This window comes from Electrophorus electricus, chromosome 4 (genome assembly GCF_041902795.1).
Source record: "Electrophorus electricus isolate QZ-2024a chromosome 4, ASM4190279v1, whole genome shotgun sequence".
NCBI lineage: Eukaryota > Metazoa > Chordata > Actinopteri > Gymnotiformes > Gymnotidae > Electrophorus > Electrophorus electricus.
In genome coordinates this window covers 7,564,523-7,617,073 of record NC_137500.1, presented here as the reverse complement: position 1 = coordinate 7,617,073, position 52,551 = coordinate 7,564,523, and the positions used below count along the sequence as shown (strand labels likewise).

General features: G+C 38.6%; 3 protein-coding genes across 4 annotated transcripts; 2 read left to right on the top strand and 1 right to left on the bottom strand.

Annotated features, from left to right (window-relative positions):
- The first annotated feature begins 2,019 nt into the window (after positions 1-2,019).
- On the top strand, positions 2,020-16,456 carry nptna (neuroplastin a). Of its 2 annotated transcripts, none has more exons than XM_027018366.3 (8): positions 2,020-2,289; positions 6,432-6,606; positions 8,125-8,219; positions 12,442-12,575; positions 12,774-13,047; positions 14,621-14,630; positions 15,206-15,282; positions 15,444-16,456. In XM_027018366.3, the coding sequence occupies exons 1-7, from the start codon at positions 2,217-2,219 to the stop codon at positions 15,264-15,266; spliced, it is 822 nt and encodes a 273-aa protein (XP_026874167.2). In that variant the 5' UTR covers positions 2,020-2,216; the 3' UTR covers positions 15,267-15,282; positions 15,444-16,456. The 2 variants fall into 2 exon arrangements, with proteins under 2 accessions (XP_026874167.2, XP_026874166.2); XM_027018365.3 differs by having other exon boundaries at positions 2,021-2,289; positions 14,609-14,630.
- Positions 16,457-18,500: 2,044 nt separating this feature from the next.
- hcn4l (hyperpolarization activated cyclic nucleotide-gated potassium channel 4l) lies at positions 18,501-38,260 on the top strand. The gene is made up of 8 exons (XM_027018396.3): positions 18,501-19,498; positions 24,631-25,054; positions 25,648-25,809; positions 26,631-26,849; positions 28,598-28,744; positions 28,881-29,121; positions 32,423-32,587; positions 34,238-38,260. The coding sequence occupies exons 1-8, from the start codon at positions 18,834-18,836 to the stop codon at positions 35,782-35,784; spliced, it is 3,570 nt and encodes a 1,189-aa protein (XP_026874197.3). The 5' UTR covers positions 18,501-18,833; the 3' UTR covers positions 35,785-38,260.
- Positions 38,261-40,169: 1,909 nt separating this feature from the next.
- pkmb (pyruvate kinase M1/2b) lies at positions 40,170-48,656 on the bottom strand. The gene is made up of 11 exons (XM_027018399.3): positions 48,532-48,656; positions 47,136-47,308; positions 46,668-46,759; positions 45,160-45,291; positions 44,024-44,210; positions 43,530-43,800; positions 43,246-43,396; positions 42,971-43,123; positions 42,002-42,168; positions 41,246-41,427; positions 40,170-40,942 (listed from the first exon to the last, which is right to left on the bottom strand). The coding sequence occupies exons 2-11, from the start codon at positions 47,278-47,280 to the stop codon at positions 40,836-40,838; spliced, it is 1,587 nt and encodes a 528-aa protein (XP_026874200.1). The 5' UTR covers positions 47,281-47,308; positions 48,532-48,656; the 3' UTR covers positions 40,170-40,835.
- Positions 48,657-52,551: the final 3,895 nt, after the last annotated feature.

The following is a 52,551-nucleotide window of genomic DNA, read 5'->3' as shown; positions in this document are numbered from 1 at the left end:
CATAAATATGCCTTTTGATTCCAAAGGTGTCGATACGTTTTGTTGAACTGAGTCGATAGATATGATTCACTAGAAAGAGTCGGAATGCTCATCACTAAACTAACGTAGTTCAAGTCGTGCGTCTTCTATGTGAAACCAGAGTTATTGTCATTTCTTTGAAGAGTAACCAGTTATTGATGACCCAGTTATTGATGATCAAGGGACGAAATAAAATGTTCAGTTGGTTGGGCAAAGCAAATCATTCTGCAGCTAACATCACACCAGTCAGACAAAAAAACAACCCCAAAACAGTTTGTTATAGGGGATTGTTGTTATGATAAATAGGGTAATGTGCACTGAAGTAGATATATTTTATAATTTAAAACAGCAACTGAAAATTAACCTAAAGAAAAAGGAAGGCTATCCACAGGTATATTACAAGCAAATTGAAGTAGCCAGCCAGTTCTACGTTATTAATAGTTCAGATGTCGTCGTCCAAGATAAAATGAGTTGTTATTTATTGGAGCGTTATGTCACATTTTATTTAACATGGTTGTTGTTAATGTAATTTTATTTCTAATTATAAAAAGGTTAATTCCGGTTGTTAATCTGTTTGTGCAATCTTTGACGCACTTGATAAATGGACACGTGCCATATGACCTTGCACATTCATTCTGTGCACCAAGTATTTGTTGGTTTTAATTTTTAGTTATGATTATCATATTCCCGTTACACTAGTAAAGATTGGTCTCTGTGAGTGCTTTAATTAATCTCGAATATTCCTGATTAATTAAAGATATTCCAGTTTTAACCCTACGTTAACAAATTTCATGAAGTGTGAATTATGTCACTATTATTAGAACAAACCGTCAATAGCTACAGGTATGATGAGGATGAACACCGTTAAGAAACAATCCCAACGCTTAAACATTCATGAATTGTGACTTCCTCAGCGGTGAGCGGCACACGCATGAACAGTGTACAAAAATAAACAGAATATTATGGGCAACGAGCCATTTGTCTTATTGTAATTACTCATCAATTACCTTTTGAATGATTAATCAATTAACATTTATGACCCTATTAATTCTATATCTTGTATCTTGCCATCTGGTGATGTGATATGTTCATTGTTCAGGAGGTGGCAGTATAACGTTTTACGAAAGGAGGCTTTACGATCTCTTTTTTCTAAAACAAAAAACAATAGACTAAATAGTCAGATAACAGTTATATGTGAGCATGATTACTTGTATTCATTTGCATAAACTTTTCATTCATGCAAAAAAGTACGTGGAAATTGTATGTCGTATTTCAGTGAGGTAAAACTGAAAAGGAAACGATTGAATCTGTAGGAAATGCACATGTATTATTGGTTATTTCACTGGGGTGACAGCAGGTCAAACACACAGTTATGAACATTGAGAAGATCAGAGAATACACAAATGAAGTGTGACAAAAAGTTGCTGGCCTTCATAAATCTTGCAATGCTTCAAAATACCTGCCTCTGCTTTCATGGAGTAATAACTGAAGTTGTGATTAATGCGCATGGAAGAGGATGAAGCACACTTTCCCCCACAATGTGGACAATAGTTCAAAAGGCAAAACTTTATCCAAGGACCATAGTTCTCCAAAACAACAATTAAATAATCTGGGGATGGTTATTTTGTATAGAGGAATGGTCTTATATTTCTGTGTGTGTTCTCTCACCTCACCCAGCATCCTATTGCCTATAAAAAGCTGTTGGTACATAATAAAGGGATGGTGCACAAAGTACCCTGCCAAGAGGGACTATGGGGGCTAAACTATTTAGCTTGAAGAAAAGTGTGTATACGTTAATTAGATTTATTAATATTTGAGTAATTTTACCCAACTAAAATGAGATATTTCTCTTATATATTGTGGTAAAAAGAAACAGGTTCAAGTTATTTCATTGTTTATTTAAATCCGCATACCTTCGTTTCAACGGTATCGGTTGTTTTCGGCCCACACGATGGAAGAAACTATCGCGGGATTTTACGAAGCTCACTTCCATTGCCTCCACTATCCTATTTCAAACCGGGTGTACGAACCAGCAGCAACTCAGGTGATCTCTATTTACCACGCGCTATTGCTAAGAGACGAACGTGTCCGTAACCTGGTTCAGACTCCAGCTAGGGTCGCAGTGTCGTTGTAATAATTCTTTCTTCAGCCTGACCTCACCAGACATCCCGCTCGATATCTGCTTTAGATTCAAGAAAATGTCTTGCCCTGGAAATCCAGTGATGCTCATATTCGGAGTCTTGATGCTGCATATAGTGTCTGCTGAGAACGGTAAGGTTTGTGCGGGATCTTTTCATCCAGAGGAACATTCAATGATACTAGTTTGTTTTCTTGCGGGTAGCGAGCTCCTTGCGACGCCGGTTTATTTGTTTTTACAGACGAGGATTTGCCTAATTTAGGCGCAGGTTAAAACTCAAATGTTTTCTCCCAACATTAATGTTCCAAATACGTATTACCCACTCAAAGTAGCCTAATGTAGCGCACGGAGGTGTAGCAGCTGACAAATTTTATGCAGCCTGTGTCGCTGAGGGTTGAATGGGCGAATGCATATGCTCGCGGTTAGTCAAACCTAATAACGAAATGCTCACATGTTAAATCGTAAACATATTAATCTTAAATGAATCATTTAGGATACATCTACATCTTATTGCAATGTGTAACAAATGGATTAGGCAATATTTCCAAGAATAGGCCTATTTGACAGTCTTGCGTCTCAGCTGAGACCTGACATTCGGACTTTAGATTAAACCTTTATCGTATCGACATTTTTTACCTTATATTACTGCATTAACCCACTAAATGAGAAAATGATTGGCAGACCGAGATAACCGCTTGTGCCCCGGTCCTCTGCAGCACCTGAAATAGTACCAGTTCATTCTGCTGCATGTTTCTATTTATAGACTCCGATGCAGCAGTGGGATGCATGGCGGTGATGTCCTCCTGGTAGTGTTAAAGTCGTAATAGTGGACTTTATTTTATTAGTGATGGATCATGGCATCATTAATTCATCATTTTAATTAGAAATAAAATGCAATTTCATGGTGCAAATTAATCAGCACTCTTCTCTGCATCTATTGGAGGCATCCAGTGAACCTGAGAAATGTTCTCAAGTTCTAGGACCGCAGATCAAGGACCAACTTCACCTATCCTATTTCCAGCTCTTAAACATTATAAAAGACTCAGGGTAAACTAAGTTCCTCCAGCAGCCCAAGAACATGGCCAGACAATGCAAACATCTACAGCCACCATTACTAAGAGATCAACTGGGCAGTATAGTATTTTAACCATTCTCTTCTCACTGCACCCATACTGTGATAAGTTTTGCACATTTTTGCAAGTTCTGACCATTGTGCAGAACACACAAAAGATGATTATATGTATTCAGAAACAAGTATTTAATCATTGATTTGACTATTTTCATACTCTGAATAGTTAGGGATAGTGTTCATAGATTTTTTTTTTGTTGTTGTTGAACACATTTGGAAAAAATATATAGAATTTTCTGTGGTCAGGATGCAACATGTGCATTGACCTATTTTAGTATATGAGCTGTTTCCAGCCTTGGAGGAAACATTTTTGCCTTCTGTCCATCACAGATAGGCTCTGTTTATGTGCATGCATTAGCCCACTATAGCATAACAATCCAGCCCTCAACTTGGCCTGCTAGTTGCCCATCATGATTTCACATCTGCAGACCTACATTATGTTCATGATTTTTAAACAGATTTTAATTAATAGTCAATGATGGTTTCATTTGTATGCTAGATAATGTAGGAATGCATATAAAACGCTGTAATTTTTTAATATGTTTTTCTGAGCTACATTAAAGGTTTTTTTGAAAGAGATGTTTATGCACTGCACTTTAAGAAGGCAGCGAAGATGTTTCACACCTGTCTGTCATGGCATTTAAAACCGCATTAACACCTAAATGTTCCATTTCAGATGATCAGCTTGGTTCAAAAGAACCAGCCTAAGCATAGCTAGAGTCAAACGTATTTATTTAACTTTTTTTTTTAAATTATAATAATTTACAGTAGCTATGCGTAGTTAATCTCTATGCAAAGCCAAAAATTAAGTGATGAAGTAGAAATTGTAAAATATTGTTTGCTTTAATTTTATTAGATTTTGATTCTACATCTATTCTGTGTTCAGTTCATTGTTTTTTTAACTTCCAGTGCAGTTTTGTTTTTGCATGATTTCTAAGTTTTAGTTTCCTACTAGTTTAAGCTATTGCCTTTTAATATCTTCAAAGTTACAGTCTTTCCTCTGAGAATAAGGAACATCAACAACAGTCCCTTGGAGCACACAAAAGGGATACTTCCTTATGTCTCATATAGATTACCACTTGTTTCCTGTTTGTTGTGCTGCCCAAATGTGAGTTCAGAAGACCCATACTTATTCTTTGATACCAAAGTAATTGATAGCACATTTGTTTGCAGCAGCATCAGTCCTGTATCTCAGTATGGTACAGTCAGTATAGTTTACATGTGGGTAGCTGATGTGTGTGGGCTCTATGGTTCTCGTCCCTCCCTCTGATGATATAGGAAGGTACCTACTTGGTTGCTGTAGCATGCTTCTATGGTAACGGAGAGTTTGTCTTTCAGAGCACACCCACACAAGAATAGTAAGATGTCTCAATGAAATGTGCAGCATCAAAGAATTTTATATTCAGAACCACTGTTCAAGGTCATCATGCTCCATTTATGGTCTTGGAATTTTAAGGACCCTGTTTTCTACTTCAGAACTGTTTCTTCTTTTAAATGTTTGCATTCTGCTTTAATGATCTCCCACTGTCTTAAATGACCTCATATTGTTAATTTATTGAACACTTCTTTTGATTTACTGGGGTTTAATCATTTTATCTTTTTTTTCAAAACCACTCCCCTTTTCCTTCATATGTTTGTTCCCCTCCCTCATCAACGTCTGCATTCTGTCCCAGTATCTCCGTGCCATTTTGCTGCCATCTCACCCTGTCCCTTCACAGCAGGCTTCCCATACATCTCCTTTGTCAGGGACTAAACTGACTGGTGACTCGTTTGCGCTCTGCCGTGGTGATGCAGGAAGCCCTGCCCCTGAGCCCCACTGGTGATATGCGGAAGCAGATAGGGCTGATGGGCTTCTTCCAAGTTGTGCAACGGTGCATATATCTGACTACTTCAGCACAGCATATGGAGTCAGTGGCATTAGCGTCTTTTACGTTATGCAGGATTTTGGCATTTATGAGTGCAGAATCAGTATAGACCCGAATCTGCTATGAATTCTGCACAATCTATGAAGCACCTGGAAATGAGCCCAGGCAACAGTTTCCATGTTGCAGAGTGAGTCCATTAGCTGTAGTGATTCCAAAGTGGTAGCACAAGCTGCATGCCCTTGGCTCAGTAATCCCTGCGTGGTGGTGTGTTCATTTAGTGTCAGTGACCAAGTCAAGAAATGCATCTTTCCCTCGTCTGCTTCACACTGAATAGCTGAGCTTTAGTGTCCCACTACACTTGTGACTGAAACATACAAAACCATTAATAGCATCTGTAACCTTTAAGGTCTTTCCTCTCAAGAATGTGTTATAGAATCCTAAACCTTTTTGTGGTGTACATAGACTGATTCCAAAGTGTTTTTTTGCACTTTTTTAGATTGAAACTACAAATATAAAAGAGAGAAAGAAATGCAGGTGATAGTTCCTAGTCCAATGACATCCATTCATATATTTTTACTTTAATGTATGTTTAACTAATAGCTGTAGAACATGTACTTTGGTTGTAAGATGTTTTTCAAACTGGATACTTTTTGGATAAAAGTCTCAACTGAAATGGTGACGAGGCAAGACTTTTACTGGTAATTCACTAAATTTAGCTCAACATTACAGCAAGCAAGAGCCACAGATTTATGTGGCACCCATTATCATGTATAGTTATCTCCTAGCTACCATTCAGTGCTTTTTCCAGTATTGCAAGTTGGACACTCGGTTCACTATTCCTTTGAATGTTAATAGCAGACATTGAATGGAGATGGTCATTTAATCAGGCTGTTGCAAATGACTGGATGTGGCTCTGCATTGAAGTAATTACATTTATAGCATGGCAAGTTCTAGTTTTATTGATTGTGAAGACGGGGTCCTCTGAAGATCACTTTTCAATAGTTGCTACCTTGGTGAAAGCCTGGTGAAATTAAAACCATGTTGTATTTGAAGGTCTTGAAAAATACATGTTTTGCAGTTTTAACATAGAAATTGCTTTGAAAGGGCTAAATGTCATTAATTAGTGGAATTGCATTCCTATGTGTAGCATTTATTGTTAGTACTTTTACAATTAATTTAGCAAAATTCTCCACAAAGTTCCACAATCCCTCCACAACCCCTGCTCAACATGCCATGCAGTGTGTTCTCCTGCTTTGTACTGATCAAGAGTCTGTGTTTTCAGATGCAGTGATCAATGCCTCGGATTCCTTTATCCTGCCCACGGGGTTCCAAAGCCCTCCAATCACACTGCAGTGTAACCTGACCACTAGCAAGTATACCTACCTCGAGAGCTTCTGGATGAAGAACGGAGAGGAGATCCCAGGGACACAGGAACTGTCGAAGTACACAGAGTACAAGTAAGGGCTATGTGTTCATGTTTACATACCTGAGAAGTATTTATTTGTTTGTTTGTTTGTTTTTGTTTGTTTGTTTGTTTACCAAGGGAGAATTGTTCATTTTTTGCTTAAGAAAACAGGAGGGTGCAAAGGCAGAGTAGTCATATCTAGGATTTGGGTTTGAGTAGTACTGTAGTCTGGTTAATTGCTTGCATGTCTTTCTAGGATATTTGCTGTGCAGCAGATGGTGTATGTGTGGGTTTGTGTATATTCAAAGTTGTAGTGAGGCACACAAAGTTTCCAGAGAAATAGGACCTTTTGGACAGGGGTCCTTCATCTGCTGTGCAAGCAAAGTGTTTCTGAATTAGTAGGAGGAGGAACAAGTTTATATAGAAATAAATTCACAAGCACTTTGCTTGCACAGCTGATGAAGGACCTCTGTCCAAAACATCCTGTTTCTCTCAAAACGTTGTGTACTTTACTACAATTTTGAATATTTAAACTTCTCTTACTTCTGTACACTGCAGTTTCTCAACTGGAATCTTCAGACTTTGGATCTATATCATAGATTTTAGTCAGTATGAGCACAAGAAATGTCTCGTTCTGAGTGGTTGACTCCAAATTAGCCTGGTGCAGTGCACAGAGGCTTCTCCCTCTACTAGTGTTTAACCTTTCCCCGTGACCCCTGCCTCAGAAAGTGCGATGATAGGACTGCAAGCACATTTCCATAGGCCAGGCTAATTAAACTCACAGAGCAACCACCTCACCAAACACAACCATACATTGTGAGAATTGTGAAAACATACATGATCACAGAAGAAATTAAATGAATATCAAACGTGATATTTATACAATATTCATTTTGTTAACCACTGAAAAGAAGAAAAGCAGTGTATACTTTGTCATGTGTACTGGCTTGTGATCAAACAACATTTCTGTAGAGAGGGCATACTGCTACTTGGTTTTCACTTATTCAAGCAGTTCATTGCAACAGAGGTAGAATACAGGCAGCATAATTTGCAGAAATTGTCTGACAATTGAGAGAAAGCGAAAATAATGAGAGACAAGCTAAATTCCTAAACGTCTCTTAAAATTCACCTAGCTAATAGAAAAATCTGTTTCTTAACATTTCAGAATTATTCATAGAAAATAATTGTTGAAACAACACATTGCCCAGTAGTCAGGCCGTTATAAATGTATATGATGACTAAGAACGGTGCACCTTGCTCAAAATGACAACAACAAGAAGGCAGTGGGTGCACTTGGTCTGGCTGCACAGAAAACTAAGCATGACTCAACATTTAATTAATATTTTAAAAAGGTTAAAACGTACATGTATGTATGTGTGTGTATATATATATATATATATATATAGTGTGTGTGTGTGTGTGCAATATACATTAGCTGCATAAAGGATTATGTAACAGCTGGTTGCTAAGAAACATCACATACCCTCTATCTTCAAATGAGAGGTGAGGACAAGTGGTGGCATCCTTAATCAATTACCCTTTTTTTTTTTTTTTTTTTCTTAAAACACAGGATCCAGAAACCAAGGGGAGAGGATGCAGGCGAGTACATGTGTGTGTACACATTTGACTCAGCCCCGCCAGCCAATGCCACCATTGAAGTGAAAGGTATCTATAAGCACCCGGTTTATTACTCTCTCTTTCATCTATAAGCACCCTGTCCAGTCATTCTCAGAATTATCAGTGCTTATTGATTCTTATTGATTACTATTATACTATACTATAACGTATTGATTTCATTTTCTATATCCCTTAAAGCTGAGAAATTATAAACTAATTCCTGGTATCCAGAAATGTTCTCCAACACTTTAGAGGACAGCCAGTGGCCTCTTTGAAAATTATACTGTGCCCTGTGCCTTTCACTCATTTTCGAGAGTTTTATTTTTATATATGAGATATTCTGAGTCATTGGGCCTCATTCTAAAACGTTTACCACAGTTCATATTTTTGGTTTATTAGACTTCTTCACTAAGGTGGGTTTGTCAGCCATGACTGATTCAGTAGGCACTCATAACTTCAGAGATCTTATGTAACAGATCTAAAGAAACAGAAAGATTATCACCTATTTGTACAAGCACATTCATGTGAAGTGTGAATTAGCATAATTGATGACTAAAATATGTTTTGCAAAGTCTGGTGCCCTGCCCCAAGTAAAAAAAAACAAAAAACCCAAAACGGAACAAAAAAGATCTATACTTTATAGATTAAATTCCTGATATCAAAGATCAGCAAATGAAAACATAGTACTGTCCTTAGCTAATTTATTTAAGAGCTGCTCTTGATTGCAAAAGGTGTACAGCATTCCACACTTCATTTTTTTGAACATCATTTAGTACACTACATCTCACTGTGTTTACAATTGTAGATGAAGTGTACAGTGTCCAGTGTGAAATGTATATGACACAAATCTAAGCAAAGTCTCTACATCTCCTACACTGCAGTTACTCATGTGTATGTATGTATGTGTGTGTGTGCAAAATAATAGCAGTCTAACGTCACTAATATATTTAATTACTGATTTTGGCAGAAAAGATGATACAACATGGGGAAAAAATTCATGACTAGGGGTAGCCGAGTAATGGGCAACCAACAGAATCAACAGTCATGACATGCACGCTGTTAATTGATCTCAAATGCTTTAAAATGGCAAACAAAACCCAAAACACGTGGTAGGAAAAGAAATACTACCATCCACGTAGATCATAGAATGACAAGAATGGCAAAGAAGCATTTAATGATCAGCTCCAGGGAAATCAAAGAAGATCTTCAGTTACCTTTGAGTACTGCAACAATCACAAGATGCCTACGTGAAGCCCAACTATTTGCAAGAAACCCTCGTAAAGTACTATTGCTGAAAAAAAGACATGTTAAAAAGGTTACAGTTTGCCAAAGAACACACTGACTGGCCTAAAGAGAAGTGGCACAACATTCTATGGACAGATGAGAGCCAGATTGTTCTTATTGGGTTTAAAGCCCACAGACAGTTTGTGAGACGACCCATAAACACTGAATTCAAGCCACAGTACACTGTGAAGACTCTAAAACATGGAGGTGGAAGCATAATGGTTTGGGGATGTTTCTCATACTTTGGAGTCGGACCCATTTAACGCATACCAGGCACCATGGACCAGTTTGAATATATCAAAAAACTGGAAGAGGTCATGTTGCCTTATGCTGAAGAAGAAATGCCCTTGAAATGGGTGTTTCAGCAGGACAACGACCCCAAACACACCAGCAAGCGGGCAACATCCTGGTTCCAGACCAACAAGATTGATGTTATGAAGTGGCCAGCCCAATCCCCAGACCTCAATCTGATTTGAGAATTTGTGGAGTGACATCAAAAATGCTGTTTTTGATGCAAAACCCAAGAATGCAGAAAAACTGTGGAATGTAGTCCAGTCATCTTGTGCTGGAATATCTGTGTCAGATGTTAGTTGACTCTATACGACACAGATGTAAAGCAATTATCAGAAATAGAGGTTATACAACTAAATATTAGTTCAGTGATCAACAGAAAAGCTAAATCTGTAAACAACTTTCAATTTATACCATAAATATTTGAGTTTGTAAATGAAAATGAAGACACCGTTATCTTTTTGAACAGCCCATTATTCTTTTTTCTTCATTTTCAGTTTAAAAATTGATATTTCGTTCATGTTTTCATTTGGAATTGAATGTGCAGTGCTCCCAGTGCCTTTGTGTGTATGGAAATAAATGCTATTATGAGGATTGAGCTTTTTCTCAGTTGTTTTAAACATACTGCTATTATTTTGCGTGCGTGCGTGTGTGTGTGTGTGTGTGTGTGTGTGTGTGTGTGACCAAAACTACGTGACTAAAGTAAGTGTCAGGCGAAGATGGATGAAAGTGTACAGGCCATAATGTTACAGTGACTATGAATATCAACATCACAAACTGCAACTGCTAAATAATATAACATTATTTTATATAAATGATATAATGTCACTGTTTATAAAGGCACCGAGCAGTATTCACTCACAATATCATCCCTCAAAGCAGACCTTTGTATGACAGAAAAGACAGACAAAACAGCTTTTGCTGCTATACAGCTCGCCATGTGTGATTTCTGTGAAATTAAATAAATTTTTAATTGTTATTTATTTATTTATTTTTACTACATTGATTTTCGGTGTGATTTTTGAATCTGTCCCTCTGTGAGTTGATGATTTATGTTTCCATTGATCATGTCATTTTATTCTAAATGAAGAAAACAATTTGTATCAATAAAAATTTTCATCTTGAATCTTTTGTTGATAAAGATCTGATGTTATTTAAGTGCTGCCATAATTTTTTTGAGCAATTTATTTTCATCACTTATGCAACTTGGTGCCAGTGAAAACCATTTAGAAAACTCAAAGCTGTTTGAGTTTCTCAAATTTTATTTTACTACTCTAGCACAAGGTAGGGTTAAAAGACAAATTCATGAAACCAAGCTAGAGCAAGATAGAGGCCAGAAAAATTTGTAAGCTTGTATGTTGCGCCAGATTAGTGCCAGTATGTGTAGCTATCATTGACATGGCATGCTACATTTTGCTGTACAGCACATGCTGAGTCAAAAACACAAAACTTGGAATCTGAGAAAGGCCATGATGGCATGACACAGTATCAATGTGATGACATTCTCAGTTTGGCTGGAAAGTCTTTTATTCTGGAATCCTTGCCATACCCACAGTAAATCTGAATCCTTTTACGGAGAAGCCTTAACAGTTTGATACATTAGTGAACTATGCTGCTATGATTGTTTTGTATAAAATGCAAAATTCTGCTCTTTTACACACACAGCACACCAGTCCCTTATGTTGCAATTAAAGATGTAAGCAGTCCCTGGAAATGAATGTAAAGGTTCATGGAGTTTCGGCATATCTGCACACCTGTCTCTCTTCTCATTGACTGTACTGTATTCTGCAGTAGCAGATGGTGGCCTGTCTGAGGGGTTTGGGATTAAACTTTGTATTTGGCCCCACCCTCTGTTTTATTTTCTCTCTCTCTCTCTCTCTCTCTCTCTGAGGCACTAGGGGTTTCAGTGTGGCGTTAAATAATAGTATTATTTGATATTTTAATGCTTCATTTAAATGATCTGCTCTTTTCCTTCTCCTCAGTACCAATAAATGATCAAACATTTAGGTAAAAAGAATCAATAATGAGTGCAATCATGTCACAGATGACTGTGAACAGACCATCTAAAGCAAAGTAACACAGATACTGAATGGGTTTACTAAACAGTTGATTTACATATTGGTGTACATGCCCTATAAACAAAGGAATGCTATCTGTACATGCCTTTTCCCATGTTAAGGTCCCTCTCGTGCTCCGTTTGATGAGTTATTTTGTTTGTCTTACTTCCCTAAGCTGCAGGACCAATATACATTTAGGTTGTGATTATATTTCTGATTATATGCCTTCTGAACTATTCTATTTTGTGAGAAATACAATGTTTCCTGTCTTAGTGAAACAGTTTTGGGGGCTTCATAGCTTTCTTATATCTGTTTACATACACTTTTTTTATAGGATTTTATGTGTCTTGGATTTGTGTTTTCCTTTGAGAGGGTTATAAGCAAGATCTTCAGCTTTTAGTTTCCAACACCTGAAAATACTGAAGAAAATACACAATTCATGCTTTCTTTCAGGGATTCATATTCTGTAGAATTTGCTTAAGTTAAAGCCCATGTGAATGATACTATAAAAATAATTTAACTTTGAAAAAAGCAAATGCCATCCACTGTAAGAGAGAAGGCTACGTGAGAAATTTTCTGCAGTAAGAGTCCTTTTGTTGTTGCCCTTATCTTCATGTCCCTTTGCTTCTCTCCTTCAGCTGCTCCAGAAATCATTGGACACAAACGCAGTGAGAATAAGAATGAGGACGAAGTGGCTGTCCTCTACTGCAAGTCTGTGGGCTACCCTTATCCTATCTGGCTCTGGCGCAAATTGGAGAAAGGGTCACTCACTGTAAGCTTCTCTTCCTTTCCATCATATTGGCTCTCCCTTGAGAAACCAGTCTTTTACAGTCGTCCCCCCCCCCCCCCCCCCGAAATCAAAAGTCTACTTTAGCATTTGTATCCTCTTCTTTGTACCATCGCCTTGCTTTTTCACCCACTGCTTCCATTATCCATTAATCTCCCTCCTTTCTTTTAAATGATCTTGCAGGATATTGACAACTCCACCGAACGCTTCTTCATCAAAAGCAAGGACAACTACACAGAGCTGTCCATTATTAAGCTGGACATCGCCTCTGATCCTGGGGAGTACGAATGCAATGCAACCAATATTATTGGCTCCACTTCTATGACCTCAGTTCTCCGCGTCCGGAGCCGTCTGGCCCCCCTCTGGCCCTTTCTTGGGGTCCTAGCTGAAGTCCTCATCTTGGTCCTCATCATCGTCATCTATGAGAAGCGCAAGAAGCCCGATGACGTGCCTGACGGTGAGTTCACCTGTGAAGGCCATCCAGCAGTCCATGGGCACTTGTTGCTGCTCTTTGTGAATTTTGTTTTCAAATCTTTGTCAGGTGGATAAATATTGTAGGTTAGGGAAACGATGAGGGCTAAGTTTAGTTCAGACTTCAGTGTTACTTAATATGAAATGCATAAGTGTTCATGTCATCTTGTTGATTGGTTATATATGAGTTTCAAGGCCTTATAGTCGACATTTAATTAATCGAGTCATTCTAAACTGTTCTATTAACTCTGCAGCATCCCAGCGCAAACTCTTTGGAACAATGCACACTATTATCTGATAGTGATCTGCTCCCACACTTAATAATTCAGTCTCACAAGATCCAGCCCAAACATACACGCACACACTCTAGTAGACCATGTGATGTCAGTACACTGGTCCCAATCCAATATACAGGAGAAATGTGACTCTGTATTGTATGTGTAGCTTGTGCATATTAAATTATTTATGTCTGTGGAGGTCTAATCCCAAGGCCCTTTGTTTTCATCTGTGCTATATTGGAATGGAAGGTCAGGTCTACTTGCAGCATGGCTTACTGAAGAAATCAGTAGGCTATGTACCATCTTAAGCTCTTGTGAAACAAGTATGCAAGAAAAGGCAATGTTTTGTGTCGTATTTGGTGGATCAACGTGCGTGTTTTGTGCTGTGCTATTTTAGACAGCACTAAATTTTGCTCTTGCCGGGTTTTTAGCACAATGACTGCGAATGACTCATGAGCTGAGCTGTTGAATACTGCCATCTGGTGTCTAAAATGTTTAATACTTATAACATTTAAAGCAGTAATTTGATAAGGCTAGGCCTTGATCTCAAATGTTGAATAGTTTTTGATACTATAACACACCCCTCTCTCCTTGAATTGCATAACCTTATACACTGGGTGGTAAGTGAGAGAACCTGCATGACCCTGGAGTCTGAATGTGATGTTCATCCAGACATTTTCCTCCCATGTTATGATCTGCATTGGATGCTCTCTCTCTCTCTCTGGCTTGAACCTTGTGATTTGTGTTGTTTTACTTTCATTAAAATTTAAATGTTTGACTTTCTCCTAACATTTTCTGTTTAAGATGATATCTTTAGACTTTTTATCTTTTTGCTGACTTACATTTCAAATCTTTTGTTTATTTAGATATGAGCATGAAATTTCTAACTGCTTGTAATTAGACTATCATTTGATTTAATTACCATGAAGTACATTTAATGCAGCAGAGTCAAAGAAAATGAATGAATCAACACATTGCTTCAGTCCTTTCATTACGATCATTCTTCAATAGCATCTTTTGAATGACCACAAAAAACAGTATTTGTTTTTTGTCCTTTAATGGGAACATGGCATTTTGCATTTACTAACATAGCCCACTATGGAACCATAACATAGATGGAGTGGTTAACATTATGCATGATAGAATGTACCACATTTGTCTGACATGTTATATAACTTTTTTTTAAAATCTCCCTCGTTTGTGAGATTATTTGAGATTTCAAGCGGTCCTTAACTAATATGTAAAATGTTTTTTCCTAACCTGTTCAAGATGATGAACCAGCGGGGCCAATGTAAGTATCAGCCAGTTTTTCTCTGCCTCCATACAACTAAGGCAGTGGTTAGAACACCACCTGCTGGACATATAACTTGCACCAAAAATGCAACCCAAATCCTAACACACTTGATCCAACAAACAGCTTCTGAAGATTGAGATTAACTGGATGCGTTGTGTCTAATTTGTCTGCTGCTAAGGTGTTTAAAAAAAAAATGTGCCAGCCAGTTTATAAAGACAAGCATTATGTGCTACAGAGACATACAGAAGGGAACTAAATGGTATTAAATATAGGGGGTGGGGGGGGACTTCTTAAATTATGCTGTCCAGTTTTTCTCATTTTAAATATGAAATGAATATGAATATGAAGCAAATATTGTTCTCTCTAAATCAATTTCAAATCAGATTAAAATTATCTTAGTGTTTCAGTCTCAGTTTGAGATATTGCTGATTGATCACACTGCATTAATGTATAGAACAACATTATAAAACAATCATTTTCACAATCCTGGCAATGAACATTTCTCAAGACATCTACAAATAGCTATGCAAGCTTGTTTGGCCTGCTGAGTGATACTATGATGTAATTACCAGGAAAACTAATTCAACTAACAACCACAAAGACAAAAACCTACGTCAGAGAAACACAAACTGAGCTGAGGAGAAGTAAGGTAAGTAGACTTACCTACTTTTATTGAATTATGTTTTATAATCATAATCATCATATAGTACCTCAATTATGTACTTGTTTTGTTTAGGACATTTTTGCCAGAACAGTGAATATCCTGTTGTTTTCTCTTTGTTCTTCTAAATGTGTTTGTTTGTTTTTTAGATAAAGACATTCATACCATGACCACATGAACATAACAAAGAAAAAGCATATTGGGATTAAGAATGAGGTATTGGTGAGACAAAACACATACAACCACTCAAGGCATGCCTTATGATGTGAAGAGGACATCTGACAAGAATGAAAAGTTATTTGTAATGGTGTGAATAATATGAACATTTTATTGCATGATTGTGTTGCTTTCTATTTATCTTTTATTCATATTGACTTCTTTTTCATGTCAACAAATAGAGACATATAGTGCATGCAAGATATTAGCCAGCTGTTTGATACAGATATGGAATTTTAGTTATGTATTTCAGAGTGACTTCATATAGATAATATTTATATTTCAAGCAAACCATCAACTTTGCAGTGTAAGCAAATCTACAACCATGTTTCTGATATAATATTTTTTGTAGAGTTTATCATTTTACTCCATACCATTTGGTAAGGTGACATATAACAGATTATTTAAGTTAAAACTTCAATAACAGATAAGGCCTTTACAATGTTTAATTTGTACATATACATCTATTTATGTATCAAGTCACTGAAAATATCAAGGTATCTGAATGTTATTCATTCTGACACACTTAGTGTTCAGATGTAATTGCGAATGAGTAATGTCATTTTCAAATTCTAAACCTGATCTATGTTTCAGCTTTTTCTGTATGCATACTATACAGCATGGCTTCTCTCCTATGCAATATTTGTTCATATATAGCAGAATAAACTTTTTTTTTTCTTTGGTTGCGATTGGCTTTTGGTTGCATATTTAAGCTTTAATATTATAGGTTTGCCATGAATAGCAAAGTGCACTGTTCAGACCATAAGTGACACCTGAAAATATCCAGCCACTGGCTGTACCATTTCAGATGCATGAGCTTCCTCCCAGAGTGGAGGCCCAGCAGTGCAGAAGAGAAAACAAGACAAAAACAAACAAAATAAATGCAATGTGGGTGATCATAAGACACATCCATGTCATTTTTAACAATTAAAAATTCCAAAGTGAACTGTGTTTTTTCCTTTTTGTTCTTTTTAAAAATAATTATTTTCTAATATTTTATAACAACCATACAACAGGTCGTGCTCATTCGAACGGTATATTTTTATTGTAAAAATATATTTGGAATGTAGAGATAGGAATTAGTAGATTATTTTATGTTTATAAGAAGTTGTAAAACCCCCTACAGACTGAAGCAACAAACTCCAAATATAGGCTCTAGATTTAATTAAGTTACATAACAGCCTAAATTGTTGCTGGATGTGTTTAATGGTTTGCTACAGTAATGCAGGTCAGTAGAATGCCTGCAACTCCATCAGCATGGCTAGTGTCTCACGCCCAGTAATCATGTCATGTTATAAGCACTTCACAACATAACCGAACCTTCTGACTTTTTAAAAGACTTTTCCCACCATTATCAGAACAAAAATATTGTTATATTAATAGTGATCAGGTAATACGCATCAGGTTGTTCAACAGTAGTTACAACATCTTACCACAGGGGGGCATTGCTGGCCAACAATGAACTACTCAAAAGACTGGCCAATTCTATTTTCCTCTAGTACTGCACCAGAACGAACTGCAGAGACTGCATTATGTGTATCTGAAGATTTTTAATGAATATCTGAGAGTGCTTGTACAGTAAATACCATGGCAAAAAGTTGTGTGCTCTAACTTAACCTTGTTGCCTTTTCTATGTATTGAATTGTCTAATAAGTATGCAGCAAGTATTGTAATTCTATAATGACTTTTGAAAAATGCCAACATTTGAGGGACTGGCTAGATGATCACAAGTTCATCTTTCTTCTGTTTTCTCCTTACTAATATAAACAAGGTCGCAATACACAAAATTATTGCTCACACTCACTAGCAGCCCCACTTGTATCTGAACACATATGCCTGTAAATTCAGAAAAGACTCAGTGCACACACCTGAAGACATTCTTCTCACATTCTGGGCAGTAAATGAGTATTACTCAGAAAGCTGTAATTATGATTCACATGCATGTTGTGCTCCATAGGCCACAGGCTTTAGCTGCTCCAGTGCACATTATGCTGCCATATTGCTTTAATTTCCTGTCATCCAATTCCCAGCAACCTACTTGTGGTATCCCTACTTAATACCGTAACCACACCTGAATTCAGCTGTTTTCTATTATCAGAGGTTGCATCGCAACATTATTAGGTATTATAATAATGATGAATGTGTATCAAGAAGCACTTTGCTCTTTAAACATGTCAGAATTTTCATGTGTTTAATTATGTCTAGTTCTTCTGTCAATATTAAAGTGAGAACACACATAATCATGGCAAATCTTGTAGAGTGAAAATTCGACAGGAAAAGAAACCTATAACTTTATATTTGACTGAATGGTCTATATATAACATATGCTACAGATGCATATGATACATCTTTGATCCTGTATGGCTTTTATCATCTTGTATCACTTTTTTAGAATATAGGTCATGGACACCTTTTCAGGTGTTATTCAGATAACAAAAACTGTTTCTAACTCATTATCATTTTGTCCTACTATAACATTCTACTATAACCTCTGCTCTACATTTTTCAATTAGTATACCATTTTGTCAATATTTTGGAAACATGACACTCCCCTACATATTAATATGAATCTTATTCAAGGACACAGTTGTTTGCTAGTGCAGTGCTATAGGCTAACTCGCTTTTTCAAACCCACGGTTATCACCTGATGAATGTACACAGCCTATGTCATTCCATTTTTCCATGATGGAATATGTAACGCATGTACAATATACTCTAATACCACTTGGCTGTAAATCCTTTGCAAACATCAGCAAATCAATTGCCCAGACGAGCCCGAGTCGTTTTCGTAACACCCCCCAACTCCCCACCCCCTACCCAAGTCGGTTTAGGTGGTTCGAGCTTATTTGCTGTGGTAACGTGATAAATTGTCCTCATGTATATTTACGCAACTATAAAGCTTTTGAACATGGAATTGGTGATGCCCGGTGGTGCTTCGCAAAGAACATAGAAATTTGAGCTTCAAATCCGCCTGTTTCGGGATACTTTGTGAGCTATGATGCTTTGTCATTGAAACGCTCGTGAAATTGTTTCCTCATGCGGACACGTCAGTGTTCCAGCATCCCGACATTGCTCCAGGAGTGCTTTCATTCTGCGCTCGCGGAACTGGCACCTGGTATTACACGAGAGTGCCACTGCAGCGGGATGGACTATAACCAGTCGACCGAGCGCGCTTGTGTATTAATATTTGTGACGACTCGTCTGCGTCGCAGATGAGGTGTTTGTTGTTTGAAAAACTAAGTGCTATGCACACCCTCACTCCTATTTATTTTACGCTGAGATTCGCTATATTGCGCGTGTCGTCCCTTCATTAGGACATCGAAATGGATAGATTGCAATCTTCCATGCGCAAACGACTCTACAGTTTACCCCATCATATTGGACATAAAACTGCTATGACTGGAGACGGAGAAGACAGCGACAAGGACACTCAAAGAAAGAGTGTCAAAATGAAATATATCTCTTCACCCTCTTCCATGGGGAGCTGTAAAGGTGTCGGCGAGGCCAAGAGCGGAGACGCGGAGACAGATGTAGGGAGACCCTTCAGAACAAACGTGAACGGTGACTGTCGGCGGTTTAGGGGTAGTCTGTCTTCCATCACCAGTCGTCATGCCTCAGACACAGTTTCGGCCGAGCAGAAGCGACTCATTACCGAAGAAGATGCCAGCCCTGAGGATGACAGTCCCTTAGAGGAACACGGCGGCGGAGACAGCCAGGGCGCACAAGGTGGCCCCTGCGGTGGAGCACAGCAAGAGCCTTCTGATGAGCAGTCGAGTTTTATAAAGTTGGAGGGTATCGATCAGATCACGTCTGACGAAGAGAGGCTTTATCAAACGGGATTCATGCACCGGCAGTTCGGGGCAATGCTTCAGCCAGGGGTCAACAAGTTCTCTCTTCGAATGTTCGGTAGTGAAAAGGCGGTGGAGCAGGAGCAGGAAAGAGTCAAATCCGCTGGATTTTGGATCATTCACCCATACAGTGATTTCAGGTAATTTTCATATAAATGCCTATTTGATAATCAATTGCTCATTGACACCTTTCTTTTTACTATGTGATACCTGAATAACTTTTCCCTGTAATCAATAGATAGGCAAACAACATTGGGCGTTTGACTTCTGTGGGCTTGTTGCACATGTTTTTCCTTATTTAACTGTTGGCTTTGTCATTGATTGTGGTGTAGATTTTTAGGATTACATTTATCTTTTTGTGCCCTTCAGTAACCTAATAGCATCTGAACTGGTAATTGAACCCATTATAATTACTCTACAAGACAAACCACAGTGTGATCTGTAATTATTCCCTATACAAGTGACTGTCTTGGAGACCACAGTAGTTTGGAGGTGTTTTTGTTTTGTTTTTTTCCAACAGGCGAATAATGGAGAAGCTGATACCGATTTAAAAAACTGGCACTGAAGTCAGACTATCAGTTTTATCCAACTTCTTAATATAAGATTTGTTTATATTTTTGAAGGGGATATGAAAACTTGCTAAGTAATATAATTACAATGGCCTGGCTCAGTAAAGTAATTTGGTATGAAGTTCAGCATTAAAAGCTATCAGCTTTAAAGCTTAAAAGACTACAAAAAGCATTAAAGGAGACCACCAATATTTCATTCACTCTCATGTTGACTGCAACTATTCTCTATACTCTTTATTATATTATTTCTTCAAACACATTAACAATGGGTACCATGATATTGGAGATTAATATAACCACCAGAAATGTTCAGGATCAAACATTAGAGGAGATCATTAAAACAGTTTATTTGATGGATTTTCCTCATTGTAGATGAAGAGACAGGAATAGAAGAGAAAATAGTAACAGTGGGAATGAAATGGGCGGCATGGTCTCGGATGGGTGCATGGTTATGATGGAAAGCCAAAACAAAGCCACACAACTTGTGACGCTGCAGTTATTAACACACCGTTTATGGGTATGGCTTTAATATTGTTTGGATATCACTTACTTGCAGCTGGTAGCAGTGGAGCTAATATCAAATAGATTTGATTCAAACTGAATTCTGCTATGTATAGCCAAAGTGCCAATATCAGAAAGATCCTCATAGCCATTTTCTGCTGTGTGCTGCCCACACTTCTACATGTGGTAGAGTCTTTCAGGTTAGAGACTTCACCCAATCTGTTGTGTTTAGGACATGATGAGTAAATCAGAATTTACCATGCATACAGTCATTACAGACAAGTACTATGAACCTGAAAGCTGAGATCTCAGATCTTTTTAGTATTTTATAAAGTCATCTTGCATCTCAAATTTACAAATCCTATTCTCTCACTCTCTCTCTACCTCTCCCTGCAGTTCTGTCCGACCTTTGCATTTTCACCCCACTGAGTGGGGCAAGTGTGCTTCTGCAGAGAGGTCCTTTCTGTGCAAATAGTTTGCACAGATAGTGACCTGCAGGGAGTGCAGAACGCCGACAGGGAAAAGAGGCTGGAGTCCGTGGCGTTTAAATTTAGACCACGTGAACAGGCCGCTTGAGTCCAGCTGCATACTAAACATCTGGGTGACAGAGATGATGACTGGTGCTGGTAACAAGAGATGACACAGTTTCCAGAGAGAGCTCATCAAAAGTGCTGGAACTGGGGTTGGTGAAGACAATCAGGGCTGATAAGAATGCTCAGCAGATATAGATGAAATACAAGAGCATTTCTGGCAGATGAGCAATTGAAAGCTGATTATCACCAAGGCTTTAGTTTGCCTGAGCCATGGTCATGACCTAGAGTTTATAGCACCTTCTTTCTTTACACTGGCATGTTCAGCAGACCTAAATATCTCTTAAGCACCATACTCAGTTGTAAGATCATCCATTTCTAAGAGATTCCATTATGTTTTGTTAGATCAGAAGAATGCTCTCGTTAGGCTCAATTATTTTGCTAATGGGATCTGAAATTTGTACTGCAATAGCAAAGAACTGTACCGTACCAGTGGGCTACATTTTAGGGCTACACATTTAATGCTATATGAATTAAAGTCACAGTCATGATTTTGAAAAATGACTTTTTAAAACAATATAGTGTGACTATGCACGCACCAGTTGCTTTATTAGGGAAAAAAAACCAACAACACTTTATTAGAAATACCTTGTTGAAGTCTGTTGCCATGCCTGATACTCTTGCTCTTGATAAAGAGTCAGTTTCCAATGAGCACTACTGGCTCTGTGTTTTTGGGTGCCAGATGTCTCTTAGCCCAGCAGTAAAGTGGGTCTAATAAAGTGGCATTGACACATGTAAAAACCCCAGCAGCATTATTGTAAATGTGTACTTGCTCAATGTCTGCCACCACTACTATGTGAGTGTTAATGCTGGGTTGAGGATGGTCCATCACCCTAATAATATCTACTGAGCAGTGATGCTGTGGTCAGACACTGGCCAGTGATGAATGGGGAGGAGGATGGTTGACTAATTGTGCATTCCAAAAGATGGACTACCCTGTAGGTGTTTCTAGTGAAGTGACTAGTGTATACCAAACAGCAATCACGGTGGCATTTAAAATCAGTGTTTTTGTCAAAGTTATTAAGCAGTGCATGGAAAAAGCTTTCATACGCATGCAAATATGAAACAACTGCTAAAAGAAGATTATATTCCATGATGTTGGCAGTTCCACAAGTATCTGACTGAATGGTGAGCCAGCATATCTGGAATGTGATGCAGCTATGGTGAGCAGTTATTTGTAGATATGAAATACTAAAATGAGCGTTGCTCTCAGTCACAGCTTGTACATGTTAACAACCTAATTGACAGTTGTGCTAAATTTCTCAATATATTACCGAATCTGCAAAATGAGTACTCAAGATAATCAAAGGCAAGATGAAATGATACTTGTTTTACATTTCTAAAACCAGACTCTTCAAATAATTAAGATTTTGTGTGAAATAGGCAAGCGCTGAAGTTCATTCCGTTGCCATTATCCAGGAGACAGACATGGTCAGAAATCTGCATAGCCAGCATACTGACACATTCAGTGATACTACTTACATTTTAAAGTTAGCAAAAATCATTGCAGCATGCTGATGACTATTGAAAGCAAAATTCACACATCACTGTGATGTGGCTGGCTGTGATTAGACTCAACATTATAAAAGCAGAAAGGATGATTCACTTTGATTTTTGCTGCACAGACCTGTACTGCTGTGGTGTTTTCTTTAGTGATATAGACATATAGATGTCCCTGTATTTAGACAGAATGACAGGTTACAGACTGTAGTGGTTAAAAGTATTATACATAGAGCTAACTTGAAAGTTTTACTAACATGAATGTGAGATTATCACATTATGTGCATTCTCTGCACACATTTGCTCTAAATGATTTTTTTTATGGTTGATAAATGTCACATAAATGTAAGATCTTTCCTGAAAAATATTTCTACACACATACTGTTTAATGTGTAAATGTTCTGAGGCATTCTGCTGACAGTGGCTGGAGCATCTGTCAGAAGCCAGATGTCAATGGAAAATCCTTTATAATCTGAAATATGAGAAAAATCTGTTTCTAGAGGGTATGCTCTTGGGTAATCTCCACAAAAGGTCATTTTAAGCACATCTGAAGAACCAATGTTTAGAAAAAGATGAAAAGTGCAACTGTTTAATAGAAATTAACAGTACACATAAAATAGCAGGTGCATGTCTTGATGGGTCTGAGTTTTACTGGTTTCCTGTGGACTGATAGTATCAGTATAATTACAGTTTACCATATAGACCAACAGTATTGGTATAATTACAGTTTACCACATGGACTGATAGTATTGGCATAATTACAGTTTACCATATGGACTGATAGTATTGGCATAATTACAGTTTACCATATGGACTGATAGTATTGGTATAATTACAGTTTACCATATAGACCAACAGTATTGGTATAATTACAGTTTACCATATAGACTGATAGTATCGGTATAATTACAGTTTACCATATAGACTGATAGTATCAGTATAATTACAGTTCTTGTTAACTGCATTGTTAGTGGGGTAAGTTTTTGATTAGAGGCTTTTGCATGCTCACTATCCTCTTTTGCAAATCTTGCAAAAACGAGTAATTGTGTGAACATGCCCCATTTTTTATAAACGACTTATCTGTGGTAAATCTATCATAGGAGTTTTATATGTTGTGCTGGGATGGATCAAAAAAAATCCCCAACAGATTGTTTCAAAATGCTGAATACTGTTTTTTTTTGTTACTGTAATATACATTATTCTGTAGGGTAAATCGACCCTCTGTGTGATTGACATCATCTTAATTATGACACAGCACTGGGCTAGAATATGTGATACAAAAATATGCACCAAAAACCAAACCAGCACTCCCAAGATAGAACTGAGCAAAGGGAATTAAGGACATCAACACCCTGTATATGCCTAAGAGAATGAAAATGTGAAAGCAAGATATAATATGCTTACTTTTTATCGGCTTGCACATTAGAGAGCATTGAACAGCACTGAGGGAAATACAGACGTGAACTCTAGTATTATGATGTTTATCAGTTTGTGACTCATACACCGGTAACCAAAAAGGTTAAAATCTTGGAGGCATGTCAAGGCCAGAAAGATAATTAATGCTGGGTACAGCAATTATACTGACTTTCTTGTAAATGCTACACCCTGCAGCAGAAACTGCAGTCTTGCCAGAGATCTCCTGGTCAACATAAAGATCTTTCTTTACATATGTGCTATACATCCATTTGCTGAAGGGAGAATGTATCTACAAATGATAAAGGAGTAATGACCATGGCAAGTTACTTGGTTCAGCTTCAGACAAAGTCTGGTCTCCTGGGACATTTTTGCAGGCAAGTTATGCTTAGTATTTTTAAACATGATTGTATCGCAATAATTATTTTCTCACCTACTTTTGCTCTTACTGTGCTACTTACTTGACTTTGTGTTGAATAAGAATGAAGATGACTTTCCTTTTAAGATTTGAAATAATGATGTATGAAAGAAATCACTGATTACAGTTTTCAGTCTGACAATGTGGGCTATTTTTTGGACAGTGGGGATGGTTTAACATCTAATGCTAACTTAAAACATATCTTAAAACATAACTTAAAACATATCTTTATTATGATGTATTTTCACTCATTTCTTACGAGCACTCTTTGTTCTGACCAGGTTCTATTGGGACCTGATTATGCTGCTCTTAATGGTGGGAAACCTGATCATCATACCTGTGGGAATCACGTTCTTCAAGGATGAGCACACCCCGGCCTGGATTGTCTTCAACGTGCTCTCTGACACCTTCTTTCTGGTGGACTTAGTCCTGAATTTCCGGACTGGGATTGTGAAGGAGGACAGCACTGAGATCATCCTGGACCCGCAGCAGATAAAGGTGAAATACCTGCGCAGCTGGTTCGTGGTGGATTTCATCTCCTCTATCCCAGTGGATTATATCTTCCTTATCGTCGAGACACGAATCGACTCGGACTTCTACAAGACGGCCAGGGCCCTGAGGATCGTCCGCTTCACCAAGATTCTCAGTCTGCTACGGCTGCTACGGCTGTCCCGTCTCATCCGGTACATCCATCAGTGGGAGGAGGTAGGCCCTGTCACTTCACATGCATGCATCATTTTGGTGCTCTCATTTGTAGTACAATCCAGACCAAACTCCACCCTTTATTCTTCCACTAATAATGACTGCACAAAAAATCTGAAATGTTTTTGAGACATTGTGTGCATTTCAATTTTAAGCTTTCTCAGTAGACAATCAGTCAGCCTTAGAAGTACAGTCAGGCTTTAAAAAATGTAGTCTTAATGCTCACGAAGAAACCTTTAGGAGCCTGACTTTGCATTCCCCTGGCCTATCCTTGTGTCTGACAATAGCTAAATTGTCAAGATCAATCAACCCTATCACCCCAAAATCTCTTAAAATAAAGGAGATCTATGCAGGCAAGAAGGTGATACAGCACTATCTGTATAAAATGCGGTGTATCTATCTGATCTCTTTTCCTATGTCATTAATCCCTCATGAGCCATTTGTAACATTAGTAAATTTTGTAACATGTTACATCTTAATCTAATTTAAGAGCAATGAGAACTGACTTTAGATTAACCTTTAAATGTAACTCATACAACATTCTCTCTTTTGTCACAGTCGCAATCTCTATACCGTTCTTGTGGTCACCTCCCTAGATTTTCCACATGACCTATGACCTGGCCAGTGCTATGGTGCGTATAGTGAACCTGATCGGCATGATGCTCTTGCTGTGTCATTGGGACGGCTGCCTGCAGTTCCTTGTGCCCATGTTACAGGACTTCCCGTCTGACTGCTGGGTTTCCAAAAACAAAATGGTGGTACGTAGGAACCATAGAGAATCAACAAACATTTTATAAATCACCATGTTCCACTTACATGTTGAAAATGTTTTTTCCATAATCCCATTTCCTGTCTCTTAAAGTGCCAGATAATTCCGTGATGTATCAAATCAGATGTATGAACGAATGGCTGAGAAACACTGACCCAAATATTTATGTTTATGTTTAATATTAGCATTTCTTCTTATTGAAGAATGTACACTAATACTTAAATCTGTCAAATTAATTTAAAACTCACATTTCCAAATTATACTCACTTACGAAATGTAAAATGTTAGTTATACTTTAGTCTAGTGTAGTACAGCCTTAGTGTATTTGAACAGCCTTGCTCTCTGGATATCATCCTTATTAAAATAAGGTTCCAAAACCACTTGATGCACTTGAAATGACTCCCTGTGTTGTCAGTGAAGCCATGATATTCTCCTCCCTTCCTGTCCTTTTTCTGTTCTCAAATTCTGTAAGGGGTAAACTCTGACACTTTCTTTCTTTCTTTCTTTCTTTCTTTCTTTCTTTCTTTCTTTCTTTCTTTCTTTCTTTCTTTCTTTCTTTAACTCTCATGTTTCATCACCATTTTCTTCTCTGCTCCCTGCCACTATCCCCTGTCTTTGCCTCCAAACCCCTCCAATTGCTGACGTTCACTTTCAAAATGGTGTTCGTGCATTAAATGTTATTCTTTGTCTCTCTTCTCTCATCTGTGCATTTTTCTCTCCCCCTCCTCTCAACCACTCCCAACCCTCCACCCCCCCATTTTGCTTTTCTCTCTTCTCACTCCCACTTCTCACCCTCTTCTTCCACTGCAGAATGACACCTGGGGTCAGCAGTACTCCTACGCCCTGTTTAAGGCTATGAGCCACATGCTGTGTATTGGTTATGGCATGCACCCACCTGTGGGCATGACCGATGTTTGGCTGACCATCCTCAGCATGATCGTGGGTGCCACTTGCTATGCCATGTTTGTGGGACATGCCACTGCCCTCATTCAGTCACTGGACTCCTCTCGAAGGCAATACCAGGAGAAGGTTAGTGAAAGAGATGACCTGAGAATGGAAGACTGAGCTGATAGTTTTCTTCTGAAGTTAGAAGTAACAATATCAAAAGAAATTCAATTAAAGAAAGACAAAATATGACAAGCATTGTTTACTGATCCTCTGCTTATTGTTTTTACAATTACATGTAAAAATACGTGTAGCAAACAGATCAAGTGAGGAGTAACTGAGGTTCATATTGTTTTATCAGAGTGGTTCATGACTGCCCTCAGTGCACACTGTTTTGTCTTTCATGCCAAGTGCATTTTGAGTGTTAATTGAACTGTTGCCATTTTTAATGAGGAGGAGACACAAGAGCTTTGACCTCTGCTGTGTCTAAAGACTCAAGTCAATTCAGTACTGCTGCAGTTGCTATGGAAACTCGCATTGTTGATACTGGATGGTTATATTGATGTAACTGTAGTTTCCCCATGGACTCTTCAGTTAGTTTGTACTGTTCTTTAAACATGTTCTATAATGGATCATCGCATCAAATTGTGTGACTCACGACTTTTTAAAAATTATTTATTTCACACAGAAGGGAAAAGATGCTTGTGTTCAGACACAGAAGCAAAGGGAACGCTTTCACACTGATGCCTTTGGTTCTGGTTTCAGAATGCAGAGTTTATTCTTCACAGCACTGAAAGGGAAAGTCAAATAGCTGCAGGTTTACTGTGGGATCAACAAAGCTGTGGTGTCTAGCTGTTTATTTGATTGCCTTTTGTAGGCAGGCTTTTCACCCTGTGACTGGATATCCATCCTTAATGACAATGCGATTACCACCAACCTGCTGACAACAGCATTATTCATTTCCTGAAAAGGACAAATTCCAATGACGTGTTTTTTTCTTAACAACATGACTCATGCTCAGCCTACTTTACCCTGACAGTTTTGTATGACTTTGTTTCCATCCTGCTCTCAAGAGTCAACCCCAGCTGTACTGTTTGACATTATTTCCTGTTGTCCGAAGTCGTCCCTGCTGTCTCCGTCTCCTGTCCTCAAAGATGATAATAGCAGTCCCACTTAGAGACTCAGTGGTACAGACAGTGACTGGACAAACGAGTTACAACCAACATGGCAGCACTATAATGTGGTGCGGGGCACAGTGGAACCAGGCTTTAGTCAACAGGGTGGGTAGGCAGGTGGGTGGAACGACAAAGGGCGGCTGGGAAGAGAGTGAAGGTGTCCTGAGGTGGAAGCTTATGAAAGCATGACAGGGGACAGGAAAGGTGTTTGTTCTGTGGGGGGTGTGTGTAAGCTATGGAGTGAGTGAGAGAGGACCGCTCAGAGAGAAGGGCAGTATGAGGAGGAGGAGGATGCACGGAGGAGGTCTGAATGTTTCAGGGCTGCGAACGCCATGTCTTTCTCCAAGATATGAACAAAATAACAAAGACACGGCTAGAGAGAGAGTGGATGAAATGAGCCCTATCAATACTCAGTGTCCTTCCTAGAAGTCAAACAGGCAGGCGGAGATCAAGAGACACAGAGAAACGGAGCACAGAGATGGCTTCTGATACGCTGTTGCGTTTCACTAGTGGAGCTGATGTGGGAAACATAAACATGTATCTCGCCTCCTACATTCCACAACCTGTTGTTTGCTATCAAATTATTAGTCCACACCTGATGTATAAATAAATACTGTAGCTATGTAACTCACACCTTCTGTGCAATATATGATTTTTGTATTTCCCATCCACATGCCATGTTACTTATCTATTTTCACTGGCCTGCAACCCCTGCAGTACAAACAGGTGGAGCAGTACATGTCTTTCCACAAGCTTCCTGCAGACATGCGGCAAAGGATCCATGACTACTACGAGCACCGATACCAGGGCAAGATGTTTGATGAGGAGAGCATCCTAGGAGAGCTTAGTGAACCACTCCGAGAGGTTAGGTCTAAAATACAGCCTTCTTCCTGAATATGCATTTTGTATGAAATTGAAGAACTGTATGACTATGAAAAGTCTGCTCAAAAAGCTTTTCTCTCCACTTTCCCTTCTTCTGTCTACATCTTTCCACTTAAAGGAGATCATCAGTTTTAACTGTCGGAAGCTGGTGGCTACCATGCCCTTGTTTGCCAATGCAGATCCCAACTTTGTGACCTCAATGCTAACTAAGTTACGCTTTGAGGTCTTCCAGCCAGGAGACTACATAATTCGAGAAGGCACTGTAGGCAAGAAGATGTATTTCATCCAACATGGAGTGTTAACAGTTCTCACCAAGGGAAGCAAAGACACAAAGATTTCAGATGGCTCTTACTTTGGAGGTAAGCAGTCAGATGCCAAACATCTGCAGTGGAAGGTGGAGAGATCCTGAGTACAGTGATTGGGAATCTTTCAACTTTAATCCCATTTAAGTGAAGAGATCCTGAGTACAGTGATTGGAAATCCCTCAACTCTAATCCCACTTAAATGGAGACAGCCTGAGTACAGTGATTGGGAATCCCTCAATCTTCAAGCCTACTTAAGTGGAGAGATCCTGTGTATAGTGATTGGGAATCCCTCAATCTTTAATCTCACTTAAGTGGAGAGATGCTGAGTAGAGTGATTGGGAATCCCTCAACCTTTAATCCCATTTAAGGGGAAAGATCCTTATTACAGTGATGGGGAATCCCTTGACCTTTAATCCCATTTAAGATTAGGTACTTTGTTTTGTGAAAACATAGTCTTCCACTGTTTTACTTGAATGTCTATAATCCCTTTGCTTTGAAAATATTTGAACCACTGTATAAATTGAATGTTCTCTTGGAAAATGCCAATGGAGTGGACAAAAAGATGAAGATTTCATGAAGCCACAATGAAAAGAGTGATGCAAGAACAAATATTTTGGTTTAATGAACTATAATACCTGAACTTTTAAACAACTGCAGCTTTAATGATGCATCTCAAAAGAAAATAAGATCTCAACTCAGATTTCAAATAAACATTTCTTCAGATATACAAATGTTATGAAAACATTTTAGTTGTGTTTTAGTTGTAAAGTAAGAGGTCATGGACACATGACAAGTATAAACCAAAAACTACATAATATAGATTTATATCTAACTATTTATAATGTTAAAATATATATTATTCTCACAATAATAATGAATCGCAGTGAGTGATAAGTTACATTTCCATTATTTAGCTGACATTTTTATCCAGAGTGATTTACAATTATGAGTGAGTACACCTTGAGCAATTCAGGTTTAAGGGTCTTGCTCAGGGACCCAACAGTGGCAACTTGGCAGTAATGGGGCTTGAAATGGCAACCTTCCAATTACAATCAACCATCTTAAACACTGAGCTACCACTACCCTGAGTTGTAGGCACTGTGTATTGCAGTGTAAATACACATCAATACATTTTTAATAGATTAAGCAATTTTCAGTTTTTTTATTGTGTTCCAGTTGAATTGGACATGGTTCAAGGAAAGTCTGAACTACAAACTCACTTAATGAGGCATTACAGTCAAACATTGCAGTATTAAATATTCAGAAAATATAATGTAGCCTCGTGTATTATGCATGCATGAGTGAGCCAATTGATTTTAGCTGAAGTATTTGTAACGAGATTAACTGTTCAGGCTGGTACTGTGGTGTTCTAGCAATGTTATCAACTAGTTCTCAAGGGGAACAGGCACATTTCAGCAGCCTAAAGAAACTTCCCACCCAACATCAGTTAGCCATTCATGAAATTAATTTCCCTCCACTGTTACTCAGTGGGATTTTGCAATGACTCAAATAATAGGCGAACAAATAATGGGGGGCTGGTGTAGGGGCCTCAGTTGTGAGAAAAATGTTTGGAAACCCTTGGAATATTTGGGGTTTTTACACAAATTGCTCCTAAAATATGATATTATCCAAGTTAAAATAATAAACAAAGGCTTATTTAGCAAAAATGTAAATATGTTACATTTTATGTCTTTATTAAAAATAGTTCAAGCAATGAAAATCAAAAGTATGAAAACCTCTAGGATAAATGAATGTAAACAATTGGGGTCAGATACTCAAATCAGTTCTATTTTTATTGCTTTAAAATGTCTGAAATGCTTTAGTGCACATTTGGACAAGTATCAGTAATTTTTAATATCACACGTGTGGATTTTAAAGTAACACTGTTTGGCGGGAAAAATGACTATGTTAAAGCCTCACTAATCAGGGAAGCTAACATCAGATACAGCAGCTTATTCTGTTTCTGTTAAATGACATTCATACAAATATTTCCTGGCAAATTCTGGCCCACCTAGTCTGAAAATATAATGTAGCCTAATTTTCAGCATTCTGTGCCATATGAATCTCAGTTACTGTCTCTGTGGTTTTAGGATCACAGCAAAGTAGACCACATTATCAGCAAACTGGAGATTTATTCAAGAAAGAAACTAATTTTGCCAAGCCTGTCCTTTCTGCCTGTGATCATTCGAGCTGCTCAACAACCCACTTGTAATCTCTCTGCCCCAAACCCTGTGTGTGAGAGCAAGGGGCAAAGAGACAGACAAATAGGTTGATCCTGGTCTGGTTTAGAGCACTCGCACTTCATTACTCTCTCTCAGCTTTTTCTCTGTCGCTTTGTCTCTCTTGCTGTTTGTTTCTGTCTATTTCTCTTATATGTCAATCTCTTTCCCTTCACTTTCACTCTCTTGCCCCTCTCACGCCACCCTTATACTTGTAATATAGTGTGTGTGTGTGTGTGTGTGTGTGCAGATGTGTGTGTGTGTGTGTGTGTGTGTGTGTGTGTGTGTGTGTGTGTGTGTGTGTGCGCGTGTGTGCTTCAATAGTGGGTATCTTGGCTGCTTGTTCTTTATAACTCTGGCCATGACGGATGGGGGGAGAGAGTAATCCCTTAGGCCATGTCTGCTGCTCTATCTTATCCAAACAACCCCATTCCATCTTGCTCCAGGGACCTAAAGGCCAACAGGAACCTTATTTATGGTGCTATTGTATTTTTATTCATAAACAGCAGTGGTATTTTTTTATTCATAAACATACACCTTGTACCAACCACCAACATCAATCATAAACCTGTGGGCATTTAGGGCCCTGAAGCAAGAAGAACTGGGGATATGTGGATAAGATTAATTTTCAAGGTTTTCATTTTCAACAGAGGCTTAATTGTGTAACTCAAATCCATTCACTGAAGCATTCATTAAAAGTGCATAAAAGTGATGATCAGGTTTTTTCATTTTTTGGCCGAGCACTACAAAAAGTGAAGAAGTCTCCTGTTGCACCATTTGGGGCAAAAACTACTAAGGGCCCTGGTCACAGTTATGAGGCTGTGTAGCTGAGGCTTCTATTCACTTTGCCTCTGACACCATTGTTTAGAAATCTCAAAATGAATCTTAACAGATGTTGCTTTACTAACTTTACTAACTTTACTAAGATTTTAAAATGCTGTTTTATATATAAATAAAAAAAAAGGGCACAGGTTTGCTTTTTGCCTTTTCAATTGACATTTTTTCTTTGAATCACTGTATAATATTCTGTGAATCAAACACCAAATCATGTTTAGGATACTAGACATTAAATCTCATGTTTATGTGTCATGTGATGCATTTTATGTTCATATATGTAACGTGCTGTTCCTGCACAGAAATCTGTTTGCTGACTCGGGGCAGGAGAACAGCCAGTGTTAGAGCAGACACATACTGCCGTTTATACTCCCTGTCAGTGGATAACTTTAACGAGGTGTTGGAAGAGTACCCAATGATGCGCCGTGCCTTCGAGACCGTAGCCCTCGACCGCCTGGACCGCATTGGTGAGAGCTGAGAGGCACACCATGTAGATAAATGTACAAGAATCAGTCAGAAACCGCAGAGCCCTGCTGGTGACAATCCCTTCTTTACAAAATTAGGGCATGGGCATGACTTAAGGTGTGGGAGCAAGATCCTAACTTGTGGGAACAAGATTATTAAGGTGATGGAACAACTTGGTGAATCATGGAAACAAAGCATTTGAATTAGATCATAAAGGCCTTACGCAGCAAGGGCAACAGATGGAAAATGGAGAGTGATTTCTTTCTATTTTTCTATTTATTCTTGTTATGAGTTATGCCGATTTTATATATGTCTCAAAGAGAGAGAGAGAGAGAGATGGCATAATTTTAAGCGCATGGCCTCAGACGCAGACAGTTTGCAGAATTGGCAGAAGGGACAGATTTCATCATCCATTAAATGGAAAAGCACATGAGGCTAAGTGTCAACTCATCCAAGAGCACTGGCACAGAGGAACTCAAACTACTGACCCAGCCTTACTTCAGCACTGCAGATGGAAATGGATATTTGGGTATAGTTGTACTCCAGTGTAGTCCAATTACATTATAACTAATTAAAAAAACTTTCAGTTTCTTTTTATTATTGGGTTAGCTCACCACTGTGCTTATTGTTGTTTACATTATGGATAATAAAGACTATCTGCAACTGCAACTGCACTCCCTCCTTGCTGCCATCACGGCAATCTTTTATTTTTAAATAAAATTAGCATTTTTCTTAGTAAATCCAGTCTGTAGTACATAATCAGGTCTCTGTAAAATCAGCGCATTTTAACACATTAAAAAACCCAATTAAACCTCAATTTTGGAATAAGGATCTTGTTCAAAAGCCTTGATGATTTTGTTTCCACGATTCACTACATCGTTTTCTAGCCTTAATCATCTCGTTCCCACGCCTTAATCATCTCGTTCCCATGCCTTACTAACTCATTTCTACGCATTAGGATCTTGTTCCCAGAACCTATTAAGTCGTGGCCATGCCTTAATTTTATTAAGAAGAGATGTCACCAGCAGCACTCTGCAAGAAACTGTGATCAGTGATATGAAGTGAACTTCTGCACCAAGGCTTTAGATGTAGAGTGGGAATCATTGGGATTTCCCCTCGAAGTGCTGTGATTGCTGAGCAGTGCCCCCACTGTCTAATGCATTTTTTTCAGTTCAGTGAGAAAGATTTTGGTTCATCTGGCAAACATCAAATCAAACCTACATTGTTTTATTGATCACTGTACTTCACAGATTAAAAAAAGAAAGAAAAAAAAAAGCTGTATATATTTTTAATTGGCTAGCAAGACAAAATTCCTTAGTAATTGTAGTCATGAAACTGCCAGAAATGTCAGAAGGCACCATAATGTGAAAAATGCTCCTAGACTGATTGCCACATCACAATGTTGAAATTTGACAAATGTCAAGGCCAAGGAACAGCTGTGATATTTTTAACAGTAATGTATGCACAGTAATGTATGCACTTCAGTAATGTATGCACAGTAATGTATGCACAGTAATGTATGCACTTCAGTAATGCACTTCGAAATACCTCTCTTGATCCACCCTAACGTTTTTAATCAGGGTGTTTTGTTAGCATTCAGTTATATTGTATATTCCCAGTATCTTCATATGCTCACTGTATTGTCATCACAGGAAAGAGAAACTCTGTTCTCCAGCACAAAGTGCAGCGAGATCTCAACTCAGGTGTGCTGAACTACCAGGAGAACGAGATCATCCAGCAGATTGTGCAGCACGACAGGGACATGGCTCACTGTGCCCACCTATTGCAGGCATCTCCTCCAGCTCCACATGCAGCCCCGGCTCCTTCTCACACCCCAGTCATCTGGGCTCCCCTCATCCAGGCTCCTCTCCAAGCTGCTGCTGCAACCACCTCTGTAGCTATTGCCCTTACCCGCCACCCGCATCTGCCCCACACACTCTTCCGGCCTCCGGTGCCCTTGCTGGGCTCCTTGAAAGATCCACCAGGCCATCTCAAGAGGTACCCCATGGGGACAGCATTTTCAGATGCCACTGCACTAGGTGGCTCATCTTCTGGGGCCAGCTCTCAACTCGGCTCTGGTGTAGAGACCCCTATTCTGGATTCTCTCAGAGCCAGGAGTTCTGCAACAGCCTCCTCCCCTCACTTGCCTTTTGCCTCCAGTTCCCTTCCATCTTCCACTACAACCACTGTCACCACGATCACGTCCAGCATCACAGAGGCATCAACCTTACCCCATGGGCCCCTCACTGCCTGCAGCTCTAAAAACTCCAGCATAGCTCAGCTCCATGCCCAGCCTCAGCTTCCGCAGGCTTCCTTCTCCAACATTGCTGGACCATTGCCTGGCTTCTTCCCGCAGGTGGCAGTAGGAGGAGAGGTGGCTCACTGTGCCATTCCCTCTGCATCTACCATCACCCCTCTGATAGCCCACTCTATTAGCCCTATACTAACCCAACTGCAGTCCACTCAGTCCAGTCTATTTCAAGCCAAGCCCAGTCAGGACTTAAGCAAGCCAGTCAAGACTGCCAGTTCTTCACCTTCTGCTGGCTCTCCACTTTGCTCCAAAAACCTTTTAGAGCAGTCAGCCTCGAAGCCCTACACTCAGGACCCTCGAAGTTCCCTTCAATCTGATCCCCTCCCACAACTCTCCCATGAGCCATCTGCCCTCGCATCACTCGCCCAGTATGGCTCTGAAAATGCCTCCCCATGTAGCACCTCACCAGCGTGGAGCCCCACATCCCAGAGTCCCATGGTGAAGAGGAAGATACCCGTGCACAGCAACCCCTCCAGCACCTCTGGATCCCAAAGCTCTCTCCTGTCCCCTCAGACCCTCTGCCCACCAGCTTTCCAGTTACGAGAGACAGGGGGATCCCTGGTTGATCTCCCCTCTCAGGAACTTAGCACCATCTCCATATCACTACCTTCCACTCGACCTCTTGAGAGACACAAACTACTAACACAGGGCTCAAGCCAAGTCCCAGATCAGTCTCATTTAGTAACAGCATCCCATACCCATACCCCCTCTCCCACCCCTGTTACCAAACCCTATAGTTCAATACCAGGCCACGTGGCCTTGTCAAGACATACTTCTAAAGTATCTATAGCTCAGACTGGATCCTCGAATAGCTCACCAGTCCCTGGCTCTCGAGACAGATCTACAGGGAAACCTAACATACAACCCAAACTCCCATCAAACTTGTGAGACTGGATGGTACCCTCATCTATTGTACAGACAATGTTTTGTATCATCTAGTAATATATATCAAAGAAAATAACTTTTAATGCTGATAGGAGGATGTTTGCCTACCTGCATTTATAAAAGTGCAATGACTACTTTTCAACTAAAATAATGCCAAATGAAGGAACAGATAGTTGGCTGATGAATGAATGAAACTGTATGAAATGTGGGTTTGTGACTGGGTTGTGTATAAACATACTGTTTGACCTTGTCTTCCAAGTTCTTTTAGCAATTTTTGCAATACTAATGTCTGATGGTAAGACTGAGTAGGGATATGCAACAAATAGCAGTTTCCAAATATTGAATCAATACAGTAATAACAGGATTATAGGTGTTATTGTACTAATATAAAATGTGCTCCTTTTTAAGGAAGGGACTATGCTTGGGAAAAGATGCAAACACACAGCTTGCTCTTCATTATATCATCAAGTGTGGTAAAAGGACATGTAGTAAAGATCATATACACATACACACACATACACACGCACGCACACACACACACACACACACACACACACACACACACACACTCATGTTCGCATCTAGATTTCATCATCATAATTATGAGACAATGATTGATCTTTCCACTAGACCCCCATCCATACCTCCTTGTTGATCAAGGCACACTGCTCAGAACCTATGGCCTTTCCTTTTTTAACAAAACTGCCTTAGAGCCTGAAAGACCAGGGAATGATCCCCTCACTTCCATGACTAAAGAGAGAAGATAAAGAATGTATTGCAATCATTTTGTATGTGCTCTGAATGTGTACTCGTGCAGTACTTAAGCAATAAAACTGTATGTTTGGTTTTGTACATGCACGGAGGTTTGTAGCATCACAGCATTCTTCCTAGCAGACAAAAGATGTAGGTCCATAAGGATTATCACTTACAATATGATAGTGTTGTTGGCCCATTTGGTATGCCAAAGCTTTTCCTTTCTTTGTGGCATGCAAAATATTTCCTATTTTGTATGACATGATATGCTGTCAGGTATACTTTGGTTTAGGTAAGTAAACAGTATATTTTGGTTTGCTTTGGTTTAGTAAATTAACATTATATTTCATATTTATTTGTAAAGAACAATATACATTCCCAAATCAGTATTTTAGAGGTATATGAAGAGACCAAAAAACTGGAATTTGGTAGATAATAAAGTATTTATACTTATAGATATACCTGTTTGCTTAGATCTTCAGTGACATGACAAGTCACAAATTATAGATTATTAAGAGAAGGGGAGAAATATTCTTCCTTCTGAGCATTGCTTATACAAGTTAACAGTGAGAAATCCCATGTATGGCTGAGTTTTTCAAAAACATTGTAAAGCATCTAAACTTGCTCCATTGCAGTGCAAATTACTTTAATCTCCTTACCTCCAGACTTATTGTTAATAATTTTAAAGCATATTATTCAGTAATACTGTGAATTAATCAGTAATTATATTTAATGTAATTTGAAAGGTATGTTTACTAGAGTGATGAATACGAATCTGGACTCACCAACAGGTCGTAGGAGTGTAAGTGGTTAAGCCCACAAGGCTTACAAAGCTCAATCCCTAACAGTTCATTGCAAAATTACTACTTATATATTTATCTGCATATAGTGTATGTATTTATTATTTATTGTGATTTTTTTCACTGTGTTGTGATAAGTTGTTTTACTGAGAGATCTCGATTCACTTTTGCTTTATAAACTTAAAATTCTTCATAATTTTGTATTTGATAAGTATATTACTGTAGTCATGCTATGATTACCTTTTACACTACCTCAAGTCCCCAAATTTCAATCCAGATCATTACAAGGGAAATGCAAATGTAGGACAGATACATAATCCTGAATATTTATGATTTAACTATTCAAGCATCTATCACCTATGAGCCTGTTTATCAGTACAAGGGAGTATAACTGCATTGTTACTGTTTGTACACTGTTCTCTCTCTCTCACTCTCGGTGTGAGTGTGTTTGTGTGTGTGTGCGTGCGTGTATGTGTGTGTGTGTGTGTGTGTGTGTGTGTGGGTGGGTATGTATGTTTTGTCATGGGATTACACGACTATTTGCATACATTCTTTTTTGTAAAAGAATAGCAGCATTAATGGCTTTTACTATTTTGTTTTGATGCTGTTGTTTTTTTTTCCCTGTCATTTACCATAAAATTATTATTCCAGACCGATTTAAACAAAGTCAAGTGGAAGAAGAGATTTATATTAGAATTCATTTCTACATTGTTGTGTCTGTTTGGCTTTTAATGGCCAATTGCAGTTTACAAGTAACATAATAATGAATATACAATGTAATAGACTAATATAATAATAAAAGTACATCGAAAGTTTTTAACTTGACAGTTTATCAAGATTAAAAATTTAATAACAGAATTGTACATGACAATACTATTCCTGGGATAAAGTCAAGCTTTGAGTTATTTGAATTTATTTCAACTGTATTGATAGTTTAAAAATTGAAAAAGAATAAATTTTTGTTCCCAAAACTATTTATTCCATTGTATCTATGTATGTATGTATGTATGTATCTATCTATCTATCTATCTATCTATCTATCTATCTATCTATCTATCTATCTATCTATCTATCTATCTATCACTGTCTTTTTCTGTCTCTCCTTGCCTCTTTCTTTCTCTCTCTATCTCTATCTTTATCTTGCTCTCATTCACATTTTCGCATGTCTGCTTTTATTATTGGTTTCTTTAAGCTCTCACACATATGTAAGGAGAGAGCAGAAGGTCATGTCCTTGAGAATCCAATTCAGTGTTCTCTTTCAGTTATTAGGTCTTTATTGAGGCTTTGGGGCATGTTCTGGAGTATCTGACTCCTTCTGATGTTGGTCCAGTAGGGGATAGAGATAGCATCGGCCATTTCCCAGACACAGTGGATGCGGAGCTGGATCAATCTCTCTCTATCTCCCATTGCATACCCAGGTACTAAGCTGACTGACAGACATACTTGAACATTTAGTCTACACTTCACATCACAGCACTGCCAGCACAATATCACTCATCGTGAATGAGGTCCTAACAGGAGCTGTCTTGTAAAGGAAAGCATACAGAAGTATTATTGAACAGCGGCAAGAAACTAAATACAGACTCTTAATTCTATAGATATATGGTTTTTGATGGTATGTTTGTTAAAACACACTATTTCTAAACAATATAGTATGTCTATAAGCGTCGCTGCATTATGCTCTTATTTTGGATGAAAATCCTGTTTGAAAATAGGTGCCTTGCTGGGAGCATGGCAATATAGTGCAAGCCAAGTTAACCTATTTGCATACAAATTGACCCGTTGATCCCTGTGATCCTGAAAATGCAGTCTGTGAACAAGCAGACTGCTTTTTCTGCTAATTATGGTATGATCAAACATATCTCTCCTATGACCAAGATTCTCAAAACAGAGTATTTGGACTACATTTGGACTCTCATCCATTTCAAATCTGCATGGGTAGTATGATGACTATGAATTGCTGGAGAATTAATTTGCCATTAATTTATTAGAATATATGGAAGTTTGAAAAGTTGCATAAATGTTCCCAGTACTATTTAAAGTGGTGTGAATATTAATGGGAAATCAGAGTGCTGACTCATTCTGCATCTATACTGGCTGCTTGAATGCACACAAGGATGAGTTAAGAAAAGAAAGTACACTTGACCTCTTACTTATATTTTCACTTAATAATGCAAAATTATGATTTTCAACCTTGATATATGAATAGATAAAAATTTGTTTATTGCTTAATACTGAAGTGCTGCATGGTGTTTGGTCTCTAATTATGCACTGCCATCTAGTGTTCATTTTCTTCTTCATACTTATTAAAATTAACTGACTGTCTGGTAATAAGTGACCTTTGCTAAGAATCTTCTGTAAATTTTAAACTCTGGCATGGTGAGTGTAATGCTGTGCTTAAGGTGAAAGCATAGTGTAACAAAGCCAAAGTAAAAATAAAATTGCTCCTGAAAGCAGGATTATCTTACTGTCAGGCAACATATTACAAAAATGGCAGTGTGTTACTATGTCTATGCTTAATTTAATCTTGGATTATACTGACATAGCTAGACAAAGAGGAATTAGATATGTCAAGCATAGGGGCTGATCTGTGTAAGATTTAAGGAGTGACATTGAGCTTGTATGAATGTCAACAGTGTTTTTAAAATTCTCCACTAGATGGTAATAGTGAGTGGTGTGAAATGAAATCTTTGTCCTACATTCACAAAGACCAATCGTAATAGCTGCCTCAATGGCTGACTGCAGAGAAATTCAGCCTCCTGTTGGAAGATGCTGTCATCTTATGAAAAAAACTCTGGTGTTACTTCAGTGCCGCCAAGAAAACAAATTCACACATCGGGTGATCATCAGTTTATTGGATGAAGATTTATTGGATGCAGCATCAAAGGATTTGCACAAACCAGAGCCACATCTAATCAGCCTGAGTCAGTGGTCAGTAGTGAGTGGTCAGTGTACAGCATGAAGAGTCTGAGTGCAAAAGAGGTGTGGATGTGTCTTGTGCTTTTTGATGTCCCCAAATCCCCCAGCACACCCTGGAGTGAGTATTTTTATTCTGTATAAAGCCACCCCCAACAAAAGAGCTCTGAGATCCAACACAAGCTGCTTTTAAGATTCATTTTGATCAATTTAACACTGGGCTTCCCTATCAGGCACAGCAGACTAAACAGACATTACCAAAATAGTATATCACGTAAGATCCACCAGAAAGCACTGGAGGGTTGATGAATGCAAATCACTCTGCTAGATAATAAGCATAGTTCTCTGAGAGGCCAGGATGTGTGGGTATGACACACCAGGATGTGCGGGAATGACACACAAGGATGAAAAGAATTGAAGCACATGGAGAAATACAATCAGAGTGTTAACAGGTCTTAATGTCCTCTGGAAAAAGCCTTTGTTTGTAACTTGAATATATTTATATTTATCTATATCTACATGATAAAGGGGGATGGGGGATGGGGGATGGGCCTGGAGGAGCAGTACAGTTCAGTACAGTAAGGCTCAAGGCACCAGAACAACACGCATGGTGTTGGTGTAGCCTGAGCCGGGGCGCCAGCCGGTGACCACCATCGCTACATCACCAGTCTTGAAGAACTTCCGTGCTTTACCTGAAAAATCAGTCAATCAAATGTTTGTCATTTCAAACACCAGAATCTGTAAGTGCAGCACACAAAGTCGCCAAAAGAGAGAAATCACGAGTATAGCCAAGTATGCAAAAACACTTGTGCAAGTACAGTCAAGGCAATTATTCTTTGGCTATGATTACATCTGTGACTCAAATTACTCTAGCCTCCCTAACTGTCTTGTGGAATGGTTTGGATCAAGTTTAGAGACAAAGGATCCTGCTTCTACAACCTTAGCCTGACCACATTTGACAGTAGCATGTGCCCACAGAGGCCATGTTTCCCCACCTATCTCCATGGCGAAACAGACACGCAGGTCCACGTCCTCAGCCCACACATCATTGGCAGGTTTATTATAGAGAATGGGAACTATGCCACGGTACAGATGGCACTGACGTGCCGTCTGCCCATTACGGGTCACAGCTATGATCGGGGCACGGGGCCTGTACCTAGACAGCAGGTGAGCAGACCTAAAGAGAAAGAGAGAGCGAGTCAAATACAGGTCTTAAGAGGTCTTAAGAGCTGCTGTTTAAATAAAAACATTTAATTCATAAAGTTTATATAAAACTGTTCTGTTGACTGTTTCACTGATAAGTGATTCATTACAATAGTTACATGTGCATCTGAATGCCCTTTATCAAGTAGATGTGACTTTTCTGTACTGCAACAGCTGAATGAGGAGTTTAAATTAGCCTGTAAAATGTCAGGGTTCAGACCAGGAAAGGTCAGGCTTAGCATGCAGGACCACATTTCACCCTGCCTGAAACATAACCTACAACATGTCTCTGTGTGTGTGTGTGTGTGTATGTGTGTATATATATATATATATATATATATATATATATATATATATATATATATATATATATATATATATATATATATATATATATATATTAGCGTCAGTATATGAGAATATTCAAACTTTTTAAATGGTATATAAATTTCATTGTATATCATAAATAAGTGTATTGTGGGGAGTGTGTGTGTGTGTGTGTGTGTGTGTGTATGTGTGTGTGCTTATGAGTGTGTCCCCATCTGTACCTGCCAGATTTAGTGAGGACGATAATTGCACTGGCACAGCACTTGAAGGAGGCCTCCACGGCTCCAATGGCTACAGCCTCACAGGGGTCACGCGTCAGGTGGGAGGTACGACGCAGCTCCTCAAATACCTGCCTGTGGAACATGGCTGCCTCAGCCTCACGCGCAATCTGGACACACACAAACGCACGCAAACACACACATGCTCACACACACACACACACACACACACACACACACACACACACACACACACACACATACATAGACACACACACACACACACACACACCAGAGGTAAGGATATTAGACCTTAATTATGCAGGCAAGTTAACATACTACCATATATTGCCTTATTAGAACATTGCCAGTATTGCAACCAGTATTGTATCAACCAAAAAAATCACAGTTTTATCTGTAATTATAGCTAATATTTCCTTGCAAGACTTATGGATGTATACCTTGCTTATAAATAGCAAATAAATGAAAGCCTGTCATCAGTTTTTGTATCATGTTCATGATCTACTAAAGTTGTATCAAATTATGAAAAACCTTTGGCAGTGTAGCAGGCAATGCTGTAAGTGAGGCTCCCCAGTAGAATGCAATATCGGTGCCAGAACGGTCTAACAAGCAGTCTGAGTGCATATCCAACCTGGCCTAACAGGCAGTGTGAATGCATGTCCAGCATGGCCTAACAGGCAGTCTGAGTGCATGTTCCACACAACAGAGCAAGGCACACTGATAAGAGGACCAGACACAGACGCATATAAGAAGAGTCAAAATAGACACACACAAAACAAAGGGTTAAGGACATGAAAAATTAGTAAATCCTGTGTATGAGTTAATAGTATGTTTTTGACCTTTTTCAATAATGAATTATACTACTTATGCTACTTCAGTTGTTTTTAGTTGTACAAGCATAAATTAACATATGTAAAATGTTAGGGCCAAAGGGGGCAACACCATTCTCACCTTGTGCTGTGTCAGCACTGCCTCCACTGGATAATCCCCTTTGGCTGTCTCTCCACTCAGCATGATGCAGTCAGCCCCATCCAACACAGCATTGGCCACATCACTGCTCTCAGCACGGGTGGGGCGGGGTTTCTTAATCATGCTCTCCAGCATCTGCCATTCAGAGAGGAAAAAGAGCACACCAGAGGATGTAAAATGCCAAATAAATGTAATTATTTCAAATAGTCATTCTGTAATCTTTCAGTAATTAAGTCTAACAGTTTGGATTTCTTCACCTGAGTGGCGCAAATGATGGGTTTACCAATCCTGTTGCAGCGGCCAATCATCATCTTCTGAGCCAGGAACACCTTCTCTGTTGGGATCTCAATACCCATGTCTCCACGAGCAACCATGATACCATCACTAGCCTCCAGAATCTCATCAAATCTGGTCAAAGAGAGACAAAAGCATTCAACCCAAATCAACAAAATCAAAAGCAAAGCTCTTTGTTTTCACTGTATCTATAAGGTGATGATCTTAATGGAACAACAGCGAGGACTTTACTCTTTTGTACACTCACTTGCGCACCCCTTCGTGGTTCTCCAGCTTGCTAATGATCAAGATGTCTTTGCCTTTCTCTCCCAGCACCTTCCTAACAGCATGCACATCAGAAGCCTTACGGATGAAGGAAGCAAACACCATGTCCACGCCCTGTTCTACCCCAAACTGCAGGTCCTGGATGTCCTTCTCAGACACAGCAGGCAGGTCCACGTTAGCACCAGGCAGGTTCACACCCTTCTTACTGCCCAACATACCACCATTCTCAATCTCACAGTTCAAATAGTCGCCACCTGGTCCAAATCCAAAATGAAATGCATTAGATTTTGCCCAAAACATTAAAAACACAGAAAACTAATTTTACAAAACTATAAACCAAGTCAAAAATGCAGATGTCCAGACACTATTTCAGGTATTTGCTGGGGGATAAAATTATGAAAATTTACAAATTACCTTCCTTAGGTGGTTTAATTGGGGTCCGATCTATTTTAAACTAAAATGGTTGCGGAAACGTACCAATTTCCAGGACCTTGAGGGAAATGAGGCCATCATCAACATAGACCCTGCTGCCCTCCTGGACTGCTTTAATGATGTTCTTGTAATCAAGCCACAAAGTTTTCTCATCACAGTTATCCTTGAATTGGTCATCAAGTGTTATCTTGATTTTGTCACCTTTGTTCAACTTCACCTCTTCAGTGCCACTCTGGTGATAGGACATCCAACATAATAAGTACAGATATGAGACACCATAACAACAGATAATCTATATGGGGCATGTTGAGCTTGTCTTTTGGTCTACATGGTAGGTCCACATTTTACTTTGAGATTGCAATGGCAAATAGTTAGCTTTGTTTTAATTAAAGATTGGTTAAATTCTTTTTTATTTCATTAGTAGTTTTCTCCTTTTTCTGAGAGGTCTGGATGAAATGTGGACCGATTTGGTATCTTGACTGGTAGATGGCTGTAGTGTGTCCAATCTCTTAGCCTTCTGTGTTTTCTCTGGTTGATCTTTTATAATTTAATTAGCTTTTTTACTTGACAATACCTGTCAATTAATTGTTTATTTATGACTAACCAACTGTGACATTATGTCTTTTCCTGAATATATACAGGATAGCCACGCTGTAATGGCTGATTGTCCAAGGTCCCCCTTCCCTCTATTGGTGTGTGGTTGATTCTCACATTTTATTCAATAGCACTTGTGCACTATGATGTTGGTAGCTGTATTAAGAGCTTCCAAGATGCATCTGTGTGACTTAGTCTTTACTTTTTATTTTCAACTTTGAATAAATGTATAGTTTTCAGACAAACTCTTTCTAGACAGGCTTATGCTTTGCTTAATTTAAACCACATTTTCTTCAAGTGTAATACACTCACCACTTGAAGTAAATTAATAAGTGGTGAGCTAATTAATTTAGCTTTAACCTGATTCCTAGGGTGAAAGTCCCCAGGTGACACAGTCAAGCTACAATGTTCTCATACAATTTTCTCATAGCCAGTTGGGACACACATGCATCTTTTGAATCAGCTCCAATTAAAGATGTCTCTCAAGTGGAAATCTTAAAGCAAATGGAATGACAATGTGTTAGGCAGCAGTTTTTCACAGATAACTGTGGGAAGTGTGTGCTGGCTGCTGGGAGCTAAATGCTTACGCCCTTGATGAGTCCGGTCCTTATCTCAGGGCCTTTGGTGTCCAGGGCAACCGCCACAGGTCTGTAGTCAAGGCTCCCAGGTCCAAAGCTCTCGGTGGCTTCACGCACATTCTTGATGGTTGTAGCATGGTACTAAGGGACACAGAAGAAGGTACATCTTACTGAAGTGAATTCAACACTTAAAATCTACAAAATAGCACATTATATTCTCAAAACCAAGTTTTGTTTGAATACAAAATTCTTTAAATTATACTTTAATATAGAATACAATGCCCTGATGGCCATATGGAAAGTTACACATTTGTTGGCATCTTATGGTCTCAGACTTAACATAAAAACATAAACATCTTTAGTTGTTACATATTCTATACACTTAATACACATTTGACTGAACCTCTTTGCCTCTCTTTTATTACTTAATCTATAAATAAACATCAGTGACCATTCTAAAGGCCCTAATTTAAAAAGGCACATTTGAATGTCACTATGAATACCATGGTGTGTAATGTGATCTGGGCAGCTGTAATGTCTATGACTTGACTAGCTGCACCCCTCACTCGAATGAGAGCTCAGGTTAAGACAAAGATGTAGGGCAAAGCTCCTCTGCTATAATTAGCTTGGCCAGCTGACTCACACACTACAAATATTTCTAAAATACCACTGATTGTTTTTCAAATACAAAGCCACTCTAAATGCCTCTGCTTGTTTAACCATTCAGGAATCACCCTAATCACCCTAGGAAGCAGTGCTTTCCAAAACACTGAGAAAATCTCTTGGAATAATATATTGTGCTTCATGATTCATCAGTGAAAATCTGTCAGCAAAAGTTATATTGATGATTTCACTTTTTATCAGAGTTATATATCATCCTAAAGACCTGTGGTAAATTAATATGTTTCTTTGTATTGGAATATATTTTAATAATTTACTTTAGCCCTCGACCAAAGCCAACAGTACACACATCTTAATACATCTTAATAAGAAGTGGTAGACTATGGTCACACTTAGACAACAGGGCAAGATAATGCCATCTATTTAAATATAGGACCTAAAAGTTAAATATCCAAGATATAATAAAGATATGATGTCAAACTTGATGAAGTTATCAGATGGTACACAAAAGCCATGGCTTTTAAAAGCAAGAGGTCAACAAGCTCAAAGTCATCTCTGTGACACTGCAATGTAAAGCCACTAAGAAGTGTGTGACAAACCAGATCAGCTTACAGACATTTAAATTTCCTAAGGTGAAAAGGAAATATCACTTTGTAGAAGGTTGTACTGTGCAGAGAAAAGTCAACAAAACAGGTAGATGCTTCAAAGACTGACTAAAGTAGCCATGTAAACAAACTTGCTAGCATTCTTGCTAACTAGTTTCACTTAGAAAGATAATTCTTCATTGCTTAAATAACCAGTGTTGTGGCTGCCTCTTTTAGGAACACTTTTGTAATCACAATTCTTTTTGCATTCAGGTACAGGGAAATTAGTTGGAATTTGCTGAGAGCAGCAACCTCGTGAGTTCCATGAGAGAAGTTCAAACGTGCAACATTCATGCCAGCCTTGATCATCTCCTTCAGCTTCTCCACAGAGTTAGAGGCCGGCCCTAAAGCAGGACACAAGTCAAACACTTCAATCTTGCTTTCAGCCTTTCAGTAGCTAAAGTTTGCAATGTTAAGCAAATACTGGATGCACAGAGTACATAGTGAGAAAAGATTCTGTAGAGTAGTGGTAGCTCAGTGGTTAAGGTACTTGACTTGTAATAGGGCCATCACTGCCAATTTGCCACTGTTGGGCCCCTGAGCAAGACCCTTAACCCACAATTGCTCAAGTTGTACTCAGTCCTAAATGTAAGTTGCTTTGGATAAAAGCATCAGCTAAATGCCAAAAATGTGCATGTAAAATCCTATTCACAGATGAAACAGTTATCAATGAGAGGGGAGTCTATGGTGGGGACCAGCAAGGGGAAGGTGTTCACTGACCGATTGTGCAGACAATGCCAGTGTTGCGAGACAGGGTGGGCTCAGAGTCAATGTCCAGCAAACACATGTGTTCCAGGAAAGTGTCTGCCATGGCAGCATGGAGCTGCTGGGATTGGATGATGGAAGAGCCCTTATCCTTAGACATGACTGGAGCTGTGTCTGCTGGAAAACTCCTGGACAATAGGAGAGCAGGATAAGTGTAATAATTAATGGCCATAATAAATGAATAAAACGTGTAGAATTACACTGGAAAAGTCATTAAAGTCACTAACAAAAATTTGTCTTATAACTCCTGCTCTTGTTTCTAGAGTAACTTATTAAAATACCACTTGGCTCAGATCTTGTCAAACTTGCATAAAGGAAACACTTATTCTATAGTAACTGATTTATAAAGGAAACACTGCTTCTACAGTAACAAATTTATAAAAGAAACACTGATTCTACAGTAACAGATTTAAAAGATGCTCAAACACGTGAAAAGTTTAGCTGTTATTAAAACCGCAGGGGTTAAAACTTCTAAGTTCAAGAGTCATTAAGGAGCAATAACAAATAAGAGAAAATAGAGCAATGTAATTTTGCTATGCTCTATCAAAATACCTTGCTGGGAAGTTAACAGCCAGTCATGTACTCACATTATAATCAGTGCTGGAAATGCAGTTTGATTAAATTGCTGTATTTAAAGCTGTTTAAATGCATGACTGCACATACATTCACTTTGTCACACAGACAAAACCACATAATAATAAAAAGGCAAATAAAAAATGGAAAAAAAACAGCGATAAGGTTAGACTAATATTGGAGTTATTTGGGCAGTGTCTGGAGCATGATAAATGGAAATGTCACTTGTTGGGTTGTGATATGCTGCATAACACATAGCCTACATATCAGTGCATATCATTCATAAGGTCAAAATGGCATCTTAAAGGACAACAGCGGCTTCTAATCTGCCAATTTCCAATAGTATTTAGATAACACATAGAAAATTACCAAAGCACCAGCACCAAGCCTGGCTAATAAATAAATAAATTAATAAATAATAAAAACAACAAGAGCAATAATAATAACACATATGCAAGATAGGAGTATATATATGTAGGTATATATAGGATAAATGTTTAAAGTAGATAATTAAGGTAAAAATTTTTATTATTTACTATTTATTTTAATACCATTGGACGTGAACAGCCTAGATAAAGCCAAAGCAGAAACAAGCACACCGTATTAACAAAATAAGATTCGCTAGGTTATACCACAACTAACAATTCTGTCCCTTGCTATAACACTGAATCGCATTCAGAAGTATGCTCGGATTACATCTATTATATAAAGGTTCAATGCGATATATTTATTTAAATAATTAAGTATATCCTGTCGTTCTAACTCGGGTCTCACCTACCACACTCGCTGAACGGTTCCAAAGGCCTTTGCGCCCTTTCCACGGATACCATCCAAAAGTTATCCCTGAAATAACCGGTACTACTTTTAAGAGGCACCACGTCGTATCCTTCCGAGGCGGCTAAAAATTACATGGGCGCTCCTTGGCTGCTACAGATATTTGTCCCGACAATTTAAAAAAAATGTTTGTAACGCGTCCTCATAGTATTGCAAAGCACTGAGAATTAGGTAATGTTTTATGTATTATTTGGAATGATGTACGCTTAAAGAGTAAAGCGACCAGTTACAGAACACAATACAATAAAAATAAATTTTTTAAAAAGAATGAGATGCTCTGCAGTCTCATTGTTTAATTGTTATTGTAAGAGTGGTTCTGGTGAATGGCCAGCAATGTGTTTAATGTATTACAAGTGAATGGCCATGTGAATGTTAGTACAACTGTAGCCTGTGCAATTTGATTGGAAATAGGGAAATCATTAAATGACTGGATATTGTGTTTGTGCAAAGTGCTTTATCTGATGGTGGTATTTCAGTGTCATTTTGAGCAATGATGCTGGAATCCCATTCCATTTGAATATTATTTCACTATGCTTTGAATACAACATGAAACATATTAACCTGCTAATATTGTTATTTAACTCTAGGATGACATACATTCTTTTACTTTTTTCCTTATGTGATAAATCTTGTTACACAAGGTAGCTGTTACATGTACAGATATTACAGTTCACTGCACAAGAGAATGAAAGGTAACGGTGAATACAAGAAAGATAACAGGGCTGTAAAAAACTGTTCAAGTCTAAGGATCCAGTGAATGCCTCTTTTCTACACCTAATTACTTTTGACTGCTAATTCTCTACATCCATTACATGTCAAATGCAAAGTAATGAAGGCAAAACCTGTGTGATATGAAAAATCTATATATTTGAGGTATCCCAAATCCTCCAGCCCAACCTGTATAACACATAGAAGGACAGTCAGACACAGTACTGTTCCTCTGCTGTCACCTGGCTTCAGAGCTAAATATGTTTAATTTAAATGTATGTCGTGTGTGTGTTTGTGTGTACATAAGTATGTGCGTCTCTGTATGTATGTGTGTCTGTGTTCACTCTAATATAAAATGACAGTAAAGGAAGCACAGTCTATCCACTGGCACTCCACAGAGACAACCTCAACCTCTGACAGCAGGTTAGACATTTACTCATACTGTTAAAAGTGGGTATTTATGATAGCCATGTGTGTGTTAACACTATTTGCACTTTCTGTTAGATACAGAAAACCCATTTAAATCTATCTGTGTCTGTTAGAAATGATGCTACTGTATGTTTACCACACATCCCAGCAAGCCACATAGAACACCATCCTCTGACATCAGGTCATTTGTAAACGCACACTGAGGTCCTAAAATAAAACCTAATAGAAGTGTTATATATGTATTATGCATTTTAGACCTTCTGTGGATTTAATGGAGATGTTATAGTAGGATGAGTAATGACAGAGCACTTTCTGTGTGCCATTCAGCTATGTAAGAGATGATCATTAGCACTTTCAAGGGAACTCACTCCAATTCCATTTTTCATTCATTTATGCATGCAGTCCTTATTTATATGGGATGTTTTCTTTTTTGTTATCAAGTGGCTGCAGTAAGAATTATTCTCATGTTCTTGGCAAGTATACTATAAATTCAGTTTTACATACTAGACACTACCTACTATACACTACATACAGTCACTCCCACCAATGAACTTTTATGATAACACATTAGTCTGAGGTCACACATAAGAGCTATAGCCTACTACTGGGATGTTCACCACCTGCATATAGCCAGTTCATGAACTAACTCTGGACTTTAATTTGTTTGTTGTCCTTTATAGCTTTCTATGTCTGTTTGAAACTTTCCACTTTTCACAATTAAAGATGCTTTGCTGATTTCAGGCAGATTTGCTGATTTCAGAGGCAGAGTTTTAGGGTTCAGTATGAGTAATTTTTTTAAACAAAATTACTTGTTGCCTATATTTTTTCTTGATTTCCCTTTTTGTCAGTTATGCTGCCAGAGATGTAATTATATTTGCTATGTTTGCTTTTTATATTTATATTTGCTTTTTTTTTTAAATTGTACATTATACAAAAATATTATCTCCCTCTAGTGGACATAGTCTCTCTGTTCTATGTACACCAGCGAATATGCGAGACCTATATGGAACCTATACACTACAGCCCACATATGCATGTACAGAGTTCTCTGTTTGGAACATCAGGTGTCACTGAGATATTCATAGAACTGTTTGGAGCATCAGATTTTCTGGCAGGTGTCATGGAGGTACTCATAGAACTGCTTGGAGCATCAGGTTTTCTGGCAGGTGTCACGGATTGTCACGATTGCTCCATGCTTAAGGTGTCCACCTTCAAAATAAACTAACATTGTGTAACATTGTGCTTTCATATGCTGTACACTGTTATACATTATGTGCAGTTATGCACTGTATATAGTCTTATTTGTGTCTGTTAGAAATTATGTGATGTGTTTTAATGAACAGCAGTGTGTACAAGAGAGCTGTGTGTGTTCTCTTTCTGCACACTGGGAGTTATGTCAGGAGCCGTTGAACTGGCAACGGGAGCAGAGGTAATACACACCCATGCTGAAAAACCGTGGGTTCTTGGGGGACAGGTGTGCCAGACCCTGTGACAACCAGTTTGGCCCCCCCTGAGGCCCCCCTAAATGAGGAGTGAGTTTCCTTACCCTTGTGAACACACAGCCCCTCTAACCTAGCCACTGGCCCCAGCCTGCCCTCCCCCATGCTGCAGTCAGTTATAGATTGTAATGGACCACCACTTTTGTTGTATTCTGGCAGTTGACTGACTGTTCTGGAGTCCTGCACCTGTGTACTGGGGTGGAAATATTCCTGGACAAGTTAGAGAAACAATATAATGACTGCAGCAATTGCTGTACTATAAAATGACTCAGAGGCAAGGTTAAAGCAAAGAGCAAATTTTATTCAAAGACTCAGCCTGAGGGTGTCTCAGTTACACACACACACACACACACACACACACACACACACACACACACAAGCATCTGTAAGGGAGAGGCAACTTCCCCCCTTTCTCAGCACACCTTTATAGTGTTCATCCTAAGCAGTGAGAGAAAGGAACTACTCCCTACTAGGAGTTGTTTTGACCCACTGCACCCATCTTTCCAGCACCTGCGTCAAGAAACTGGGTGGAGGGTCAGATAGTGGCCAAGGTCAGTGTCAGAGAGACAAGAGGAAATGTCTATAACATCCTGACTTACTTGTATGGTTGCACAAACAAGTTCAAGTGGCTTATTAACTATAAATTTTCCATTACATTGTGTAAAGTTTTTAGTAGCCAAAAGGCAGCTGTTAGCTGTATACTTATTTATATGCATTTATACTGTAACTGTATTTGTGAACACTATCCAAACATCTTAAAAAGTACATCGTAAACTGATATTTTGCATTTATACATATATGGAGTATCCAGATAGCTTGGTCAATGAATAGTTAACATAGGACTGACCAAAAAAGGCTTGATATCTTATGTATACCTGTATACCACTATACAGTTGGTGTGCCTAACTGGCAACTCAGTGTTTATTTACCATAGCCTTCTATGAAACTATGACTGACCTCCTGAACTGTCACAGGGATCATATATAGAGCTATAGAAACAAATGGACAAATTGGATCCACTTTCACATCCTCTGTTACAGTGGTGAGTGAAACACCTTGCATAGTGGCTTCTGTCAGCATACTGTTGCTTTTAAAGCCTCTGTCTCAGTAATATTTCTCTCAGCTAATCAAGATGCTCCAGGCATGACATACTTCAAGTTTCTCATTGCTGTCTAACTAAATAGATGGAAGTGGCAGCATCACTGATTTGTTTGTGCAGTGCAGATTTTGCAACGGTCATTCTTCATCCAGGAACTCATACTGACATCAGTGATTTTATAGTAGGCTTACTTTCTCTGTTTATCTATTTATCTTTTGTGCTAAACCTG

Excerpts from the sequence above, each read along its gene's own strand:
- nptna (XM_027018365.3), top strand. The coding sequence starts at position 2,217 with ATGTCTTGCCCTGGAAATCCAGTGATGCTCATATTCGGAGTCTTGATG. Across the intron at positions 6,607-8,124 it reads TCGAAGTACACAGAGTACAA|GATCCAGAAACCAAGGGGAG; the intron begins GTAAGGGCTATG and ends CTTAAAACACAG. Across the intron at positions 8,220-12,441 it reads TGCCACCATTGAAGTGAAAG|CTGCTCCAGAAATCATTGGA; the intron begins GTATCTATAAGC and ends TCTCTCCTTCAG.
- pkmb (XM_027018399.3), bottom strand. The coding sequence starts at position 47,280 with ATGTCTAAGGATAAGGGCTCTTCCATCATCCAATCCCAGCAGCTCCAT. Across the intron at positions 44,211-45,159 it reads GGACCGGACTCATCAAGGGC|AGTGGCACTGAAGAGGTGAA; the intron begins GTAAGCATTTAG and ends TCCTATCACCAG. Across the intron at positions 41,428-42,001 it reads GTCCTCACTAAATCTGGCAG|GTCTGCTCACCTGCTGTCTA; the intron begins GTACAGATGGGG and ends CTTTCTCTTTAG.
- hcn4l (XM_027018396.3), top strand. The coding sequence starts at position 18,834 with ATGGATAGATTGCAATCTTCCATGCGCAAACGACTCTACAGTTTACCC. Across the intron at positions 25,810-26,630 it reads TTTCCAAAAACAAAATGGTG|AATGACACCTGGGGTCAGCA; the intron begins GTACGTAGGAAC and ends CTTCCACTGCAG. Across the intron at positions 28,745-28,880 it reads TTAGTGAACCACTCCGAGAG|GAGATCATCAGTTTTAACTG; the intron begins GTTAGGTCTAAA and ends TTCCACTTAAAG.